General features: G+C 37.4%; 1 protein-coding gene across 1 annotated transcript; it reads right to left on the bottom strand.

Annotated features, from left to right (window-relative positions):
* Window positions 1-34,548: 34,548 nt before the first annotated feature.
* LOC124169602 (scavenger receptor class B member 1-like) lies at window positions 34,549-70,861 on the bottom strand. The gene is made up of 9 exons (XM_046548242.1): window positions 69,821-70,861; window positions 62,283-62,374; window positions 54,742-54,905; window positions 50,605-50,752; window positions 47,573-47,779; window positions 46,257-46,779; window positions 43,867-43,985; window positions 37,940-38,062; window positions 34,549-34,893 (listed from the first exon to the last, which is right to left on the bottom strand). The coding sequence occupies exons 1-9, from the start codon at window positions 70,011-70,013 to the stop codon at window positions 34,648-34,650; spliced, it is 1,815 nt and encodes a 604-aa protein (XP_046404198.1). The 5' UTR covers window positions 70,014-70,861; the 3' UTR covers window positions 34,549-34,647.
* Between the last annotated feature and the right edge of the window lie 1,228 nt (window positions 70,862-72,089).

Here is a 72,089-nt window from a genome sequence, read left to right as displayed (position 1 = left end):
CGATTGTTTGGGGGGCTTTGGAAAGATTAAATTAAAATAAGTTGATTGCAGATTGTGATCTACGTTACACACCAACATCATTTGCTTAATGCAGTAAGTATATTGTAGCATGGACCTTCAATAGAAAAACGTGTGAAAACCATATAAATAGTGTATCCCATAAAACCATATAAAGTGCCCCGACGTCTAGTACCTCTATTTACTCGCCGGAGAAGTTTTTTGCTTGTGTTCGAAGGGAGAAAAATAAGAGTAATGAGTGGTTGATGATCCACAGAATGGAGTCAAATATATTATCTATATTGTCGACGGGATATCCTCAACGTAAGTACACTATTAAATCAGGGTTACCGCAGGATTTTATCAAGTTACTTATTTCACTTTGTAAACAACTCTATAAATGTACCTATAATTCTACCCATTGTAGGATCAAATTATAAGGAAAGTGGCTGTTTACGAGAATAAATACTGATTACGATTAAACCACGGTGAAAAATAAGGAATGTAATGGGCGGCCGGCCTCTCGTCACAAGGAGCCCCTAACAAGGAATATTCTCAAAGTGTCTTTCGCCGATATCGTTAAAATTTTGTTGGATAGTAGTGTTCCATAATAAAAGCACATTTTCAAAATTTCTCGGGCCCTTAAGCCATGTGATATAATAAACAGGACATAATAAAGGCAGTTGAATTTTAGATTTGAAAGCGAGTGTGTCGTGATTTCTCTCCATCCTTCTCCTGTGAATCGGCGCACGCTACAGGAATATACGAGAAATATGAGGCTTTTGGCAAGGTAAATTCAATATTTATTACTGCCATGCCCATAACGTTCGCTGCATGTCAACGCAACACCTAAAATTTCGACTCGCTTTGCAGTCGGTCTCGATTCAAAAACAGGAACTTGAGTAAATACAGCGTAAATAGTACTTGAATCTTATTTCTTTGCCTATCACATGCTTTTTATGACCTTTTAACGATCATTTGGATCTCAATCTTGGACAACTCTCGCGGTTCATACATTCAGCGCCTTTCCATCTGATCCTTCATTTTACCCATCCCCTTTTCTTGTGTTCCATTCTTTCGCTACCTATATCCAATCACTGAGATATCCAAGTCAAGCAAGATCATATCAAATCGAAATAACTATCGGGGCCGTACGTAAACAAAGAAGTGGCCTATACAAGCCAGATGAAATGAATGTGTCGTTTTTGTAGTCTGCCACCAGGTGACTCTGAGCTCAAATTGTATGATTGTCTGAACGAAATTAGAGCAGGCGTTCAGAAATTCATACATTCTTACATTTTGCGTGGTTACACGGTGCATTTTCGCGTTCATTCTGAGATTCAGACATTCTCACATTTTCTTGTACATTCTCATGTACCGTGTAACCAGGCCTTTAAAAATTATCTAGATTCATTCCTATCTTCTACAAAATGTTAAGCCTTAGCTCATCCAGATATGTTAATTGAATGTAATCAGCCTTTCTTCATTGTTTTTAATGTTTCTGAAATTCTAAGTACTGTATTAATTAATTATTCCCCAAAAGAATTTCCAAAAGTCCTATTTCTGACTAGAACTGATTTTTTATTAATTTTTATACAATCAATTAATATTTTATCGATTGAAATGCATTTATTTATTTTTTAAGTGCAAAGGTGTGTAATGCGACTCTAATTTCTTCTTATGTTATTGATAAATTGAACGGTGAATTTTTCTCAAATATCAACTCTAAAGAAAACTCAGATTTGCAAAAGAAAAGTTATTTTGATATTCCTTGTAAGTTGTAGAGCTCCTCTCCATATTTTCGATTTATTAGGTAAACCTTCGTTTATGTTTAATTTAGATATATTTGTTTTCACACAATTAATTAAATGTATAAGGCACATAATTTATAGCACTAAAACACGCGAATGAGTTAACTTCAGGTTAGAGATCACCATATTTTCCATAACTTGGTGAACTAATATGAAGAAATTCCCTTGTATTCTTCTTGAAATTCGACTACCCTATGCCTCCCTATCGAAATGAAACACCTTTTCAACTTTTGTACTATGATAAGGAATGCGCTTTACGCACCACTTATATTGAATTTGCGCTTGGCTCTATACGAGGTCATTACTCGCTTCCAAGTGAATTTCAGCGTTCACTGACATGGAGTACCTATATGTAATTCAATATCTGTACCATTTATCTCTCTTCAGTCGCAAGTCATCTCGGAGGTTATGGACATACAGCTTGAAGAAAAATCAGGATAATCCGGATTGTGAACGTGAACTGACCGCGCCAAACGGTAAGAAAAACATTTCATTACGTCTTCTCTGTAGGTCCTTTCGTTGTTTTTTTCAATTGTGTTCGAATTGTTAAAAAATGGGGAAGGATCATATTTTAATTTTGGTTTGACTTATTTTCATTATTTTCCTGAGGAATTGTTCTTTATACATGGCGATTGCGCTGCTACCTTTAATGCAAGGATTAAATTTCTCGCGTCAGTACAGAATTACATTTTGGAGACCTCATCATACCTAGTTTTGTCGGTTGTATTAGAGTGCACTGCAAAGTTTGAAAATCAATGAAATTATAAAATCAAAAAATAGTTTTAAATATTTTTCAATCTCTGCCATGCTTTTGGAGTATCCTTTACGGTTATCGTTAATTTTACTATTTTTAATTCGATTAGGGTCGATATCCGCAATTCATTTTAACATAAGATTCATGGAACTGCTGCCAGCTGTATCATTTCCTAATAATTATGATAATAGTTTCCATTTAACTGCAATAGTACTGCTCTTTCTCTTATTTTTATTTTTTACTGCCGATTTCCTTCAAATATTGATTGTAATTTTCGCTGCATGCTTCACTCTATTCTTGAAATTTTCACTTCGATGTTTCCGAAGCTTGTTTCATTATTTTTAATCTAGTGTTTTTACGTGCTATTATTACCATTCGTCCCTCGTTATCGATAGGAAATGTAGTCCAGTCATGAGAGTACTTGTTTTCAGCTTTGCGAAAGTAGAAGGAATAAAAATTTTTAAGCTGAAGAATAATTTCACCGTTATTTCGTTTGATTCTAAAACTTTAAATCCGTCGGTCAAAATTAACAAATATTTCATTATTATTAACTTCTTTCATTGTAATCAAATATTTGTGTTAATATCAAATCAAACACAAATATTTCATTATAATTCAATTGATAAACTTTCCATGTTTAAATACAACTTCGCTTTTGCATTCTAAGTTGAGTGCTCTATTTATCTTATATGTGGCCGTCCCCTCTCCTTCTTTGCGTACAACTCTACTCCAACGATCGTCTTCTGCCTTACTTTTTGATGAGATGAAGGCGGTATCGGTGTCACAAGGAATCAGTTTTTGTAGTGAAGTACACACCAATTTGACCACCACGTCCTTTTGGAGTAGCTAAGCTAAAACAATTTCATTAGTTAACCTTCCTCTGACGCAGGGGCGCATTTGGGGAGGTTCACAGGGGTGAAGAGCCACCCCCAAATTTTTTTCAAGCATTTTAATTTATATTCGTTTCATACTTTTAGTATCTTCGCCAAGGAGCAAAGGGAGTGTGAATACAAAAAATACAAATTCATGGTCACAAGTCCCATACGAGAGAGAATTTTGAGTTGTATCTGTCACATAGTGTAGCACTACTACTAAATATCGTCCCACTTCCCCCTGTATTCCTTACTCCCTCTACCAAGGTCGTGAACCCCCTCCCAATATTTTATTTTCAATCATCTCCTGCTCTGAAGCATCGAAAAATATAATTGGGGTCCCGTAACAACAGTTGCGAGTCTGTAGGATGACCTTTCCGATGGGAGTATAAAAAACATTGCGCTAAACTTCTACAAAGTAGGCAAGCGCGAGTTCTATTCCAGCCAAGGCAATATCTTTAAGTCAATTTAGTGCCATAAACTGAATGATGTAAGCATGCGATTTTATTCCTAAAGCTATAGCACTTGACTACTGATAATAATAAATTGGTGCTCTTTACTGTGGATGCCTGATTGCCCCTGACTGTTACCTTTTTCTTTGAGTAATTATGTCAAATTCGTGATTCGACTACCTTATTTCTTTAATGGAATAATTCCCCTCGTATGTTTGGTCTACGATTCACTCGGTTACTCTTATCCATCCCTCCGCAAGTAGAAAAATATATTTAAGTTGGTGAAAAGGTGCACCCTGGCAAATAACCCATTGGAACCTTGCCGTCAGTAATCCGCATCCATGTGGACCAGAGAAAAAGCGGAGTATGGGGAAAGCAGGGGTAGTAATGACTCGCACCTCCCTTCAAGTGCCTACATATTTGACGCAACTCGCGTAGTTAAGTTATATACAGGGGTGTCATGGTGCCGGAACGCTGTTCCGGCCCCGTTTAACAAAAGACGTAATAGTCAAATAACACTTTTATCAATTTTGTCATCTCAAAATTTCTAATGTTCACATTCGTAACCAAAACCAAAATTTTTGTAATAAAATGTAAATAATAACTTGTAATAAAAAAACAAAAAGTAAAACACGCTTCTAAAAAATTAAGGGAAGCTCGTTCCGGCACTGCTAATTTTGCCATGACGTCACTGGTTATATAGTATTGCATTGTGTGGAACATACACGAGTGCCCCTCTCTTTCGAATAGATTCAGCGTTGCCAATCTTCTGGATGGAGTCCACTGCAGTCTGATCACTTCTCGTAAAATCGTTATTCGTAGAACCTCGATCAGAAGACGCACTTGATTGTTCCAAGGTTAGGCGCACGATTAGTGTATTTATTTACCTCTGAGTTTCCGTATTAAAGAAATAAAAAATGTACTGGGACTGGTCAAATCTTCTGGGGGAACGTCATATTGTGAAGGCTCTCTCTCGAGGGCCAGGAGTATTTCTCCGAGAGCGAGGAAGGGTTCGGGAAAGGGTCATACTCCAGAAAAAATTACTCCTGCGAAGGATCATGGATCTCTTGTAATTTGTAGGATACGGTACGCGAGGCCTTTGGGGGCTCTTTGACGCGTGAGAAACATACTTGTTTGGACTATTAATTTCATTGAACAGCCTACGACCAATCTCGGGCCACACATAAATGGAAACAACTTAAGAATAGCCTTCCAACAGTTGGTACTCTGATTGCAGCTTGTTCCTTAACAGGCAGGCAACAAGCATTTCGGGAACAATAGTGAACAAGTTCTTGACAGGCAGGGGCCGGTTGGTAGTATGCTTCACCATACGCGGAACGAACAGACAACAAGGAACTGACTCTCAACAGGCAGGGACTGGTTGGCTGTCCGCTTCTCCCAACCAGTGGCGGATTTAGGGGGGGATCACAGGGGTCGTGACCCCCCAAAATTTATTAATTAAAAAAATTTAGTTTAATCGTTTTTTTGCTATTCATTTCTCTCCAATGCCTTTGGAGGCTCTTTGACACGTGAGAAGCATACTTGTGTGGACTATTACTTTCAAGAATGGAACGTGTGACGAACAATTTCGGGATAAACGTGCCTCATGACAAAGTTCAAAGTTTATGCTAAAGGCATTTTAGACGAGAAATGTCAGTTTTTTTGGCATTCAAAATACAATTTCCACTGATAGAGGCGATCACGTGTGATTCATTTTTAATATTTTTTAATAATAACTGATCAAATAATACAAAGTGAATAATTCATAAATTCTTTGTATAAATTAAATATAAACTGCTGTTTCCAGTGGCGCAGCAATGGAGGGGTTATGGGGGACAACCCCACCCCCCCCCCCCCCGAATCTCAGAGGAATTTTCAAGTTTAATCCATTTTACTTAATGGATTAGTACTACTTATGGAATAGTGTTAGGATTAATCAAATATATCTCATAAAGCGGTAAAACCAGTCATTTTGAACCATTAATATTAAAATTTTCTGGACTTCCTCAACTCCCACTTATCCTGGCGGGTATGCAATACCCCCAACACCCAAAAGTATTATTGCGCCTAAAACCCCCCCTAGCCTTAATTCTTAGCTGCACCCCTGGCTGCTGGATACGTAAAATAAAATTAAAACGCTTCGTATGTTCTACACACAGCAATTTCATATACTGACCAGAGTTTTGGCAACTCTTTATGCATTTTAAGGGAGAATCGAGGAATTATAGCTACCCCTGGTTTGTATCGGATTTCGTTCTGTGACTCGACCCTCAGTCTGTTGCCAAAGTGTAAAATATATGCATTTCATTAGGCGATGGTTTACCTTCTGTATAAAAGCGTCAATCTTGGTCTTTTTTAGAGAAAATTTTTATCTAATGCTTAAGATTTATGTTTCTTTTAATATTAGGACTTAAATTTTATAGATTACTTTAATTTCATTTTTCTAAAACAATTAATAGTTTAGATTTTACAAAACATTTGAAGTAGTGTTAGGTAATATAATACTTTTCTGTCCCATGTTTTGCAATCAGAAATCAATATTTGTATAAATCTAATTATAGGAAAATGTCGTACAAAATTATGCACCTTTTTTCTTTAAAAATTATAATATTGCCATCATTAACTTTATTATCTTAAGTGCTGAATATTTGTTGCACCATTGAAGAATTTGGAGTAAAATGAAGCTATAATCGAACACAATGTAAAATATACTTTTAGAACGTCAAGGTCAGTTCCAAAAAGCAAGTGTAGTAAAGAATCAATACAAGTAAACTATGTATATAAAAGAGTTTTCTAATCCACACTCCATGAAATTCAATTCTTGGGGTCAAATAACAACCCCCCTAAGCAGTTCTTGTTTATCTACTCTCAAAAGTGAAAAATGCTCAAACGAATGGACTAAAAAATAATATGTAGAATTAATTTCCTAGGAAGCGGTATTTTTCATGCCCTTCTTTCATTAACTTTTTATTGTATTATTTGAGTACATTTGATGTTTTTCCTACAGTTGGGGGAGTGTGGTGGCCTTCAATCATCGTCCCTGAAGTAGGAGCTTTTGGAATAATGAAATCGTTGGCTGCCTAAGATTGACTCAGTGAAGTGACATAGGAACTCAGCAAAATGAAGATTGGAACTAAATACATGGAGTTATACCTGAAGATCTGAAGCCCCAAGAGTTGAAGATACAAGAGGAACATTCAGTGTTTGAAGAGTCAAGTGATGAGGATAGGCCGTGTGCAGATGTTGGTTTTATATTTTATGATATTTCGTATCTGTTTCAAATGTATTTGTCTTTTTGAATTTTTTTGATAACTGTTTTTTTGCTGTGAATGAGAGAATGTGATGACGTATGAATGTGATATAGTGGGATTGAGAGTATTTAATTAAGGGTGTATTATATGGAGTGAATGAGCTATGTCAATAAGTGCGAATGATATTATATCGTAAGCTGTGCATGACAGTGTTATTTTGTGTGAATGAGGGTATTAATTTAGTGTGAATGAGAGAATGTCTTTTGGCGTGAATGGTGGTATGATATATGGTTTGAATTTGGTTATTAATTTAGCATGAATGAGTTTAGGTATGATGTATAGTGTGAATGAGAGTATTAATTTAGTATGAATGAGAATGTTATTTAGTGTGACTGAGAACTTGGTATTTAGTGAGAATATTGGTATATGATTTAGTGTGAAAGATGGTGTATTATTTAGTGTGACTGAGAACTTGTTATTTTGTGAGAATATTGCTTTATGCTTTGGTGTGAAAGACGGTATTTATTTAAGGGTGTATTATGTGGAGTGAATGAGATACGTCAATAAGTGTGAATGAGATCATATCGTAAGGTGTGAATGACAGAGTTATTTTGTGTGAATGAGGGTATTAATTTAGTGCGAATGGGAGAATGTCTTTTAGCGTGAATGATGGTATGATATTTGGTTTGAATTAGGTAATTAATTTAGCATGAATGATTTTACGTATGATATAGGTATAGTGTGAATGAGAGTATTAATTTAGTATAAATGGGAGTGTTATTCAGTGTGACTGAGAACTTATTATTTTGTGAGAATATTGCTTTATGATTTGGTGTGAAAAATGGTATGTTATTTGGTGTGAGTGAGGGTATTAATTGAGTGTGAATGATATTCAGTGTTAATGAGGTTAATCAATAAGTGTGAAAGCAAGTGTGTTAATAAGCATGAGTGAGGGTATTCTTTTAGTGTGAATATTGGTACAAGATTTAGTGTGAATGAGTGAATGTGATTTAGCATGAATGAGTGTGTGTTATTTAGTGTTGATAAGGGTATTGATATGGTGTGAATGAGTGTGTTAATTAATGCAAATGCTGGTCTATTTAGTGTGAATTTTGGTTTATGCTTTGTGTGAATGAAAGGATGTGATTTAGTGAGGATATTGGTATACCTACTCTTAGGTGTGAAAGAGAGTATGTAATTTAGCATGAATGAGTGTGTGTTATTTAGTATAAATGAGGGTACATATTGAGTTGGTGTGAGTGAGTGTGTGTTTTTTAATGCAAATGCTGGTCCATTTAGTGTGAGTTTTGTTTTATGTTTAGTGTGAATGAGTGAATGTGATTTAGTGTGAAAATTAGTAATGAATATTCTGTGAATGAGAGAATGCTATTTAGTGTGAATTTTGATATATATATTATTTTGTGTGAATGAGATTAAATTTTTTATTTGAATGAGGGTATTAATTTAGCTTGAATGGCATTGTGATTAAGGGTATATTACTTTGTGGGAATATTTATTGTAGGTATTTTTTGCATTTGTGAACTGTAGTTTAACTGCTTGGTTTTATCGTAGTATTTGGGTAGTGTAGAGTAGTGCATGTCCCCCTCAAATCCAACTGCGTCCTCAACGTGGAGAGGGGGTGTAACAGCGGACAGTCATGTTTCACAGAGGTTGTGATGATGATCATTACATAATTGCCACATTTTATTGAGCGAGTTTCTTGCTTATATTTTTCACAGTAGAAGCGGACTACTTTGTGAGAATGCAAATGCTTAAATTATTTTAAAATTATACTTGGTGTATTAAATTACACACATGACTTTCCGCTGGCTAATGCAGTTGGTAATGTAAGTGTATTTATCGTAGTGTAAATGAAATTATTTCCATGTGCCTGACTTCTAATTGCCTCAGTTTTACTGTCAAGTGATTTTTTTATTCATAGATTTGTAATTATTGTTGTAAAAACCATCCGTATTAATTAATTTGTCAATTTTATCTGCAATAAATTATATTTTATTACAATGTTTTCCTTGATATTTCCATTTAAATTGCATGATTTACTAATGTTACACATGATAATTAAACAGCTTAGGCCATGTTTTATTGTGAGAAAGTAAACTTTATAACTCTTATTTATATTATTTATGACGTATGCAAATATTTCATTTTCTATTTAAGTGCGCATACTGCTATTTTCAACTTAATTTAATCATTCAACCATATAATTATCTGACCAACTCATCCACTTAATTTATGTTCTAATATGATAAATAAATAATTTAAAATGCATATTATTTTTTCTGTCCCTACCAAAACCAATTAATTTTTTATTTCAATTTAAAGGTTTTCCTAATCATTAGTAATAAATTTCATTTAACCAATTTTTACAACCAATCTACAAATGGAATTTTTATTTTTCTATGCAATTGTGTACCTAGCCAATTTCTATAAAATATAATGATACACTCATATGTAATTCTTAATAACTGATGAGTTGATTTGCTACTGTGAGATTAAAAATATCTGTTTTTGTAATTTGTGACTTGAAGAAAACATTGTCTTCAAATTTTGAAATGTAAATATTCTTTCATTCAATGTATTTAACTCTTGCTGTCTTTTCAGGTTATATTTTACTGTAAGGAGTAAAAATTGCTTTTTATTATTGGACCTACTAAAACCAATATAGTTAACATTTCAATTTGACTCTCCTTTGATATTTTTAATAAAGAAAAATTTTACAATGTAGCCTCTATGTACTTAATCAAGTATGTGCTGCAAAAAAAATTATTAATTACTTTTTTTCATTTTTTAGTTGAGGGTATATATTTCTTGATTTGTGAATGTTTTTATCTAATTTAGTGTGAATAATTTAGTTACTTAATATATATTTAGTGCTGAGTGTAGTGTTTTATTTAATATGAATGATAGTAGGTATTTAATTTTTTTGAATTTTTTAGTACTTTGTGTCAGAGATTATGTTGTTTAGATTATGCTGTTTAATGTGAATGAGGGTATATTGTTTCGTATGATGAGCATGTTGTTTGGTTTGAATGAGAGAATAAAATTTAGTGTATATAGGGTATGTTGTTTAGTATGAATATGTGTATGTGATTGAATGTGAATGAGAGATTGGTGTGTAGTGAAAGAGAGTATGAAATTTGGAGTGATAGGAATATGCTGTTTATTGATAATATGGGTACATATATTATTGATAGGTATATGTATATGTTGTTTAAGACTAATGATTGTACTTTGTGTAGTGTGAATGAGGGAGTTTACAAATTTATTTGTTAGCATAACATCAATTTTATGATTCTAGCACAGTGAATTAATGGGGGACAGAAAAACATAAGCCCCATGAATACTTTTAAACATAGGCATATAAACGATTTTTGCATTTTTGTCCCCAAGGGTACTAATGAGTACCTCTCTCCAGGAAGCACACAGAAATATGCTTCCTGGGGATTGAGTTGATGTGGTCGCTAGAGTGTTCGCTTCGCACCCCATGGGCTTGGGTTCAAATCTCTGCAGTGGCAATTTTCATGCCGATCCCTGCTTGCATGCTGTGTGGAGGACATTTCAAGCGCAATACTCCGTCCGTTGGATGGGACGTTAAGCCATGGTCACCTTGGCGCCTTTCATTAAGAGAAGGCTAATGCCAACGCCGGGTTTCCCTCCACCCTTCCTCCCATACCCTTCCCTCATGGTGCAAATGACCTCAACTGTCCCTTGCCTCCTCCAAATACCATATAATACCTATATGCTTCAAGGGTGCTTGGGTGGTGTGCGGGTTGCCTGTATAGATATCTTTTGTGAATTCACACCCTCTAGGAACCAAACATTAAATCAGCATGTATATATATCCCATGAATAGTGCTGAATATTTAAATAAACCGTTGGTCACTGATATACATGATGGAATGTAACTGTGTCGAAGCATATAATGTCAGAGGATAGGTGTCCCTGGGCTAGTGGTGTCCTCCGCAAATGTAACGTGTGAAGTCACCAAAATGGAAAATTTTGGGGGGGGGGGGGAAGAGGCTAAACCCCCATGCCTGATCGTCGCATGGTCACATGGTGATATTGGCCGATTATTTCCTTGGTTCCTTAATTACGATGGTGAATAATTTTGGGCTAAATAACTCTATTTTTCTCTGTGCATGTGCTAATGGCTGATTAATTGAAGAAGTGTTGCAGTTGGGATAAAGAGCAACACATTGGCACACGTTGACCCAAACAGCAGCAGTCGAGGAGTTCAAAGCCCCTCCTCCCCAAAATGTTTGGATGGTACAGTCTTCGGTGTACCCCCTTCAAATCAACTCCTCGAAAAATGGAGGGTCGGATAGGCTAGTGGTCTCCTCAGCCGATATGTTGCCGTTAGAAAAAAATGTCGAGGGGATGGGAGTGATAAATTTTAGGGGTTTGAAGCTCCCAAAGCCCCCTCCGGCTGCATGCTTGCCCCCTCCCATATTTAGTTTCTTAAACAACTGGTTATTTTTATGTAGCCCCGTAAATACTTTTAAACATAGGCGTGTAAACAATTTATGAATTTTTATTCCCAAGGGTACTAATGAGTACCTCTCTTCGGGAAATGAGTACCTCTATTCCAGGTGTCTTGATGAATATAAGACACCTGGTATAGAGAGATAAGACATTTTTAAACAGAGAAAGAGGATCCAAGGGGGGGAGTGGGGTCCTTTGAAGGATACAACATACCAGGGTCGGGATCCATTAATACAACTGATACGACCACTCTCCTGGGGAGGGGAGTGGAATGGGAAGGAATGAAGGCACTGCCATGATAGGAGCCCGTCAAAGCCTTCAGGGTAGTGATGGGAATGGAAGAGTGGTATAGGGTATACCCTCGCCACGATGAAAGTGGCCAGGGCCCACTACTAGCAAAACCATAATTAATTGCTCCAACGATTTTGGGAGATTTTTATCCACAAAAGAGAAAAATCCAAAGCTCAAATCATTGGATTAAATTCGTTGATGTGTGTGTGTATTATACAGTCTTCAGTGCACCCCTTTCAAATCAAATCCTCAAAAAATGGAAGGTCAGATAGCTTGGCCAGTGGTCTCCACAGCTGACGTGTCGTCGTTAGAGAAAAAAATTTTAACACCCGTTAAAAATAGAGCTCACCACAAGGCTCTTTGGAAGTGTCCCCTATCAGGGGACTTGGATAATATTGTACATAATAGATTATAAGATTAGATTGTTCAATTTCCTGTTAAATTATTACTTGCTGACCTCCATTTACATACCTTATTTCTCCGAATATGGTCCCCCTCTGAATATAGTCCCCCCCCCTAATTATGAGGCTTCAGTTTCGGAAAAAGTTATAAAAATGCATCCAAATATAGTCCCCTCTTTACTTTTGCCATTGGCATTTTTGGAAAAAAAGGGGGAACATATTCAGACAAATGCGGTAATAATTGAATAAATAAAACTTAGTGTAAGCTTTATTGTTATAGTTAAGTTACCAAGAAAATGGTGTGGTTAATAATGAAAGGAAAAGATTGAGAGTATGTCGACACTGATTCTGGGTTTTTATACACCCTTTAACTCAGGGTTACTGTTACCCTCTGTTTCAAATCCCTTACCTTTGAAATGCACTAGCAATTATTAAAAAGGATAAGTCAACGCTTTTCATATTCCTACGTTTTAAATGACTCATTACGATTATAAAAAAGTGTACAAAGCTATTGCAGCGACTTTAAACTTATTTTTAACCTTCAAGAAATACAAAAAGAGTGAATGAGGTGAAAAATTATATGAACTAAGTTTTTTTCGACATGGAATCGATCAAACAACCATTATGAGTACGTACAACCAACGAGTAGCACGTTTACACCACTAGGCCACCGCATCATATTGCGATGCTAGTCTTATTATGCCACAAATACAAACCAGCCCTGAAAACCGGGGTAAGTGTGCTGAAAATAGGTACATACAGACTAATTAATAAATTCAACCTAAATCGAATCATATATTTACAATAAACATCATTTTAATTTGCAAGTAATTTCTCCCTCTGAATGCCTATATAATCATGTGCAAAGGAAATATTTGCAGGGCGTAGCCAATGACAACCTAAGTAGGTACTTGGTAAGAAAAACTCAACTTCCTCAAGGAGCAGAAGTAGCACAACAAACTTTGTGAGTGGGCACCCTCACCACGGGGAGCGCTACCCCTTCTCCGAGAGAGAGAGCTCCCAGCTCTCAATGGCGCAGGGATGCCGATTTACAAAAAATATTTGGGGGGCCCAAACTGGGGATCTTGCCCCGGGAAATTTTATAAGTAGTGAGTTTTAAGTTTTTTAAGCATTTTAGAAGAGTCATATGATCAACATTAGAACCCTGATAACTTGAATCTTGATATCTGGACACTCCGGGGAAAATTGACAAGCCTGACACATTTTTTTCTCACACCCATCACAAATTTTTGAGGGGGCTTGGGCCCCCTCAGGCCCCATGGAGTCGGCACCACTGCTATGGCGCATTTGCGATGAAAACAATTCCAATGAATCCTTGTATTTCCTAGCAGGGGCGCAGCTAGGAATTAAGGCTAGGGGAGATTTTAGGGGCAACTAGACCTGAGGTGTGTGGTATACCCACAAGGATAAGTGGGAGGTGTGGGGGCCCTCCCCCAGAAAATTTTTAAAAATAAATAGTTCAAAATGGTGAGTTTATGGCTTTCTGAGGAATATTTTATCATACCATGGAGGGAAAATAACAGGGTAACTGAACCCTAAAAAAGAGCTCCGTACAGAGAGGTTTAAAATATTCTCATATCACTCATAGAATGGAAAACGTTTTCCAATAGGGTGGTTTCCTAATATTTTTTATTGTCTGAATCGAAAGATTATTACTCCTGGAGTGCGCATTTCGAACTCTTAGATTTTCAAATGATGATATCTATTTTTCGCATTTAAAAAAAAGTGAAAAATTTCAAGCTCCCGAAAAAGGGACAGCTAAGTAGGAATGATGAGAAAAGTCCGTGTGACGTGTTTCTGGCTCCAGCTGTCAGTGTGTGAGGTGACCTTGGGGCGAGGCTTGAGCGCTGATACGACGCAGGTTGCTAGCAGGTAGCTGAGTACCCTGCTAGTAGGTAGCGCTTGGCTTAAATAAGGAATATTATTCCTAATCGTGCCAAGAAAACTAGAGACCATTAATGCAGCCGCTATTACCTACATGGAATGAAATTTTCAGCGTTAAATGTTTCACGCTTATTTTTTTTCTTATACACCGTTAATATGCTGTAATTTTAATGTTAACCATTAGCTTTGGCCATTTTCTTCCATATGAGAGCATACTCAACAGCAAATAGGAAAAAAGGTATCCAACTATCATAATACCCAATTTTAAGCGACTGTTGAATTAAGAGAACTCACATTGCTTTCTCTCGAGTCATGGTAAAGATCATGCAGTAGCGCTCCCTTTCTGTTATTATTACATATATAATAAATATTTTTTCACAAATGCATGCAAGTTTGTTTAAACACAGAAATAATTTGGTACGAAAGACAGTAGTGCCTTTCATTTTTGAAGGATATGAAAAAATGGTGCCTATCACTAAAACCTTTCTATGATGAACCTCCATACATCAAATTACCCAAATTTTGGTCCCCTCCATTACGAAGTAAAGAGGTTTTACTGAAATGTAATGAAATTGAGTTGATAATTTAGAATCACACTGCCTGTTTGTGGAACCATTGCAGCACAAAGCATGATTTAATTTAAATCTGTAAAAATCATTGTCCTTGTGTAAACACTGGGGAAATCTTGGCATTTCAATACTTAACCCAATAATTCTCAACATTGTGTAAATGCAACATTATTCAATCGTAATTATTAGAAAAAATCTTTGCCTCAGGATAATTTTTTCTTGAGTATTTTGAATTTATGAAATACCTTTTGTTCTAATACAGTTATTTTTGTAAAAATTTTCATTAAAATAATAATTTTTATTTTACCTCGAAATTTGCCTATTTCGAAGCGTTTGAGTACTGCAAATTGTAAATGATTTTTAACAAAGATTTATTGAGTAATCTCACTAGAGGTAATGTTTGTCTTAGTTTTACGTTTCCTTATTCATCATGTTTATTTTTGTCACGAACTTTCGTCGTTACTGGAATAAATATGGTTGTAAATAATGTAACGTTTACGCAATAATGGGAATTCTCTGGTAGACGAGAGGGTTTTTCTCAAAGCATAAAGAAACTCATCAGTATGGCTTTTAATCGACAATGTAGTCTTTTGGAGGCAGTTTAGCTGCATTTTTGGCACTCGCAGGTTGTGAGTTTACAAAGTAAAGGGTGAATGGAATTTTGAATTCCAAGATGGCCATCTGCACAAATTTTACATCAAACACACTGATACTTTGTAGAGTCAAACTGTTGCGCGCTCGCGTGGAGCCGATACAGGGCAATGTCATTCCCATGTCGTTGAGTGGAAGTATTACTTAGTAGACATTAAATTCAGCTATCGATGCATTCAGCTTCAGAGACGGTAGAATGAGAGGATGAGAAACGTATTATTTGAAGCAGGATTGTGATGGAAGGAGGAGTGTTCCTCTACTCGCTCTTTGGAATTTTCTCAGTGCATTGCTGAGTGACCTATTTTTTCTTCTATCGCTTAGGTGATGTAAGGCTAATAATCTAGCTTCAGTTGGGTTCATATCAGTTAAACAGTCCTCTGAAATACATCTTTATCTCTCATTCAGTAATTATACCAATAATACCGCAGCAGTTTTTGCTCGTTTTTTTGCAAAATAATTCATCCAGGGGTTTCTTTCAGATTGAAAAGTGAAGAAAATTTTACCTGTTATTTCTACGACTCAGATGTATACTTTAGAAGAAGTGCCAAAATGCTAACTGAAGAACATAAATTAGCAGGAGAGGCGTTGTATAATATTTTCTAAACTTAGGAACTACAATGGGGATTACATCATCTCAGTACGTATTTCAAATATGGATGATTGCAGGAGGTGCTGCAAGGCAAATCACAGTTTACTCAAGTAGTATCTAAAGTAAAATCATCCAGGAAACACCCACGCCCAGGTAAAAGATGCAGAGTACAAACAGGTTAATTTAAATGTGAAAAATCTACCTCCGTAGGAGTCCCGAATTTCTGCGTGAAAAAAGCAATAGAAAAACTTATTACTCAGTATGGAGGCCACTGATCAATTGAGATCTGCCACTTATTTCTCAGTGGAAAATTACTTGAATTTATTTTGAGCTACTCAAATAACTCTGCTGAGGTGATAAACTGAGTGGAGAGCTGCGTCAAACCAATCCTAGGATTGTTGACCAGTGATGATGATGATGATGAGGTGATAAATAACCATAAATTTACTCAGGGTAATGCAGTTTTTAAAAAAATAATTGGAATCTTAATGTTGTCGGGGTATCATGTATTACCGCGCACTAAGTTTTACTGGACAAGCCAAGAGGGGATGTCTGTCGCAATTGTGAGGCAATGTATGACGCAGATTCGGTTTGATGAATTAAATAAATATGTACAGCTCTCCAATAATTCTCAACTACACAAAGTGATACATTTTTGAAAGTCCGACCTTTTCTCAATAGACCAAACCAAAATTCCATTCAGTTAGTAATTTTCCTAACAAATGGTTCCATATTTCAGGTGGCACAAAGCTAAAATGCTCATTTGTTGGAAACAATTTGGAGTAGGTTATATATTGTAATGTCTGGCCTCATCTACAGGATATCTCTATCAATTTTTGCCACATTAAGAGGCAGAACTTCAAAGTGATATTTTTAGGATTTGTATGTTCACTAGAAGAAAGGGTTGTCATAAATTTGCTGAATTTTTGTAAGTCTCCAAAACTTCATGCCGAGTATTTTGATAACTTCTTCACCGGTTACAATCTATTGGTAACTTTTAAGTGATAATTGTTATTTTGCAACGGGAACAGTAAGAGAAAATCGAGTGGAAAACTGCACACTCATGTCTTTGAGAGATTTGACAAAAAATCTAACGGGGATTTCTACTATTCGTTTGACAGGTCAAAAAATATTCTCTTAGTCTGATGGCATGATAACTCTGTCATCGCTGTTGCTTCACATTACGGGAATATGGAACCCATAGTAAGGATGAAATGGTATTCCTGTAGATTCCCGAAGAAAATCGAAATATCATCAACGATTAAAATCAGGGAATGGGAGGGGTAGATTTTCTCGATAATTATGTTGCATGTTACCATGTCCAGATTAAGGAAAATAAATAGAGGTGGCCTCTATTTGGAAAAGGGGTTGAAAGTGCAGTGGTGAATCCCTGGTGATTTTACGCCAAAGTCACGAGCAAAACATTTCCTCATTTAGAATTTCGGTCCGAGATCGTAAAATTTTACTGAGGCAAGAAATCGTTTCCAATACAATGGCTGATGATATTTGGCATAAAAATCATTGCCCACATGCGGGACACCATAGGAAAAATGAAATGCCCCAGCATACCCATCAATAATAATAATAATAATAATAATAATAATAATAATAATAATACTCCTGATATTCCACTACTGGATGGGCAAATAATAGAGGCCATGGATGAGGGAGATACCTATAAATACCTAGGATTCCAACAAGCAAGACGACTAGACCACTCTACGATAAAGCAAAAACTTTCGACTGAATTCCAAAATAGAATCAAGAAACTTGTTCGCACGGAATTGAACAGCAGAAACCTCACTAATTCAATTAATACCTTTGCCATCCCTCTCCTGACATACTCCTTTGGTATAATCAAATGGTCACAAACAGATCTAGACGACCTACAAAGAAAAATTCGATCCCAAATGACGGAGAAAAATATGCTCCATAAAAGCTCAAATATAGAGAGGAGCACGTTGCCCAGAAAATTTGGTGGAAGGGGTATCGTAGACATCAAGAATCAGCACAACTCACAACTTTCTCAGTTACGGAAATATTTTTTCAGCAAGAAATCTACCTCGGATCTCCTGAGAACTATCTGTGACGCAGACAATAAATACACACCGTTAAACCTATCTGACGAAAGTATGCAAGTTAGTGAAACCACTGTTACTATAGACAGTAAAATGTCAATATGGAAAGCTAAATCCCTTCACGGAAGACACCCTCATGCCCTGGAGGCCCCTGAAATCGATAAAGATGCATCGCACGCATGGCTCAGGCATGGGCAACTCTTCCCAGAAACAGAAGGATTTATGATCGCAATACAAGACCAGGTGGTGAAAACAAAAAATTATGAAAAATATATAATTAAAAACCCAAATTTATTGGATGACAGATGCAGAAAATGTGATAATGCCTCTGAGACGATACAGCACATCACAAGTGGATGCACTAACTTATCTCAAAAAGACTACCTACACCGTCACAATCAAATATGCAACATCATACACCAGAAATTAGCTCTGAAGTATAAACTCATAGAAAATGGAGTTCCTTATTATAAGTACACACCTAAAACCATCCTTGAAAACGACCACTGTAAGATTTATTATGACCGTTCAATTATTACCGATAAAACAGTCCATAGCAATAGACCTGATCTAGTAGTACAAGATAAAACTCACAATGAAACGTACTTGATAGACATTACCGTACCTAATTCGCATAATATCACTACAGCCTACACCAGCAAAATGGAAAAGTATGAAGAACTTAAAAATGAAATCAAGAGATTGTGGAAATCAGATAAAGTACACATAATACCCATCATTATCTCCGCCACAGGAGTAGTGCCTCATTCACTCCATCAAGGTCTTCAAACTATTGGACTGCCGAAAAACTTGTTTATTACCATACAAAAAGCAGCAATTTTAAATACTTGCCGGATTGTCAGAAAATTTTTCAAAACAGAGTAAAGAGACGAGAGTACTTGGTGATACCCGTACCTCGCCTACAACCAGCAAAAATGCTGTGAAAACATAAAAAAATATATAATAATAATAATCACTGTTAATGAAACATACGTCTGTAATGCTTTTGAGGGGGAAAACGAAAACAGGAACCTGAAAGCTGAAAATGAAGTTGAAAAGGCGATTATAGAATTCTTTGGTCTTCATCCAACAGCAAGGCCCCGGTTACCAAAGCTAAAGACTAGCAAACAAACAGGAGAAATACTAAAATCCGTAAATTCCCTTATATCTAAGAAAGTTAGGCATAATGCATGCCTAGAAGAAATACATTCGATGATTTACTGTGCAGCTATTGCAGTGCTGCGTCTGCATTGCCAAAAAATTGACTCACCGGGAAGGAATAAAAAACATTGCGAGGAACGAATACCCCCGTGGCAGAAACGCTTACAATATAAGATTGCATGCTTAAGAGAAGAAATAGGAAGGTTAACAAAATATCATCAAGGAGTAAGAACAAGAAAACTCCTTAATAGATTGAATGGTGTATTCCAAAAATTGGACACAAAGGATAAAGAAAAAGATCATCAGGAAAAAATCGCCAAGTACTTAGATAAACAAAAACAGCAGCTCATGGTCACCAGCTCTAGACTAAAGAGATACTTACAGAGCTACAAAAGAAGATCAGATAATAGCTCATTTCATAATAATGAGAAAATTTTTTATCAGAAATTAATTAAAGCAAATGAAAAAATTTTGGAGCACCCAAACATTGCTGACCTAGAATCCCATTGGGCGAGTATATGGGCTGACGATGCTGATCTAAGGATAGAAGGGGCAAGTTGGATTAAAGAAGAGAGGAATAGGATGAGAGAAGTTGAAGAAATGGGTGCAATACAAATTACAGAAAATGATGTATCGGAGAGTGTAAGAAACACACAAAGTTGGAAAGCACCAGGGGCAGATAAAATCCAGAATTATTGGTATAAAAAATTCACATCCATCCACAAAAGTCTAGCGTTTGGTCTAAACGAGATCCTTAAAAACCCAGAATCCTCACCAAACTTCCTCACACAAGGAATAACATACCTAAAACCGAAATCCGATAATACAATGGACCCAAATAAATATAGACCAATTACATGTCTACCCACAATCTATAAAATACTATCATCAATTTTGGCAAAAAAGATTTACAAGCATATCGAGACACATGACATCTTGTCGGAGGAACAAAAGGGATGTAGAAAGAAATCACAAGGCTGTAAAGAGCAATTGATAATCGACAGTGTAATTATGAACACTGCGAAAAAGGCCAAGAGAAATCTATTGATAGCATACATAGACTACCAAAAGGCATACGATTCGGTTCCACATTATTGGCTAAAAGAAATCTTAAAAATTTACAAAATAGATATTTCAACTGTGGAGTTTCTAAACGCAGTAATGAGCAAGTGGCAAACTCAGTTGGTATTGAATACCTCTCAAGGTCAAATTCAAAGTAGTATTATCCGAATAAAAAAAGGAATATTTCAAGGGGATTCACTGAGCCCATTATGGTTCTGCCTAGCTGTCAACCCATTATCAAATATATTAAATTCAACAAAATATGGATTCAAATTAAAAATTGATAGAAATCAGACACATATGATTAATCATCTGTTCTACATGGATGATCTAAAGCTATATGCCCACAATCAGAAGGAGTTAAATTATATGTTGAAATTAACGGAGAGCTTTAGTAATGACATATGTATGAAGTTTGGAATAGATAAATGCAGAAAATTAGAAATTAATAAAGGGAGATACGTTAAAGGGCAAGATATTCTTTTAGATAGCGGAAAAATCGAAAACATGGAAGAACATGAAAAATATAAATATCTTGGCATACTGCAGAACACTCAAATCCCACAGAAAGAAATTAAGGAAAAAGTCACAAGAGAATATAAAAATAGGCTTCAACTTATACTTAAAACGCAGTTAAATAGCAGGAATACAACAAAAGCCATAAATACATTTGCTGTTCCAACTTTAACGTATACATTTGGTGTAATTCATTGGACTAATACGGATTTAGAAGACCTAGATAGATTGACAAGGAAAGCATTAACAAATTACAAATCACATCATCCAAATGCTGCTGTCGAAAGGTTATACATTAAAAGAAAAAATGGTGGTAGAGGTTTAATACGCATTAAGAGCCTACATTACAGAATTATAGATAAATTTCGAAATTACTTTTTCCAGAAAGGCGAGACGACTAACCTCTATAAGTCAGTCGTAAAAAATGATGATAAAGCAACACCACTCCAGCTTAATGTCAGAGACAATTCAATAGATGAAGAAAAAATAGAGGAGCTAGAAGACACATGGAGAAGCAAGCAAGTACATGGCATACATCACAAATTTCTTCATCAGGAATGCGTAGACACCTCACTATCAAATGCCTGGTTACAAAGAGGTGAGCTATATAAGGAAACGGAGGGGACAATGGTAGCCATTCAGGACAGAGTAATTGGTACGAAGAATTATAGGAAATATATAATCAAAGACGGAAGCGTATTAAATGACTTATGTCGCAAATGTAATGCAAAGAGTGAGACGATAGAACACATAATTAGCGAATGTACGAATCTAGTAGGTAATGAATACACCAAAAGACACAATAATGTATGCAAAATTATTTATTTAGAAATAGCGTATGTTACCGGATTAAAAGTGGATCATGAACCATATTACCTTTTCACCCCTGTTACAGTGCTAGAAAATGAAAATTACAAATTATACTGGGACAACACAATTTACACAGACAAACCTGTCCAGCATAACAGACCGGACATAATCTGGATTAAAAAAAAAGAAAAGCAGACCTTTATAATTGAAATAGCAGTTCCGGCTGACCACAACCTTAAGAAGAAATACGAGGAAAAGAAACAAAAATATCAAGACCTCGCAAGGCAAATAAAAACTATCTGGAAACAGGACGTGGTCACCATCATCCCCATAGTAATATCATCAACAGGAATAATACATTCATCACTCAATTTTGGAATTGAAAAATTAAAAATTAAAAGAAACACAATATATAACATTCAAAAATCTGTAGTACTGGATACATGTAGAACAGTTAGATTGTTTTTAAATGAATTGTAACTTGAGGCAGCGTCTTGGCAAGGCCCGACGCTGGCAGACCTCCAAGTAAATCTTGTGGAATAAAGAATAATAATAATAATAACCCGTGTGGGGTTTTCCGTCCCCCATCGGGCGCGTCCCCAGGTGGCGGATAGGGGAATGCTCGGCAGATATGCAGGGTAGGTGGGAAATAAAATACCACCCGCGGACCAAAACGGAACCCAAAATCCAGGCGCGTCTGTTCCCAAATTGGGCGGCATCCTGGTCAGTGTCTGTTCCCATGTTAGGGGCGGCTGTTAAAACACCTGGCAGTAGGTATAAAATGCAACACCCATTTTATGGAGATGAGTAGACGGCATAAAGCCTCGGATGAAAGGTCGCTGCCTGGGGTTCGCCAGGGCACTTCTGGAGCCACTGCTGGAAGTGACAGCACACGAGCCAGTGGTGATAGTGGGCTGAACAGGCAGGCCCCTATCGGGTCACCCGAACAACCGATAGCCGAAAACAGAAGTGGCAACCAAGAACTCGTAGCCACAACTGCCTACTGTGCTTCCCAAGGTAACAGTCTTGGGACCACGCAAGCAGGACGACCCAGAGTACGCCGAAAATGGACTGTAGAAATTAACACGTTTATCATGCGTACATATTATCAGGTAACGTCATTGGAAACAGATCTAACTGGTTATCGCAGTAGCCTCAGGAATAACTTTGTTAATCAATTCCCGCATTGGGCAAACGTCTCGGAACAAAGACTTTCTGATCAGGTTAGAGCTATAATCAGATGAAACCTTATCCCAGAAACAGTATTAAACCAAATAAAAGAGGATATCCAGAGGGAGGCTGATAGTGGTAATGAGAATGATAATGGAATGGGAATGTCAGCCGAAGCCATGACCTTGGACATCAATGCTATAGACCAATCTGTACGTAATGCTCCTGCAAATGACACGGACATCACTGTTAATGAAACATACGTCTGTAATGCTTTTGAGGGGGAAAACGAAAACAGGAACCTGAAAGCTGAAAATGAAGTTGAAAAGGCGATTATAGAATTCTTTGGTCTTCATCCAACAGCAAGGCCCCGGTTACCAAAGCTAAAGACTAGCAAACAAACAGGAGAAATACTAAAATCCGTAAATTCCCTTATATCTAAGAAAGTTAGGCATAATGCATGCCTAGAAGAAATACATTCGATGATTTACTGTGCAGCTATTGCAGTGCTGCGTCTGCATTGCCAAAAAATTGACTCACCGGGAAGGAATAAAAAACATTGCGAGGAACGAATACCCCCGTGGCAGAAACGCTTACAATATAAGATTGCATGCTTAAGAGAAGAAATAGGAAGGTTAACAAAATATCATCAAGGAGTAAGAACAAGAAAACTCCTTAATAGATTGAATGGTGTATTCCAAAAATTGGACACAAAGGATAAAGAAAAAGATCATCAGGAAAAAATCGCCAAGTACTTAGATAAACAAAAACAGCAGCTCATGGTCACCAGCTCTAGACTAAAGAGATACTTACAGAGCTACAAAAGAAGATCAGATAATAGCTCATTTCATAACAATGAGAAAATTTTTTATCAGAAATTAATTAAAGCAAATGAAAAAATTTTGGAGCACCCAAACATTGCTGACCTAGAATCCCATTGGGCGAGTATATGGGCTGACGATGCTGATCTAAGGATAGAAGGGGCAAGTTGGATTAAAGAAGAGAGGAATAGGATGAGAGAAGTTGAAGAAATGGGTGCAATACAAATTACAGAAAATGATGTATCGGAGAGTGTAAGAAACACACAAAGTTGGAAAGCACCAGGGGCAGATAAAATCCAGAATTATTGGTATAAAAAATTCACATCCATCCACAAAAGTCTAGCGTTTGGTCTAAACGAGATCCTTAAAAACCCAGAATCCTCACCAAACTTCCTCACACAAGGAATAACATACCTAAAACCGAAATCCGATAATACAATGGACCCAAATAAATATAGACCAATTACATGTCTACCCACAATCTATAAAATACTATCATCAATTTTGGCAAAAAAGATTTACAAGCATATCGAGACACATGACATCTTGTCGGAGGAACAAAAGGGATGTAGAAAGAAATCACAAGGCTGTAAAGAGCAATTGATAATCGACAGTGTAATTATGAACACTGCGAAAAAGGCCAAGAGAAATCTATTGATAGCATACATAGACTACCAAAAGGCATACGATTCGGTTCCACATTATTGGCTAAAAGAAATCTTAAAAATTTACAAAATAGATATTTCAATTGTGGAGTTTCTAAACGCAGTAATGAGCAAGTGGCAAACTCAGTTGGTACTGAATACCTCTCAAGGTCAAATTCAAAGTAGTATTATCCGAATAAAAAAAGGAATATTTCAAGGGGATTCACTGAGCCCATTATGGTTCTGCCTAGCTGTCAACCCATTATCAAATATATTAAATTCAACAAAATATGGATTCAAATTAAAAATTGATAGAAATCAGACACATATGATTAATCATCTGTTCTACATGGATGATCTAAAGCTATATGCCCACAATCAGAAGGAGTTAAATTATATGTTGAAATTAACGGAGAGCTTTAGTAATGACATATGTATGAAGTTTGGAATAGATAAATGCAGAAAATTAGAAATTAATAAAGGGAGATACGTTAAAGGGCAAGATATTCTTTTAGATAGCGGAAAAATCGAAAACATGGAAGAACATGAAAAATATAAATATCTTGGCATACTGCAGAACACTCAAATCCCACAGAAAGAAATTAAGGAAAAAGTCACAAGAGAATATAAAAATAGGCTTCAACTTATACTTAAAACGCAGTTAAATAGCAGGAATACAACAAAAGCCATAAATACATTTGCTGTTCCAACTTTAACGTATACATTTGGTGTAATTCATTGGACTAATACGGATTTAGAAGACCTAGATAGATTGACAAGGAAAGCATTAACAAATTACAAATCACATCATCCAAATGCTGCTGTCGAAAGGTTATACATTAAAAGAAAAAATGGTGGTAGAGGTTTAATACGCATTAAGAGCCTACATTACAGAATTATAGATAAATTTCGAAATTACTTTTTCCAGAAAGGCGAGACGACTAACCTCTATAAGTCAGTCGTAAAAAATGATGATAAAGCAACACCACTCCAGCTTAATGTCAGAGACAATTCAATAGATGAAGAAAAAATAGAGGAGCTAGAAGACACATGGAGAAGCAAGCAAGTACATGGCATACATCACAAATTTCTTCATCAGGAATGCGTAGACACCTCACTATCAAATGCCTGGTTACAAAGAGGTGAGCTATATAAGGAAACGGAGGGGACAATGGTAGCCATTCAGGACAGAGTAATTGGTACGAAGAATTATAGGAAATATATAATCAAAGACGGAAGCGTATTAAATGACTTATGTCGCAAATGTAATGCAAAGAGTGAGACGATAGAACACATAATTAGCGAATGTACGAATCTAGTAGGTAATGAATACACCAAAAGACACAATAATGTATGCAAAATTATTTATTTAGAAATAGCGTATGTTACCGGATTAAAAGTGGATCATGAACCATATTACCTTTTCACCCCTGTTACAGTGCTAGAAAATGAAAATTACAAATTATACTGGGACAACACAATTTACACAGACAAACCTGTCCAGCATAACAGACCGGACATAATCTGGATTAAAAAAAAAGAAAAGCAGACCTTTATAATTGAAATAGCAGTTCCGGCTGACCACAACCTTAAGAAGAAATACGAGGAAAAGAAACAAAAATATCAAGACCTCGCAAGGCAAATAAAAACTATCTGGAAACAGGACGTGGTCACCATCATCCCCATAGTAATATCATCAACAGGAATAATACATTCATCACTCAATTTTGGAATTGAAAAATTAAAAATTAAAAGAAACACAATATATAACATTCAAAAATCTGTAGTACTGGATACATGTAGAACAGTTAGATTGTTTTTAAATGAATTGTAACTTGAGGCAGCGTCTTGGCAAGGCCCGACGCTGGCAGACCTCCAAGTAAATCTTGTGGAATAAAGAATAATAATAATAATAACCCGTGTGGGGTTTTCCGTCCCCCATCGGGCGCGTCCCCAGGTGGCGGATAGGGGAATGCTCGGCAGATATGCAGGGTAGGTGGGAAATAAAATACCACCCGCGGACCAAAACGGAAACCGAAATCCAGGCGCGTCTGATCCCATATTGGGCGGCGTCCTGGTCAGCGTTTGTCCCCATGTTAGGGGCGGCTGTCTCTGTACCTGGCCGTAGGTATAAAAGGCAATACCCATTCTTAATGATGGAGACTAAATCGGAAGCCTCGGATGGCCTGCCGCTGCCTGGGGATCGCCAGGGTGCCTCTGGAGCCGTCGCTGGAGGTAACAGTATGCGAACCGACGGTGGTCATGCACTGAGGAGGCGGGTGCTGACCGGGAGACCCGAAGAAAATACAGCCCGCCACATAAGCAGCACCCCAACACCTACACAGGCTGCGACAGCTGAAAGTGCTTCCCAGAATCCACTTTTTCCTGAGACCACTGAAGCTGGCCGTAAACGTATGCGCATGAAATGGAACCATGAAATAAACTGCTCTATCATGCGTATGTATTTTTTCGTAACAAATAATGAAACTGACATGACGGCATATCGAGGAAAGCTGCATGAAAAATTCAAAGAAATGTACCCCAACTGTAATGTAACACCTCAAAGACTATCCGACCAAATTAGAACAATATTCAGAAATAACCTCATCTCAAAGCCCATGCTAAGTAAAATAAAACAAGAAGTCTACGACTCCCTAGCTACGGATAATAGTTCACATGACATAAGCACAGGAATGGGAAATCACCTTGAATGCGAGACAACAGGCGCGGCCGTCGGGGAGACCAACATCAGCGGCGAACAACAGGATAATATCGACACGGTTGTCATAGAACACCAAGCTTCAATTTGTGAAGAGGCACTGTACAAACGTGTGGAAGATGAGTTCAATACGTGCCTTATCAAGTATAGAGGACTAGACCCCACAGGCAAACCAGGAATACCCAAACAACAATCGTCTGTCAAGCTTGCAAAAATTATTAGTATAATAAATGAAAAACTATTACCGGTATATTTAAGTGATGAAAAAACATTTCAAGACCTACACGATTTTATATACTGCGGAGCAGCCACAGCTGTTTTGTGCAATGGTGGCAGGATTGTCCCGAATAGCAGTAATGGCAACAATGGGGAGGAGCCAAGACCGCCGATGGTCAAGGGAGAACGCATTTGGCGCAAACCAAAATGGAAAGTCCGATTAGAACGGAAAGTGGATGCCTTAAGACAAGACCTTGCACGTTTAATCCAGTTTTCGACTGGTAATCCAAGTACATCATTAAAAAAAAAAGTTGAGAAGGCATTCATAAAATACCGTTCCCACACTCAATACGACAAGCCCAATGAAAATATAAAAGAAATTATTGACACCCTCAAGCAAAAACTTGCAGCCACAAAAATGAGACTCAACAGATATAATAAATGCACAAGAAGAAAACAACAGAATTCCCAATTTGAAAATAATCAACGAAATTTTTACAGAACATTGGGCAATAACAAACAGAAGAAATCTATTTCTTGTGAAAATAAAAACCAAAGTAATTCTAACTCTCAGGAAGTGGAGAAATTTTGGTCAAATATTTGGTCGAATGATACATCCCATAATGGAAATGCGCCTTGGATGAGAAATGAAAGAACAGCAGCGGAAAACATAGAAACTATGCTTCCCCCCATTATTACAATGGAAATTCTGGAAAAAATTCTTAGCCGAACCCATAACTGGAAAAGTCCAGGAAGTGATAATATACACAACTTTTGGTACAAAAAATTCACCAGCTGCCATAAGCATCTACTGAAATATATAAACGAATTTTTGAAGTTTCCAGAAAATATTCCAGTTTTTTTAATGGAAGGTAAAACATATTTATTGCCAAAAGAAGTCGCATGTAACGATCCATCAAAATATAGACCGATAACTTGTCTACAAACATTTTATAAAATTTTCACCTCTTGCATAACAGAAGTCATCAACAACCATATAGATGAGAACCACATTTTTACGGAAGAGCAAAAGGGGTGTCGCAGAGGAAGCAAAGGTTGCAAGGAACAGTTGATAATTGATTCAATTATTCTTAAACAAATACAAGAAAAGAATAGGAACCTACACAGTTGCTACATAGATTACAAAAAAGCTTTTGACTCTGTTCCCCATTCCTGGCTTATTGAAGTACTAAACATCTATAAAATTCACCCAGAAGTTATTAAATGTCTCCATACTGTGATGAAAAAATGGAGCACCATCTTGCACATAAAAACTGACGAGGGTCTTTTGCAGACGAATAATATCAAAATCAAACGGGGAATATTTCAAGGTGACTCTTTGAGTGCGTTATGGTTCTGCCTTGCGCTAAACCCTCTATCAAACCTCCTGAATAATACTCAATATGGAGTCAAAATAAAAGGAAAAGAACCAGGATGCCACACTCTATCGCATCTCTTCTATATGGACGATCTCAAGCTATATGCAGGATCTAATAATAATCTAAATCAATTAGTCCGTTTAACTGAAATATTTTCTAAGGATATAAACATGGAATTTGGAATAGATAAATGTAGAACTATCACAATATTCCGAGGTAAAGTACAAAGGAATGATATTCCACTACTGGATGGGCAAATAATAGAGGCCATGGATGAGGGAGATACCTATAAATACCTAGGATTCCAACAAGCAAGACGACTAGACCACTCTACGATAAAGCAAAAACTTTCGACTGAATTCCAAAATAGAATCAAGAAACTTGTTCGCACGGAATTGAACAGCAGAAACCTCACTAATTCAATTAATACCTTTGCCATCCCTCTCCTGACATACTCCTTTGGTATAATCAAATGGTCACAAACAGATCTAGACGACCTACAAAGAAAAATTCGATCCCAAATGACGGAGAAAAATATGCTCCATAAAAGCTCAAATATAGAGAGGAGCACGCTGCCCAGAAAATTTGGTGGAAGGGGTATCGTAGACATCAAGAATCAGCACAACTCACAACTTTCTCAGTTACGGAAATATTTTTTCAGCAAGAAATCTACCTCGGATCTCCTGAGAACTATCTGTGACGCAGACAATAAATACACACCGTTAAACCTATCTGACGAAAGTATGCAAGTTAGTGAAACCACTGTTACTATAGACAGTAAAATGTCAATATGGAAAGCTAAATCCCTTCACGGAAGACACCCTCATGCCCTGGAGGCCCCTGAAATCGATAAAGATGCATCGCACGCATGGCTCAGGCATGGGCAACTCTTCCCAGAAACAGAAGGATTTATGATCGCAATACAAGACCAGGTGGTGAAAACAAAAAATTATGAAAAATATATAATTAAAAACCCAAATTTGTTGGATGACAGATGCAGAAAATGTGATAATGCCTCTGAGACGATACAGCACATCACAAGTGGATGCACTAACTTATCTCAAAAAGACTACCTACACCGTCACAATCAAATATGCAACATCATACACCAGAAATTAGCTCTGAAGTATAAACTCATAGAAAATGGAGTTCCTTATTATAAGTACACACCTAAAACCATCCTTGAAAACGACCACTGTAAGATTTATTATGACCGTCGTTCAATTATTACCGATAAAACAGTCCATAGCAATAGACCTGATCTAGTAGTACAAGATAAAACTCACAATGAAACGTACTTGATAGACATTACCGTACCTAATTCGCATAATATCACTACAGCCTACACCAGCAAAATGGAAAAGTATGAAGAACTTAAAAATGAAATCAAGAGATTGTGGAAATCAGATAAAGTACACATAATACCCATCATTATCTCCGCCACAGGAGTAGTGCCTCATTCACTCCATCAAGGTCTTCAAACTATTGGACTGCCGAAAAACTTGTTTATTACCATACAAAAAGCAGCAATTTTAAATACTTGCCGGATTGTCAGAAAATTTTTCAAAATAGAGTAAAGAGACGAGAGTACTTGGTGATACCCGTACCTCGCCTACAACCAGCAAAAATGCTGTGAAAACATAAAAAAAATATAAAATAATAATAATAAATTTATTTCACGGGCTTAAGCCCTTTTACATTAGCACAAATTTAAAAATTGCACAAAGTTAATCACAAATATCAAATACTACAAATACAGAAACATAGATATCAATAACATGAAATACATATTAGGAGATAAAAATACATACTTAGAAGTAGTTCACAAAAAAAACATACATAAATATAAACCTGTATAAACATATACGAAATATCATAACATCATATACCAAACATATAGATAAAGTTTAATAGATACATTGAAAACAATACAAAACTGAAGAGGGTACCTTAGGAAATGCACCTCAAACAGTCCATCAAGAATTTTTTAAAAGAAACCTTTGACATTTGGAAAATGTCGGCATCTACACATATGTTATTATAATCCCTCGCTATCCTGAACATAGGCAAAAAATAAATGTAATTGTAATTGCAGTGCGGGAGATAAAAAAGATTATGAGTTCTAGAGTGTAAGGCAGGAACTTTAATGTTGATTAGACTTAGTAGATCCGGACATATAATTTGGTTATTTAGCAGGCCATACAAAAATATGAGACCTAATTGTTTCCTTCTATTACATAAGGAACTGAGATTGAGTAGATTTAACAGTTCAACATATGATCCTCTTTCTCTTTCTAAGTTAAATCTAAAAGCAACAAGTCTTAAAAATTTTTTCTGAACCCTCTCAATAGCAGCGTCATATAACAAATAGTATGGATTCCATAATACTGAGCAGTATTCAAGCATAGATCTTACTAAGGTAATATATAGAATACGGTAACTGAAAATACTGTTAAAATCTTTACAGTGTCGGCAAATGAAACCAAGAGATTTATATGCTTTACTAACTATAGTATCAATATGTGTGTCAAACTTAAGTTGAGAGTCAAACAAAATGCCTAGGTCCTGTTTACGTTCGACTCTATCTAGTGTACTCCCTGATAAAATGTAGTTCTTTAGGTATGGGAATTTCCCTCGACAAAAGGTAAGTACATTACATTTACTTAAGTTCAGCTTCAATGAATTATTATCACACCAGTCAGCAAGAGAGGTTAGACACCTCTGAAAATCCACAGCATCATTGTCTGAATCAATAGGATGAAAGATCTTCAAGTCATCTGCATAGATTAGATGTTTTATTGGGTTTAGTGAGGCACCAATATCGTTTATGAAAATCAGGAACAGAAGGGGACCCAAATGTGAGCCTTGGGGAACCCCACTTGTAGCAGAGAAAGGAGAAGACACAGTGTTTTGTATTTTAACTACAAATTCTCTCTTAGTCAGATAACTTTTGAACCAGGATAGCAGGTGACCTGATATACCATAGGCTTCAAGTTTAGCTGCCAATATGTTGTGATTAACTTTGTCAAAAGCCTTGGAAAAATCACAGTATATAGTGTCCACTTGGAAATGATCTTGTAATGCAGAGGTGACAAAGTGATGAAATGACAAAAGGTTTGTAGAAGTTGACCTACCACTCCTAAATCCATGCTGCTCATCCATAAGGATATTATCAACTAATGGCTTAAGTCTGTCTGTGACCAGACTTTCGAACACTTTAGCAAAAACTGACTGAATGACAATGGGTCTATAATCACTGATACAATGCTTATCACCTCCTTTGAATACTGGTATTACAAAAGCATTTTTAAAAGTACTAGGAAATACACCTAAATCTAATGACTTATTGAATATGATAAAAAGAGGATACAGCAGAGCACTATTACACTTCTTAATAAGAAGTGGAGACAAATTATCAGGGCCACAGCTTTTTGTAGTGTCGAGGTTCTTCAATTTTCTGTGAATTTCTTCTACAGAAATTTTCAATCTTGAGATTCCAATTGTTTGATCAAAACAGTAACAGGGTTGATTATCCATTGAGTTAGGAGCATATACAGAAGAGAAATAGGTAGCAAAACAATCAAGAATACTAGACAAATTGTCGAAACACACTCCATTCAAGTGCATTGTGGAAGGAATATAATTACTTTTTTTTAGGTTTGATACATGTGACCAAAAGAATTTTGTACTGACAGAAATATTACTTTGGACCATATTTATATAGTTTTTATAGCAACTTTTACCAAGCGACTTACATTTTTTACGTGCATAAGCAAATTTCTGATAATCAGTGTCTTTACCTGATCTCTTATATATTTGATGATAAATTTTCTTTTCAGTGATACAAAGTTTGAGATCCGGAGAAAACCATTTCGGATATTTACTCTTCCTAATGCGTTGCATAGGGGTGAAAATACTAACAGCATATTGCAGGACATCGTAAAATTTATCCACAGCATCATCACACTCAGAGTTGGATAAAATCACAGACCAATTGACATCATATAAATAATTGCTTAGACCATTAAAATCACAGTTTTTAAAATCGTACAAGATAATATCATCAGTATTAGTAATTTCCTTATCTTTGTCCAGGACTAGGTCAAAGTTTAAAGAAGGATGATAGGGATCACACGATACTAGTGGATCATCATCAATGTTGCAGCACACATTGCCAGAATTGGAAAAAGCTAAATCTAGAAAAGCTCCAAAATAGTTGGGGACATTGTTGATTTGATGAAGACCTAAGAATAACAAATTATCATGCAGTGCTTTCGCAGATGGTGATAGTTTACCGGTAGTAGAAACACAAGCAGAGTTTTCAGGAGCATGACTCCAATTGAAGTCAGGTAGATTAAAATCACCCAATAATAAAATCTCGCGATATTTATTAGACAACACAACATCTTCAATGCAGTCACAATACAACTCAAACATTCCGGGAACGGAGCGAGGTGGAATATAAACAGAGCCAATTAAAATTTTTGTATTTCCCATATAGACACAGACCAACACTAGTTCAACATCGACATCTGAGGACTTTATTTCGTAAGAGTTCAAAGTCGTTTTAACAGCTACTAAAACACCACCACCGCGACGCTTAGATGAAGTAGAGGTACTGCGGTCTCTTCGATATATATTATAGTTTGGCCAGTTCAGTTCAGCAGGCAAAACATCATTTGTTAGCCAGGTCTCTGTTAATACGATAACGTCAAAATTGGAGAGCGTAACCGCTAGATTTATCTTGTTAATTTTAGTATTGAGTCCACGAACGTTCTGATAATAAATAGATAGAGATACGGCATCAGCCTTGCCAGCAGACCTCACATATTTATCATTTCTTAGTTTTTTGACACAATAGTGGGAACACCTTTAACGTATTTAATGGTGAGGTCCTTCTCGCCAGCGTCAATTCTAGTACTAAGTTCAGATCTTACCGATTGTAGAAAGTTTCTCTCCATCTCAGTTCTGTCCCGTGAGATAGACAGAGATCGGAGGAAATTGTCTCCACCCGCTTTTTTGGTATTGAAAGCCTTAAGAACATCAAAAACTTCACTTTCAGAATGCAACGACACCAACAGAGGTCTCGGCTTCTTCGTTGTGTTTCGACCCAAACGCACACAGCGTAGAACTTTCTCCATGGGCACTTGTGACTCACTCACTGACAACACTTGTTTTATAGATTCCAAATCATGGGACTTGTTTGCCCCATCACTTTGAGAGTTTTCCGGCATGCCGTACAAAATCAGATTACGACTCCTTCTTGCGCGTTCATTTGCCTCTTGTATAAAGCCCTGCATTGTACCGTGATCTAGTTTTAACTCAGGAGGAGCATTGATGTTTTTTTTCAGAGATTCAATTTCCTTCCGTAGGTCCAAAATCAAGGCACGTAAATCATCAATGACTGCGCTACAACAATCACCAGTCGCACTCGATTTGGCCGACTTCGGGTTACAGTTTAAACAAAACCAGTCAATGTCGGATTGTTCAACCAACGTTTTAAAAACACTCTCCTTTAGTTTGCTACACTTTTTATGAAAGGCTTGCTCACATTTACTACAAATAATATGGGCAGACTTTAAATCTAAGTTCCTAGTACACGCATGGCAAGTAGCCTTTTCCGCCATCTTGATAAAATTATCAAGGGAGAATAGGGCTTTTCATCCGCAGGCATACTTATAATTCCCGGCAAAGATGTCGAGTGTGCAAATCAAAGATAATTTATGTTGTGAAAAGTGCGATGTTTAATTCCATGCGGAATATTATTTATCATTACATCTGAAAAGATGATGAAAAATAAAATATGCAACCTAAGTTTTGAAATTTTTTTTTATTTACTGGAGTTTTTAAATGCAACATTATGCAAATCATATGTAATGATGAATATAATAATTTTGTCTGAAAAATTATCTTATTTAGGCCAAAATAAACCATAAAATATGAAATAACCGAAGTTAAAAGCCCTATATGCAGTCTGAGGAATAATGGGTTAAATTTGCAGTCAGTCTTTGTTGCGATAGTGAGATCAACTGTTTCTGTCGAGGAATGCCATTTCCTCTTGCTTCCCTGGGTCCGTAGAGAGCACCATCTTCTTGCTCCTGTTCTCCTTGCACTCTGCGCGTGCCCTCTTAGTTATCAGAGCAATTACTGCAACCATCAACACAAAACTCAACCCCAGCAGCAACCACCGAGTCGCTTGTTGTGCCTGTGGCAAAGTGTGCGTGACCATGCGTATGGCCGACCTGATGTCCTCTGGCAAATCTTTGACTTCCTGTGGAATAGCAAAGAAGTTTGTTAGTACATCCCAGATTATCTCCGTCTTAACCCGTAAGTAATCGTGTGAGATAAAGTTACGTATAACTACTCACCTCGGGTTATATTGACCCAGAATTTAAACCTTTAAAATAATAATAATCTCATGATTGGAAATAAATCTGCATTACAGTAATGAGTAGCTTAAACTATCCAAAGCACTTAAATTGTATTATCATAAGATTGTGGTCTTATATATAGTTTTTTTTATAATTACCCTGATAAAAATTAACTCCCCCATGGTGGGTAAAGGAAAAGTAAAGGAAGGGTAGTAGCCATCATGGTGGGTAGTTACCCTTGTACAAACCACGCCCAACCCAAGAGGGTAAGGGAACGGAAGAGAAGAACAAACCTTCGTCTACACTTCCTGAAAACTCCTTCGCTTACCATCCGTCAACCCTTCCTCTACATGCCATTAAGGGTAAGGGAAGGGTAGGCCTATACTTCTTCTAGCCTTCCTTGCAACTCCTTCCCTTATGATCCATCTACCCTTCTTCTGCACTCCATTAAGGGTAACTAGGGAAGCGCTGGGCTATCTGTCTACACTTCCTTGGAACTCCCTCCCTTACATCCGTCTACCCTTCTTCTGCACGCCATTAAGGGTAAGGGAAGGGTAGAAAAATCCTTCGTCTACCCTTCCTTGGAACTCCTTCCCTTACCATCCGTCTACCCTTCCTCTAACTCAATTAATGATATGGCAAGTGTAGGGATATCCTTCGTCTACCCATCCTTAGGACTTGATATTATTGCTGAAAAACATATCCTGAAATTGCCTCCTAAGCTTCTTTCACCTGCTAAAGAGTGTTGAGTTCTGTACAAGAATATAAGCAGTCTTTGAAAGCAAAGATAGACTGGCTGGACAACTAATTTAAAAGTCCCCTGAGGAAAGCAATATTATACACAATAAGTTCTATAATTTTGTGAAAAAAAGCTCATTTAGAAGAGTTTTCACTCACATTTTTAGGATGTAACTTATCTCTATGGCTGACAATGGGACATCGCGAGAGTGATGTTCGGTATTTGAATGCCGATGTTGTTTTCTGAAATGAAATAGGTGTGGTAGAAAAAAGTCACAGCTTTCTTCCACATAGGCCCGGGTGGGAAAGATATCCTCATATAACGATTTTGTACTATAAGTCCTGTTGAGAAGCACCACCTCTCAAGCACCTCAATAACTGAGGTTGCTAAAGTGCTACTTCATCATACCCCAACATATGAGTCCTAGGTTCAAGACCATGTTAAGGCTAACTTTTTTCTGTATTACAATTTTAGAAATCATTGTTACAACTCATCCCCATTCGTTTAATTTAGTTGCTTAGCAATTTTTTTTATTTTCATATTAATTTATTGATTTTTAGATTTTATATTAGTCTTTCCCTTCTTCTACCCTTCCCCTACACTCTAGGAGGGATAGGGCCTACCTGCCAATGTTCTAAAATACGCTCCGTCTACCCTTGCTGAAGGGTATAGGAAGGATAGTCCTACCCTTCCCTTACCCTCATTAGAGGGTGGCCCTCCCCACAATGGAGGAGTTCATTTTTATCAGGGTAGCAAGTACTGTTTTTGTATATCAAACTTGTATGAAAAAAATGCCCATGACAAGTTGTAGAGCAGTATTTTACAAGATGCAAGCACTCTCGTCAGGTCACGAGGCTTAATAATGCAAATATATGGACACAAATATGCCATGGAAAGAAAAAGATGAGTAAGTTATGAAATTACATGGGACAGAAATTGCTAAAATATTTTACTAAATGTAAGTTTTACTCATAAAAAAAAACTCTCAGGTCATATAGACCTGATGTGAGTAATTAAGGGTTATCACGTTTTGTACATAGGGCAAGAATTCTCGTAACTCTTTTTCTGATTGATCTGGATGGATGATGAAGATTATCATCATTTTGCGTTCATTTAGGCGTGTCAACCTCACAATTTTAAAGCAGACTACAGTGTATGGTGGTGCATTTTCAGCTGTTGTTCATTACTTATTGTGAACATATCATAATGGTTGATTTGGCAAAGTTAAATTTCAAACGTTAGCTTTTTAACCAAATGTAAACCATAGGCGGTTTCCACGAAAATTTTTAATCTCAACTCCTCCACCCAGGTAAGTTATTCCTCTAGATTTAAATATGTATGTACCTAGGTATGAAACGTATTAAACTTACAACAGAGGAGATTTGCTAGATCTCATGATTATTGGTCATGTAAACCTTCAATTTGTGGAACAGAGGGGATAGAATGTGTGGATCTTATATAGATCTGTTCATTATTGCCTCAATTTCTGTTAATTGCTTTATGAGGCTAAGAACAGTTTTAAAGGTAGAGCATTTCACTAAAAACCTTATGGTTTAGATCTTCATGCTATTAAGAGCTCTGTTGTCAGTATTGCCATCTCCTCCATTGAGAAAATATTGCTGGTTTTATCTTTTTGTGGCATTCTAAGGAGTTACACAAAAAATTGACGATTTTAAACTTTATACTCTTGCTGTTGAACACTTAAATAAAAATATTTTCACTTTCCACTAATTGACATAATTATTAGGTCTTCAGTGGTTCCACACATACAAAATTGTAGTAGCAGAGTATATTTTCATTTTAAATTCAAAATTAGATGCCTGATAGGTGTAGTGAAAAGAAAATGCCATTGCATTTGGCCATGTCTACAAAAGATATAGATAAATATGTACCCAAATGATGGTGTAAAACAAATGCATAGTTTGCAGTCAATGGATTTCTGGAACACAAAGTTGGTAGATGTGGGTTTTCTTTGTGCTTATGTAGCTGAAAGTAATATTTATTTGCTCCAAAATATTGAATGCCAGATAAGCTCATACTGTAAGGTGTAAATACAATCTGTTGATTGACCTCAACTGGTCCCTCAAATCCCATGTTTTGAAATATAAACAGGTATTTAATATTTTGAGGAATTACCATGTCAGACTTATCTGATATGACCTTACAATTCATTTTGGTAAGGATTATTAAAATGACTTCTATCTCACCATTTCAAACCATGAAATTGGAATAATCAGGTTCTTTGGAAATCCATTCAGTTGCCAGATTCCTTTGCGGACCATTGCGTTCAGCTGAAGCCTAGTCTTTCCACCAAGGGGCAATCCAAGACCCTACAAGCAGAAAGCGTAATTTATCATTGAAAAAATTATGCACACAAATATTTATTTTAAGTATGAACATGCCCCAGAATTCCACAAAGTAAACAATTTTCTTTTGACTGGGATACAAAGCTGGATCTCCCAAATTTGCAGCAGATGTTCTATCATTTCAACTTCTATTTTTTCTAGCTAAATTAAACATACAAATTACAATTGGCCGTAAAATATTATTGGTGAATTAGCCAATGCACTTAGTACATCAATAAATGATAGCACAATATACATAATTGAAATTTTTGATGATCTATTTCTTTTGAAATTTGCCTGGAATTAAGGAAATTACGATCTTTTGTCAAGAAATTCTTGTTTACTTGAAGATTTACCAATGGAATAATTTACTTGAATTTACTATTGGTATACTTATACCATACCTATTGGGCCACTCAAACCTCCGAAGGTGTTTAGCCTCGCCAACAACTCCTCGTCTTCTCTTTTCATCTTCCATCCAATCATCTTCTGCTCTCATTCTTCTTGGATTGGGTCTTTCCTGCGTAACCGTGGTCATCTCAAAGTAGGTCACTTCCATCTAGGTGGGCCTTCTGGCACCGCTTTAGTTGCATCATTTTCTGTACTTTTCCGCTCATGACCTGTCCACCTGAGTTCTACTTTTGTTCTACTTCTCTTTTCGTTTGTTTTCTTGTTCTACTTTTGGCTGATGTAATTATATTTGGATCCTTTTTACAGCTCCATTAACTCATTGTTGATTCAAATTCTCCACATTCCATCTTTGTTTATTGGATCATAGATACACTTTAAAATATATTTCCAAAAACTATCAGCTCTTTTTTGCCTGTTTGGATGTCCATATTTCTGACCCGCATAAGACAACTGGCTGTGTGTCGATCTTATATAGGTATCTCTGGATCAGTTTTTGTAGACACTATTTTGCATTTTAGAAGCCCTTGTAAACCTCACTTGCACCAACTAGCATTTTATATTCTGGAACGTATTTTTGTTTGTCTCCCCTTGATTTGTCTGAATAATACATATTCACCCCCAAATGCTTTAATTCTGTTAATCTTTGAAATGCAAAATTTTTCACCCTTAAATAGTTGCTAACGCTATTGGGTTGCTAACATTGGTTGGCCTAACCTACTAATATATTTGACCTTCTGTTCATCTACCCCTAATCCCACCATCCTTTGAATCTCCTTAAAAATCATAGGAAGGATCTCCGAGACAATCTCTCCACTTGTAAAGCTGCATCATCTGCAAAGGCCAAGACACAAACTTTTGCTCCTACGTCACAGATAGAGTTTATACAGTTTGCCAGTCACGATGCAGGTTGTCCCTATCCAAGGCATAGATGTTCATGTATGTTCGGTTGTTAAATGTTATTACAACCTGTATTTTAAAGGCTAAATAACATGTTTTTGAACAAATTTGGATAGATAGAAAGAATCTCATTCGTTCAAAAACTCCACAGAGGAAAAATCATTTGCCTTGACCGGGATTCAAACCCGGATCCCTCGATTTCCGGCCGAGTGCTTTAGCCAGTTAAGCTAATGAGGCGCCATTCTCCCCTGTGGCAATTTGTGGGCTTTGCCAGACAAAGTGGAATTTTCGCACAATTTGTGCATTGCGGGTGACTCCGTAAAAAGTTATCACTGTGGCTAGTCCCGGTATACTTAAAAAAGTCAGGAGTGAACATCTCTTCGTGCAGTCGATTCCGCCTTGTCCGGTAAAGCCCACAAATTTCCACAGGGGAGAACGACGCCTCGATAGCTTAACTGGCTAAAGCACTCGGCTGGAAATCAAGGGATCCGGGTTTGAATCCCAGTCAAGGCCCCTGATTTTTTCTCTGTGGCTTTTTGCACAATTTGTGCATTGCGGGTGACTCCGTAAAAATTTATCACAGTGGCTTGTCCCAGAATACTCAAACAAATCTCTTTCGTAATGATATACATATGTAGTTGATAGGACAAGGCAGTGGTGGATCCAGGATAGGAATACGGGGGCCTAAGATTACGATTCTATCTAGTGTAAATTGAATACACAAGGGCTATGGGCCCCTCTCGGGATCTGCGAATGGATTGTAACATATCAAAAGCATGAAAATAGGACTTAAGTTTAGAGATAATTTCTATTTCAATCCATTAAAGAAGGTAAATATGTATGTATGAAAATATAGCAAAACACTATTTCACAATGTGTTAACCCACAAATACTTCGATATACATAGTATGTGTCTCAACCCAATGAGGAGTGTTTTAACCCCCCTTCATAGATCCGCCACTGGGACTAGGTACTAAGTACAGATATTATGATTTTTTTAGGTATTTAGGTATCTTTATTATTCGACATTGATAATGCTACTTAATTTTGCCACATAGTAATATTACGCTTTTCTTCATAAAAGCAGTTTATACCAATAACCTGAAAACATTTACAAAAACCTAAATTCACATTAAACTGTAATTGAAGCTAAAATCACTTGCAACGAATATCATTCTTCATCATAGTCTGTCACTAGCCATCAAGTAAATAAACTATCAAACCAACCTTAATCTTAACCTTTCTGCAAAATCAAACTAATATTTTAAAATTCTATAGGACCTAATTAGGTATGTATTCTCTTGTGATGCAATACTTTGTGTTTTGGCATTTGTTAGGTTATATGTACTTGGTTTTGTATCCTCAACCTCAGGAATGTAACCTCACTAAGTTGGTAAAGTCAAATTCTCCTGTCATTATGAAGAGAGAAAGGATGATGATCGTGATGTAAAATGACAGGAAAAAGAGTTCAATTTCTCTCAAAACAGTCACTTCCACATTTTGTAAGTGGTAGCTCTTGTTGTCTCAATTACAGCACAAGATACTTTCCCATACCTTCAAACCTATATCATTTTATTAATACTTTCTAGTGCTATGCAACTTCCATTACTCCAGGAACTCTAATCATCTCCATGTAACTATTGTTAGCACCAGTTCTAAAAAATTACGACCAAAAGAAATGAGACTCAGAATTTATAACTAAGGCCGAATGAGTTTATGAGTGTAAAATCAAATTATGTTTTCAAATCAAACCTAAAATATTTTCTTTAAGAAAAACTGATTTACTCAATTAATGAGATGGCTATTTAATCCCTATTGTCTTTTGTTTTAAATCCTTCTACATCAATCATTGTATGCTTTGCTCTCTTTGCTTATAAATTTGATGTGTCATATTCAATCACTTGTCAATTGTGAAGGAGTTTGAAATATTATGAAGGCCAATATTTTTCTCTTTTTCAATCTAATGCCTACCTACTTCTGGAACTATTTGTAACAAAAAATCAATGGTTCTATCCCCTCTGCGATCAAAATTATGTCATGCATTTCTTAACTCTCAGTCAATTCTTGGAAATGTGCATGGGTCTCGTGCATTTTGTTGCTCTTTGCATTCTTGTTAGCAATTACTAGAGGTCCGTGAAAGTGGTTTTTTTTTTGCTAAAATTCGTTTTAAAACCATGTGATATATAGATGTTATAGAAAATCTTGGTGATGTTATTATAATGCTACAATTTCCCTACGTTTATAGGCATTTTATTATTTTATGGCACACGTTTTATGAATAATTATTATGGCGCCATTATTAAGCATTTTGCATAACTTTGAACACAATTTCGATTGTACAAAATTTCTGATAAAACTAAATGAAAGAAATGATTCAACTTATATTGGTTCAAGGTATATGAATGGTTCAAGTATGTAGTCTTGGTGAATACGATTGGCAAACAGCAAATTCCAACTACCTCATATGTACTTCGAGAGCCATTCCAGAATTTTTGGATTGTCAAGTTTCTCTACACTAAATAAAGCCTCTAAAAAATGCTTCTGTAGTAGCAACAACAGGCTCTTCTTTTGCTTTCTTTGACGGAGGGACTGTGTGTTCAAAAGATAGCTGCCGTTTTGCAGGTACCCTTTCTTTCGCACGTTTATGTGTATTGCTACTGATGAGCTTTAATAAAGTGTCACATCTTTTAAATTAAAATCATTTATCGCAAACTTTGCACAGTAATACTACGTCTTTCACATAAAATTCTTCTGAGCTGAATTCATTTGCCCTGATATGAACAGTATCTCTAGCTTTTGGCATTTTAAAATTCCTATCCTTCGTCTGATATTTAAAGCTGGAAACATGATAAAATAACAGTCCAATCACAAAACACAACCTTTCACGATAGTGTTTTCAAATGGAGTGCTGGGTAGCTACGGTATAACCATATAGTACTGTAGAACTTACAAATTTGCCAAAACGTTACATGTCGTGGGTTCCCTTTCAATACCCCTCACCCAGGTGTTGAGGGAAGGTAGGACAGCAGCTAGATACAACAAAATCGCTTAGTTTTGATTACTGCTGATGCCAATCGGTCAGGAATGTCAGTGAAAGAAGCACACATAACTAAAAATAATCGGATTCAAAGAAACTTGAAAAATTATTTCCCATTCATCAATCCTAAAACATCTAGAAAGAGAAGCTTTCTCACCTGAAGAATTAGATATTAGATTTGGCCAATGTCGAAATGATTATTTTTGCATTCTAGCTCAGTGGAGAGCCATAAATATCCACGTCCGCTAATAAGGAGAACCCTATCTCCTCCTATCCTTTCTGTTACTTCCTTCTCTTCCTCCATTGCTGCGCTTCGTACTTTCAAATAATATTATTTGAAAGTACGAAGCGCAGTTGACGGCCGCCGTGGTCACCGCGAAGCCCATTTCAATCCGGCCCGGCGGTGCGCCGTCCATGGCGTGAAATACAGGCAGTGCTACATTGAGGCCGCTTTCTGACGAAAAACTTTTCGCCGGCCGCCGTTCACGTTACGACGCCGTGAAATTCAGGCCGCTTTCAGACAAGACGCTTTCTTTACCACGCTGTGGGCCGTGCCGTGAACGGCGGCCGTGTTTAAGTCAACGAAATTGTTACATTAGACCCACACTCAAGGTTTTCCTGTAACAAGTTATCCAATTACGCTGTCTAATGCGTCGCGGTGAGTCGCCGGAATTACTGTTCGGCATTGGCTCGTACCGGGCGCGTGAGCTTGTATTTCCGCTCTTCCGCGGCCGCGTTAAATTTCTTTCCGCACATTTTTAATTCATAATATCTAATTCTTCAGGTGAGAAAGCGCCCCATTCTAAATATTTCAGGATTGATACATGGGAATCAAAGACAGTGGCTATGATAAATTTAACGGAAAATTCTGGCGGAGAAATCACTACAGTGCGCGATATTACGCAGATGCGTCATGCGCGAGACTAAACGAGCCAATTGACCTTGGAATCGTGATGAAATAGAGCAAATGATGGTAGGCAGCGTTACACAACGAAGGCTTAGGCTTTAATAGATAATGAATCATTAGATGTGATTTTTGCGCTAGTCCACCTAAAATCGCAAAAAAGCGCGAAATTTCGTTCTTATTGACCGATTTCGCGTTATTTCGCGATATCGCGTCTCGCGAAATTCACGGACCTCTAGCAATTACTTACCGCAATGAAAGGTTCTCCCTGAACAAGCAAGTTAACCAGGGCTCTAATAATGTCACCAACTCATAAAAGTGGGTGGCAACTTTCGTGTCATCTTATTTTTAAAATGCAAGACAGTGATAACTTTCCTTCCTCTTCTATGTACTGAATTGTTTGAATGAAATACAATGTTGGGTCTCCGTAAATAATCCCAGTATGTATTTCAGAAATAAATGTAAACAAATGTTGTCGATTTGGGTTGATATTGTTATGATTGTGCTGTGTCTGTTGGTCAACGGAAAAAGTACTCTTACCGGCAGTATGTCCATGGAAAACTCGTGCAGTTCTTTGACTGGATTCAAACCTTCAAAAGACTCTAGGAGAGATTTCTCAGCTGAATAAAAATGAGGAAATGATAACATAATCGGTGCTCCTAGAATTGAAAAAAATGTGGGAATCAATATTGCATGCATTTCATTAGAATACATTATTACTTCACTCATTCGATGATTTTACTTGAAAGGTCTCGTTGCATTCCATGGTCTTCCTTGTACTTACAAGATTTTTCAATAGGATATCTGAGGGCTTCACTAAGGCTTTGAAGCTGGACCCTTGGAATAAAAAAAAATCTGATTTGAGATAATATAGATTGTCTGCATTTAGCTCAAGTTCCAGGACTTTATGTGGAGACTTCACTGGTATTCGCAGGAGAACCACTTACTGCCTTTAAAACATTTACATCATGATCTTCATGCTCAGACCTAATTGTGTATCAGGATAATATGATATCATAACGATTTTATTCCTCCAATATAAGGGAGATGGTTAGTTTGTAACCAAATGATATGGTTGACAATGTGATGTTGTATCTAGAATGCTTGAAAAGTTTAAGGTTTTGTTTGAAGCAGAGGTAGCTTACTTATGGCCCATAGGACAAATTCAGTCTTCTAAATACATTTATGCATTCAGAATGAACTTTTCTCTGTTAATAACTTTAACTCTTTTAATTGTGAGTGTTTGTGGACAGTGAATTTCTTAAATTAGGCTGATTATTTCCTTGGGTATTCAAACTATGCATGCAAAATGTGAATACATGTATCTATATTCTGCATAGCCTTGCCAAATTAAGCATTTAACCCATATGCATTCAAATACATATTGCCGAAACTTGGTATTAAAACTGACTAATAATCTAAGTCAGTCATATCTGACAATAGATATCTGGTTGCGTTCAGTAATTTTTTCCCAGCTTTCTGAGTGATTTGAGCATTAACACTGAAATTGAGATTTTTTGCGGAATAACAAAATAGTTGACGAAATTATCCTGTTAGTTTCCACCAATCGACAGCAAAATGAGAATACTTCGGCACGACTTGTGAAATTGTCGTAATGCAAATTAGAGATAGGCTACATAAGGCCTTTCTTTTAGGAGGGGACGGTTTTTCATTGGTCTGTTAATATATGGGAAAGGATTTTGTCGGATGACCAGTAAAAAAAATATTTCATGGATAGTCTCAAGCCATCAAAAAATCTTTAAGCCAGATTCATAATTTAACCATTCATGTTTTTTCTATGTTTCTCACAATAAAAAATGGATAGTATAATTGAAGACGTGAGTTTCTTAAATTATTTAGCAATTTATTAGGAGAGTGTTATTTCAACCGTCTTCAATATCAAAAGTAAAAAGGAAAGAATCGAAAGTTTCTCTCATCCAGGAAACTGTGCTGCACCGAAACGCTTTGAAGCGTAGCACATTGCCTATGCTTGCAGGATGAACATATTCCTAACTGGCACATCTCTTCGTCATTTTAGCTAAGTTTATACTCTATTCATTTTATCTCTGCGGGTGATCTGGTGTGGCCAAATCAAGTGGAGATGAGGGGAGGGAAAGTTTTTCGACACGTGACTTTGCCTTTGCCAATCAGCAAGCAGTAGGCGTGGTCTCAGTGAGTCCCTCTCAGACCTGCGCCGAGTGAACATCGTGAATCTGCTCGTGGAGCAGTGTTGCCAAACCTCACGCGTTCTCCTTGCACGTGACTATATACCTTCCACCAAACGGTGCCTCATTCAGCGCGGTAGCTGACATTGTCATGGGCTTCTGTGAAAGGATTATCTCCAATACCTTCCAAATGAGTAGGAATATTGTCTCGGCGGCGCGGCCAAAATACCTGTAGCCACCTATGACTCAAACGCTTTCAGTGACAAAGTAGGGCCGCTATGTACATTTGGCAACGTTATATTCTCTCTCTCTCTTTGTAATACCCCTCCCCTATCAGCGAAGCCAATCAAGAGCGTCCGGGCTCTCACGAAAGATCATCCGCAGACATAAAGTGAATAGACTATAGTTAGTAGGTATTTAACATTTTAACGTATGTCGTTCCAAGGAAACTGATCAGAATTGGAATTGAATAATGTACTTAAATGAAAATCTATGACTGTTTCCAACACCAGGAACCAAATTTGAAATAGCCGATCTATCTATTTAGTAAAATAGGACGTATGTCACTCCATGGAAACTGATCAGAATTGAAATAAATACTGTAATTTTATGAGCATCTATGACTGTTTTTAAGCACGAGGAACAAGATCTGAACCAGCCTCCAGACGGTAACTGCCAATCTTGAAAGAGGAGAAATTTAGCAACAGAAAACAATATCACGTTTCCGCTGACAAATTCCACCTTTCTAAAGAGTTAAATCCTCACCATAAGCGCAGGGTGTTTCGTTGAAGACTCCAGATGGTGGGCAGGTGGACTGTTCAGGGTCGCAGAAGCACTTGTGTCTGGGGTTTTTGACTGCGTCGTCGAAGACGTCTTCCGCCGGCCGGAACCGGATGGCCGGGAACCCGAACGCCTCCACTTCCTCCGACGGCACGATCGGGAACCTTCGGCACAGCTCGTAGTTGAACAGCGTGAGGCGAAGTTGGTCTGACTTCTCTTCGGGGTGAGATCGGTCGGTGTCGTTATGGTGTCCATTATTGCCTTCGGGCTTCTCCGTGATATTCTCTTCTTGTATGGCTTCCGCTTTCGTCGTTGGCGGAGGGATTTTTATTTTCGGCAGAGCCAAGAGTGGGAATATGCTTCCCTCACTGCCATCTACTCTGTTGCATTCGTAGCCGTTCCAATATGGAAGGGAATTCTCGCCATTAAATTTGGAGATGACACCCAGCTTCTTCTTGTCCTTCAGTCCAGTGTGGATACTGACTCGGTCCCTAGAAACACCAGATATCTGTGGAAACGAGACGATGTATTTTTAAGCCATTATATTTGAGTGTGTGCCAGAATTTCATTCCATTTTTTGTATCAATCTTTAATTTCATGTGAAATTTTATCCAGGAAATGGTATTGTGTTTGGTTCTCCTCCAAGCCGTATTTTTCTGCATATTAATTTTTAAACCTATCATTCGCTATGTTGTGTATGAAGTAAAAATAGCGTTTGAAGGTTTTCATTTATCTTTTTTCCGTTTTTATTAATAAATTTTTATGAGCACGGAGCTGGAAATCCAGATAAAATTTTTTACAGTTTCTATAGATGTCCTTAAGAATTCTTTATTGTTTAACTCCAGTATTATTTTTTGCAAACTATTATAGTGAATTCTGTGGAACTCTGAGAACTGCTGAAGAATTCTGTAGGAATTCTATGAAAACAGCAAGGAATTACTTGTAAATTTCTCAAAAAACGTTTACATACTTAAAGGTACCTTACAAAAAGTCTGAGCAGAATTCTAGGAAATTCTGTCGACTATTTAATACCGAATTTAATGTATTTATAGTGATTTTTTTACACAATTCTGTAGTAATTCATGCTGAATTTTTAAATAATTTTGCGGTAGGCAGTTCATACATTGCTTGTGCCAGAATTGCGTCGCAAAAAGAATACTCAGAACTGTCGTTTTAGTATAGTTGGCAAGTTTTGTTTCAGGGCACAAATATGTGTGCTGAAGATGTCTATTTCAGATGAAATGTTATCACAATCCCTTACTTATAATTTATCGGGTATATTTTGAAATGGATGCCCTCACCGCAGCCATCAAACCGAAATCCTCGAAGGGGACGTCGCTGAATGACGGGACGACGTTCCTGGCGAGGTTGAAGAGCGGATCGTCGTATCCCCAGAAGAAGTCACCCACTCTCATCTTCATGAACGGCTCGACCTTCATCGTCTTCAAGATAGTCGCCAGGCCCATCCGCACGATGTAATGGGAGTCGTGCATCACAGAAGCCGAACCCTGATTGATGAAAGAGAAAAAATATAATCAGTGAAGTGAAATATCGTAATGAGTGTCCTCACGAGCGTCATGAACGCTTAATTTTTATATACCTCGAAATGAGATCACCCGAAGAGGTGGAACTCGTGGGAAAATAAACCCGCTACCCTGTGGGATTGGAAACGTCTTCAATCTGTAAGCTGTTTTAGGCATATAGTAGACATAACTGACCAAATAAAAATTAAATTTCTTTTCCTAGTTTCAGTGAAGTTTTAATCTGTAGGACAGCAATACTATAAAAACATAACTTTGCACCATGCCGTAACACTAGCACCTTGCATGCATTACACCTAGCAGGAATATCCCACGAACACCCGCTCGGAACAGCTATGCAGCGGCCATTTGCGGAAAAGAGACTTACGGATTAGTGGACCTATCTGGTGGCCAAAGAATGTGCGGAATACGAATTCCAGCTAATTCTATAGAATTAGCTGGTGTTCGTGGAAGGGATTGCAGGCGGAAAAAAGTGGTCAACACCAGACGAAGCAATTGGGTGGGTGGGTGGACGGAAAGAAACCAGTGGAGATTGGAGTTGGTTGAAGAGGGAGTGAAATAAAAAACACTGACCTTTTGCTTATTTAGGTATTTACCATCCAAAGGCACGTGAATTGCACAAATTCAGTGTATGTGGACTAGTTTCTCTCCTCAGACTTCGATCACCAATGAAAGCGTCATGGATACCTTTAATTCGCTCTTCTCCCCTCCTTGACTATAATGACCTACAGCCCAAAATCTCCAACATCTCTGTGACACTTGCCTTTCTTTTTAAATTCATCATTACAATAGGGTAGTTTCCTTCACCAAAGGAAACGAAAGGCATTGATTGCGATTCGTTACCCGCCATTAGTGTATTCATAACATACAAATTATTTGATTTTACAAATCCCAGTTTAGACGAATGGCAATGGTCAATTTTAACCTCATTTGAAAAACGCCAGATTGGCGCCCATGCGATGCCACTCCACGTGACGTCACAGGGACCTAGTTTCTATACGAGTAGAGAGAAGTTTTACATCGTCTGAGATTACCAATGCATGCATGAGGCACAGAGCTCAGGGAAACATCTCTTAATAATCACCTATTAAAAAAGCCTGTTGTCGGAATATTTCCTTCGTTTGATAGGTTATTAATTAACCCTATATCTATAAGCCAAGCGCTACCTGCTAGCAAGGTACTTTGCTGCCTGCACTCGTGCGGCGCTCAAAGCCTCGTCCCTAGGTCACCTCACAAGGTGTCAGCGGGAACCAGAATGACGTCACACGGGCTTTTCCCAGCATCCATAGTTAGCCGTCGCGTTTTCGATCGCTTGAAAATTTTCACTTCACATTTTATCGCGAAAAATAGATATCTTCATTTAAAAATCTAAGAGCGTGAATTTCGAACTCCAGGAGTAATAATCTTTCCATTTAAGCAATAAAAAAATAATTGGAAACCACCCTATTGTTGCAGCTGATCGCTGAACTTTCTTTCAGCTGTTTCGGCCAGCGATCAGCAGTCAAACCAAGGGGACCGCATAAAGAAGGATGATTTCCGTTGTCACTTCGGTCGCATTTAAATCGGTTTACAAAAATGTCCGCGGCGCGGCGATGAGTGTTATGCGATCCACTTTTTTACATTATTTGTATTAAGATGCTTGTACGTAATTGCGAGGAATAGTATTGAAAAGTTATGAATTTAATAGATCACATCATTATGTATATGAGTTTCGCTTAATAACTTATTACAAATGTTGCAGCTGAGAGCTGTACTTATTTTAGTTGGTTGATCGCCCCTTTTAGTTGGAAATCCCAAACTGACGCCATGTATTCTAAGCTAGACCCAACAAAAATTTAAGTGATCCATTCCATGTCCTATTTCCCCAAGAAAATCGGATCAATTTGTCAGTCAGCGACACGGGTGGCGAAATTTTTAAACCCATTAAATGCGCGGTGGGTGACAACACATTTCGAGACATATTCGAGGATCCCCTTTTTTAATGTTCGTGAATCCAGCGCCCTGTAAGTTACCACCACACCCTCCAAATAGGACAACGGTAATTTGGAGAATTATAGAGGCCGAAAATCATAGAGTAAAGAGGTAATGATAGTCATTTTTTCGATATCGAGCCATGATCTATCGTTTTTTGCTATGAATTTCCATTGGATTATTTTTCTCTAGCTATCCTTGAAGATAAGAGCACATTAAAAATAAATGAGGCAGGCGATATATATGGGGGAATGATATCCTGATTTAGTGAAAAGGAGAGATGGCAATTTTCCTCGAATTTTCTTTATAATGTACGACGCATTTCGGCCAACACGACGAGTCATTCTAAAGCACAATGTGTTCTCTCAATTAAAATGTGTACCCGAGAACATCGTACTAAAGAATGTAACGTCGTTGTAGCTGGGAAATCCTCTACGGCCGAAACCACTCGTGCATTATAAAATAAATTCGAGGAAAACAACTATATCTCTTTTTCATCAAATAAGAACACACATTTTACAGTAATTAATACCATTTAAATGCAACTGAGCACAAATGTAAGAAAGTTAAGCAATATCTTTTACTTTTTGTGAGATATTGATTTGATGTCGCGTAGATTTTATTATCTTATTTCCATGGTATGGAAGCCATTGAAATGTAATTTTCATGATGCAATAATGATTTATATAAAACTTCGTTATGACTGGATCTGAATGTCGCATTAAAAACTGAGCACCTGATGTGCCTCTGACTCGATAATTTCGACATACTCGGATGTTTATTTTGGAGCTGTAAAAATGTAAAACTTTGTGACTACTTACCAGTAGCGGGAGGTTAGGGACGATGACCTGGTCATCCTCGCTGACCCCTATCGACTGGTCAGGTAGGAACTCGTAAGTGCGGTTGTCTTGGAAGGTCACAATCTCACCATCCTCGTCGAACTCTACGTACACCTTCGTCCGCCTCGACCTTAGAGTAGAACAAATAATAATACAGTAACTTCCTCCTCGGCCCCTTCATTTAAATTTCCATTATAATATAGAGTGTACGGTGTCATCATACGTGATTAAAAATTCATTATTTACCAACGTTTAGGAATTGAATGAATTACATATCCAGGGCTACGTATAAATAATCATAAGTGGGTACAACTCCTACATCTTATAGTTTATTTAACGAATCTTTACTATGATTGTATATGGTCATTTTATTAACTTTTACTGAGGTAGTTTTAGTAAGTTATCTCTCTTAAAATGTGTCGATTTTTTTCGTACAATTGTGAATCTAATACGATCATATTTATACAATTTGAAATTAAATTGATACGATTTTGTTTAGTGCAGTAAGTGGAGTTATTATGATAATAGATCTTAAAAAAATAATCGTATGACCATAGAGTAAGTATGTCGATGGCCAAGTTCTATCAACACGTACTTCAATTTCGGTCGGTTTGAGACAGGCATCTTAAACAAAGCGTATTAACATTAAGAAAATAAAATACAAGCAAAAAACAACTCTTTGCTTGCAAATGAACGATTCTTTTTCAATTTTATGAACTTTTGTTTTTTACTTTCAGTGTGCAAGTAACAAATATTAATCGTTTTTTGATCTCCTGAAAATATGCTATTTTTGAGATACGTGTTGTTAGAACTTAGCCATCGATGTATACTTACTCTATGGCATGACGTATCTAGGAAACACCAACAGAGACCTTAATGAGTCAACATATACAACATGAAAATAACAAAATGATGATGATGATGATATAAATGATGATACATTGATGATACAAATGATAAGAGAGCAATTTGATTTCCGTATGTACAATTACAGACACCAATATAAATTCTTAAATAAATAATAAAAGCCCCTTAAAATTTTATCGATTTTGCCAAAATTTGATCGATCGATAAGCCATGAGAAGGTGTTTTACCCTCATAAGATTCTTTCTATTTAGCCCTGAAGAATAAATTCATTTAATACCGAAACGTTATCTAAGAATGATTTTTTCACCCAAATCAACCACTACACTCGATATAATTTATGGATATGCAGAATATAAAAGGAATTCATTGGCCGATGGCTCCATATTATACGGGGCAAACGGTTAACAGATGCTCTGTGGAGTGGACGTACTTGATCAGCATATTCAATTAGTCTGAATTATCGATAAAATTGCGGTAAAAAATTAATAGAATCGGAGGGTTGGTGGTGGATTTTCAGAAATTACGGTGGTCGCCGACCTTTGCAATTCCTGAAAACATTAAAACGATGGTAAGCTTTCCAATTAAATTTTTCATGTATTTCACCATCTTTACAAACAATGTGTCAATTAAACTGATTAAATCTAAATGCCTCTTGTAGACGCATGTCAGACCTCAGACGCATTTTCGCAGTGAAGTATTTAAACCATTAATGAATTATTTCCTTGTTTTCGGTGGTAAAAAAAGGTAAAACAAATACAGTATATTCCGGCTAATTGGGACGTATTGGGACTTGTGCACTTGTGCCCCAATTAAGCGGCTGCCCCAATTAGGCGAACTGTCCTGTACATGGGCACAAAAAACGTTGAAATGATAGAAAGAAGACTAAAGAATATTTATAATGCAACATAAGTTTATTAAAGATTAATTTGATTAATAAATCAGCGAGTTAAGTTAATTTATTATCATTTTTAAGAATTATAACAATTTAATTAAAAATATTTTGCACAGCCTCGGGCGACGCTGAATGAATGTCTTTTACTAAGTCCAATAGACCTCTGGACACCTATCAAGGTAAAGACCTTTCTGAAAAGTACGTGTAAATATTAACCTAAGTGATATAACACTTTGGCCGTATAATCTTACATTTTTTTCTTTCGAGCATTTAAAATAGCTGTCACTTGCCATGCAAGAAGAACGTAATTCGCACCACTGCCATCTTGAATGACGTCAGCTCATGCAATAGTGTTGTTCGCGTCCGTGCGCATTACTGTAGAGGAGGTAAAGAATTAGTGATATTGTGGATATTACGCCGTTTTTGTTGTCGTACGTATTTCGTCGATTTGTCGAAGCGCAGCTATAAGTACTGCATTGTGCCTATGTGCAGTAATACTAGTGGGAATGCCTCAAATAAGTATTTTCACACGGTCCCCCAAGACGGTGAACGACGAACTGTTCGGATGAAAAAGTGCCGACGAATTTCAGTTTCTTGATTTATTATGGTACTTACTAAGAAAACTCGAATATCATTAACTGAAGTAATTCTCTCTTGAAACTAGGGAAAGACTGGAGTTAACAATGTTAGAGTAACTCGAATATATGCTTTCAAAACCAAATTAATAAGTACCGTAGCACCCTATAGCTCTTTGATAGGTAACAAATGTAATAATAATAAGCGGATAGTTTTATCTCCTATATTTTTGCTGCAGGTAAAGAATGTAAGGAACAGCAACAGAAAAAGGGGTATTTGTTTATCCCACTAAGTTACTTAAAAGTGAAATTTTGAGCAAGTGGGCTACTTCGAAGAAGTTCCATATTATATTTTCCACACTTCAGGAAATACTAATTGTTAGGTCTATTAAATCGGAGATTTCACCGCTAAAAAATTTCATCAGGTGGTTCTACACAAATAAATAACGGGAGAATTTGTTTACCTTAAAATGTCAAATAAAAAAGATACAATACCACTTAAGAGTAAAGTCTTCCGTACCCAAACTGGCTATGCAATCCTTACACGAAAGAGTCACAACTTCGCTTTCGCCGCTCTCCTCCAAAAGACGGGCTTCAACAACATAGGCCTTCAATCGAACCTACGAATACGAGCACGGACGTTGCATTCATTTTTATCACGCTTAACTTCCACGTAACCTATAGCATCATCGCCGTATTCTTCTCGTCCGACTCTATGTGAAAAAAAGGATTTAGAAACGTTAACATCAACTAATACACTAAGAAAATCAATTTCCAATCGTGGCGATATACTCACCTAGCCATCTTCACTCCCCGGGTCTCAGAATTTATGTAGTTACTATTTCTACTTATGAATGTAAACATTGAGGCAATTGAAATTTTAGGCAAGTTTCTCGCGTCTCCCTTATCGAAACCAGGATCCATGATGCCCACAGAAGCAAAATAATATCCCTAGTAACTTTTTCACTCTTCGGAAAAGCACGTCACGGCGATATTATGTACACTTCGCAAAGAGAAACGCTAACGAAGTGCCGATCCGTGCTGAAGACCTTGCAAATACGCCGAACCCCCATGAATTTCATGGGACCGCCGCATGGTTGCATGAGCTGACGTCAGCCAATGGAAATACGTATTGAGGTGGGAGTGTCTGCTGATGAGAAAAGCTTCCTTTTCTTGCGTTTAAAAAACATTCCATGGAAAATTATTACATATAATAAACGTTTTACGTATATATTTATCCTTATTGATTTTTTAGAACATATTTGAAGGCAAATTAAAATTTTGTCCAGAGGTCTATTAAAGAAAAGTTCTATCCTCTTGCGGATAGTATAACAACAAGAGCTTTCAAAATAGGACAATAATAGGAACACTAGTGAAAAATAAGAGTAAATCAAAGGAGGAAAATACTAAAAATAATATTCTGAAAACAAAAAATTTTAATTTCGTCGCGACTATAGAGTCTATGTGGCCAACTCATGGCCCAATAAAACGGCATGCTGTCCCAATTAAACGGAGAATACTCTGGGATATTCCTTATTGGGTTCTTTTCTTCAAGATCTGCCCCAATTAAGCGGCTGCCCCAAGTAACCGGTGGACCCATTGCACGGAATCTACTATAATTTAAACCGATCAGATACCGATCCTTGTGGAGCTCACACCTTCTTGTCCCGGTTGTGTAGTTTATACGGTTGTATAATAAAGAAGAGTCACGAGATAACCCCATTTTAGCGACTTGTACTGAAGGAAAGTTGTCTCTCCCTCTCTGATTTTTCTCTCATATCTTACCTGTACACGTAGGGTCCTATCTCCACGAGTTTCAGCTTTTTGTCCTTTCCGTTCAGGTATGCGTCGGAGTTGGTGTAGTTGAATACCCTGAGAGTATATGTGGTCTCCACGGGAGGATCCTTCCACCAATCGTAAAGTTGGGTGTCGTTCTTTATCACCAGGGCCTGTTCATTAAAGGAATAAGATCTTATTGTTTATTTTTTAAATATATAAGTAAGAATTAGGGATGGTCGTATCGGATACCTCGGATCCCAATATCCGCGGATATTGCCCTTCATCGGATGCATCGAATCCAAAGTCGCGGAAGACATCGGATCCGAAATTTTAAATAATAGCTTCAGTGAAAGGGTGAAAAAGAGTTCTGATTTTCTCTTCGAATACGCCGTCACATACGATTCTTATCCTACGCCACTGGTCAGTGGTTTATCCAAAGATTATTCCCATTTTCATTTCCAAATCCAAGCGTAACAGTTTAGGTCCTGAGCATGTAAAGATTAATAAAACAACTTGAAAGCCTATAAAAATGATTTTTAATTTATAAAAATGTGTATGAAAATCTAAAAAGCATTCCATCGATTTTACGTACCCAGAATAAACTTGAACAATTACTTCGTTTAGTAGCAGGAATTTGAAAATGCATTTGGATCCGAAAATATCCGATTCCGCTCCGAAAATCAAGGATCCGATCCGAATCCGGATCCGAAAAAAATCCTGGATCCGTCTATCCCTAGTAAATTTTTTTTATGGTTGCTATATATTTGTAAAAATAATGTCAGCAAAGAAAGAAAAGTAATGAATGAATGGCTTCCATATACCTACAAGCCAGAGCTCGTGTGGTAACGCATAAAATCGTTCCTGGCTTGGCCTGGTGAAAGTGCGATATATCCAAGATGGAAACGAAATAGGTAATATCCACACTTTAATTAGAAACTCTACCACCGACCATAGTTTCAACATTTCTAAAAACTAAAATTACTGCTAAAACCCCATAATATTTGATTAATTATTTTAAAAAACAGCTAATATGGCCTTAATATTTAATGCAGACCTTATAATCTGCAGCTTAAACAAATATGAACTACTAAAAAACTAAAAAAAGAATAAAAAAATAAAGGTTTGGGAGAATACGACTTTTCGAAGATCTTTAATGACCCATACTTATCATTTGTGTCAGTGTAAATGAAAGAAAGATCATAAAATTATTACGGAGGCTTCCGCGGTGATTAAATTGGTGATTGGTTTCCGGGTTAATTCCGCGTCGAGGACAACGAAGTCAAATCATGAGCCACCAAACACTGTTATGATAATATTTTGACAAATATAATTTGTGTCCAGATTTTTGTGACAGCTATTTACACCACCTCCTGAACCCCCTCCTACACCCCCATCCCCTCTTATATTGTATGTTTTATTAATCCTTTACAAAATGGGGGGTGAGCAGTGTATTCATCCCTTAAAAACTTTTCTATTAGCTACCATATCATGTGTAATAAAAAGCGAAGAAAAATTGTTATTCCAATGTTTTTTAAAGTATCTATTTATCAATTTTCACCCCCCAAATATTTTCAACTCCAGTCAAGTTTGTCTCTTTCGTGACCCTGATACACTTAATGCGTCAGTTTTTTTCAGTCAGAAGCAGATGACATTAGTAAAGTGGAGTTTTTCCACATTGAAATAAATACTTGCAATTTTCCTCGATTATAAAATGTGTCGCGACCTAGGTTCCAGTGTTGCTACATCATCTTCAAGGTAAGAATGGTTCGTGGCGCATTCAATTTTTTACTGTGGTGCGGAAAGTAACCCAGGCAGCACAAGCATTTGTACACAAATGGTAAATCTTTTGTAATCTTACAAATTGTACCGAGTTTTGTAATACAACTGTATTACAGTTGTATTCAAACGTCTTGTATACAGACGATTCGTAATACAGTTGTAATACAAAGGAAAAATACAAGGGAAATAGAAATTTGTAATACCTCTGTAATACATTTGTTATTCCTTTGTAATACAAATGTAATACCATTGTAATACGTTTTTAATATATTATTAATACGTTCGTAATAAATTTGTAATACCTTTGTAATACCAGAAGACCCGCCCGAAAAAGAAAACAACGATGAAATACGTATCGTCAAACTTACCAAAACTTACTTTCCTGATGCTTGATACCTCGTTATGAGAAGGTTGATAGAGTTCTACCGCATATTTTCTGGTTCGCTTTATAGATTACTTTGGCCCCTCGCCGTATTGAATTCTTTTCCTCCCGGTTTTGACCCCTGCTTCATTTGGTTTGGACTATTCTCACGATTTTGACCCCGGCTTCGTTGTGATTTTGGACTCTTCGTGGTTGTTAAACTACGGCTGCGACAGTGACATACCTGTATCCGTTCCTACCGTTCCGCGACACTTAGTGAGCCTAATTAGATTCTCAGGTCATCTGTGCTACAAGCTCCCTTGTCAACTCTAGAACTCACGGTTGTTGTTGCAGGTAAGTGCTGGCAATCATTGGTTTAATCGATGTATGCATACAAATTTTTGATGGGTTACGCTTGGGAAGTGGTTGTGCTGTAGAACTTTTAGGCGCGTATTGATATTGCAGTTAATGTACTAGTGACGTGTTGCTGTCTCAATTTATTCATTATTTATCGCTACGGATATAGAGTTAACCATTACCTAACATGAGACTAGACCGAGGAATCCAACGAAAGTATAATTATAATGAATGGAATTAGTGAGGCTAGAGAAAATTTGGGGTATTTACTATATTTTCGTGAAATTTAAGGTTCACCCAAACTTGCGAAGACTTGAAGGAGTGCCAATTTCATTATTTTAATTTCCTCCCGTATAAAACTCCTGATGCAGTTTTGTGGTACGTCAGTAAATGTGATGATAGGGGAGGTTTGTTATAAAGTTATTTGGAATGCAACGAAATTTTAGGGGGGATCGGGTTGGTGTGGTGGCTAGAGTGTTGTCTTCCCACCCGGCGGGCTCGGGTTCAAATCCCGGCAGTGGCAGAGAATGTTCAGAGACAGCCCGATCCCTGCTTGAATGTTGTGTGGAGGACATTTCAAGTTCAGCATTCCGTCCGTCGGTTGTGACGTTAAGCCGTGGTCCCCTTGGCGCCTTTCGTTAAGAGCAGGCTAATGCCGACGCCGGGTTTCTCTCCACCCTTCCTTCCACAACCTTCTCTCATGGCGCAAATGACTTCAGCTGTCGGTCGCCTCCTCCTAATACCATACCATACGAAATTTTAGGTAATAGTATTACCCCGTGGATTAATAGCTTCATCTTTTGACTTATTTCTGTGGGGAACACCAAATATCCTAAACTAAATATAGGAACCTATATAAAAATTGAATGCCTAGGTATTTTAGGAGTTTCATATAATTTTCAAGCATTTTTCCTTTATACCCCAGGGAGTAATGATAGCATTTCCTTTATCTTTACAGTTTCTGCCCGGAGGAAGGGACTTTACGAGGACAAGTTGTTTGTCCGAGAAATATCAAACTGGTTGTACCAGAGTGCTTAAGAAAAGACAAATAATAAGTTAACGTTCAATTAATTTGATATTGCTTTGCTACAATTATTAGCATTCTTGCTTCATGTACATGTACTTTATTTTCAACTTTTTTGAATTTTAATGCAGTTGGCCTAGTCCATATCCATTCAGGCAGCCGCAGAAAAATATTACCTTCATATCTCAGATGTTATTCAATTTAACATTCGTCAAACTTCAGGACAAAGTAAGTAGTAGATATTTTTTAGTTTGTCTTAAAAAATTCGTGGCCCGCGATACATTCCATCCACAATGGACCCGCGGGCGCTATTTTCACATGTGATTTTGGACTAAATACTAAAATGTTTATATCTCAGGAACGGTTCTAGCATTGTACTCATTCCTGTTTTATTTGAAAGATATAATAATTTTGTGATTAAATTTAATAATATATGATTTGAAAATTTGTATCCACATTCTCTTGCTGAAATTGTTTTATAAAAACATTTTTTCCCATAAATGCCAATCCCTAAACATTTTTACTTTATTTTTACGGTTTATCAGTATCACTACAATCCATGAAAATTAGAACATCTACTTTCCAGTTTTATAGATTTCATAAAAAATTCGGAAAATTTCCATGCATTAAGCCAGTTTCCATTAATACCACATTCTGTTATCGGTCATACAAAATCAAAATCTGTAGTCTAACTTGAATTTTTTGAAAATTTCTTCTTAAATATGAGTAAAATGTCCAAATTTCAAACATTAATGGCTGTCAAAGTATAAGTGCAGATTGAACAAATGTACAGATTCAGTGGCATACTCCTCTGAAATCTGCTTAGAACTGAATTTAACATTTCAATGAACTAAAAATTGGTTCAATTACATCAGTATCTTCCTTTGATATTGATTGATGTCTTCCTGTTGAACCAACAGGAACTGGGGATCAAAATCTTCAAAACATAGCGAATTGGAAGTGAGCACTGGTGGTGGTAGTGATGCTGTCTTTCATCTGGGGAGAGAGGAAGGGGGGGGGGGGAGAATGGAAAACCTGAGGAAGGAAGTGAACGGCATGGAAAAGAGAGTATGGAATAGAATGTATATTTATTCATTCTCTGGGTACACCCTTGGAGCAAAACACAATTTACAATAATTGGCTAGTAGATTAGATTTGTTTGTTCTGAACAGAGATTTAAGCGATGCTTTTTTATAGCAAATAACACTAATTTGAACCCCCCACATCGCTGGGGAGTACCCGCACCGCCCTCCACTTTTGATAATTGCGAGACTGTTCAGATTGATAAAAATCCGTATTTTTACGATAGGGACTTTGGCCATAAATAAATTAAATTAACGATGGGGAATTTGGTCAGAAACAAACTATTAATGTAGTAAATTCTCATAAACATACAGTCTTCCCAACCCTGATTAAAATACTATTACAAATAGCTATTGCATTCCACCAGGAAAAATACTTAATAGAACCGCAGCTGAAAAGAGGCACTCCATGTCCCACTGTCTCAACCCTCACCACCAGGTGTGAGTGCTGCTTGGAACGCTTGTTGCTTTCAAAGTGAGACTGCATGCGAGCGCACAGAGCGGTGGCCGCTTAAACTAACCCCTCATCGAAATGAAAATACGCACTGCTCTACTGCTTGGTCGTAAAACTAAAAATTTTAATCTGATTAGATACGAATGGACTCATAACCGTGTAATGGCAATTACAATCCACTCATACCTGCCGTAGAGTGACTTGGACCGCTGCTACGCCATTTTATAATTTTATCGTGGTGGTATTACGAAATAAAAAAATACGAAACGGGAAGGTTGTAATATGATTAAATTAACAGTACATTATTGAACATTCATGTGGTGGGGGGAGGTTAGTTTTTCCACATCTCAATAGATAAATGTTTGCTTTAAACGGCAGAGTGGTTATTATCCTTCGAATGAAACAATAAAATTTTCTAAGACTCATTCAGGGTATGGTATTTGGAGGAGACGACCGACAGCTGAGGTCATTTTCGCCATGAGGGAAGGGAGAGTAAGGAAGGGTGGGGAGAAACCTGGCGTCGGCATTAGCCTTCTCTTAACGAAAGGCGCCAAGGGGAACAAACGGCTTAACGTTCGATCCGATGGACGCTCGAAATGTCCTCCACACAACATTCAAGCAGGGATCGGTCAGTCTCTGAAAAAAACAGCAATGCTGCTGGTTTTAGAAGCAGCGATAAAGGTTAGAATAATCCAAATGTGTTTTGAAAATTTTTCATGTGTTTGTTAAAAGGGAAAGCATGATCGCAGGCTTTCTCGGATTGTATCGTGGAAGGTTACTCGGGAATTCCACCTGGTCAGGTTCTCCAACTCCATCACGGCCGACGTTTCGATGGACGAATCGTCCATTGTCATCAGGGCATGTGAATGTAAGAGTCAAGTGTTAAAAGTTAAATCACACAAAATCACATGACTTGATGACGATGGCTGACTCGTTCGTCGAGACGTCGCACAGTGGTCCGAAATCGGAGAAAGCCGCACTAAAGTCCAATAAGTATGGCTTTTTTGAGATAGAGACTTCAAAATTGGCATAAATACTCATCAATAGTTGCCAAATATGGATTTATATGTAATACATAAATTATATCCGTCGCTGAGGTACAGTAGCTCAAATATGGCCAATTTATCAAAAAAGTGCGCGATCTCGTTTTTCTCCGAAAATATTCGAACTTAAGCAGGCGGTGTTGCGATGGTAATTCATAGTCGGCGATCAGTTATGAGTATTTACGCTAATTTTTAAGTCTCTATCTAAAAAAAAGCCATTTAAGACTTTTATCCTTTAGGCTTTTCCCGATTTCGGTCCACCTTGCGTCGGCCGTGATGAGGAACCTGACCCGGTGGAGATCCCGAATAACCTTCCGCAAAAGAGGGGAAAAATATGATGCCAGGAAAAAAATCGGAGAAAGAGGTGGTTGGGGTGAGTAAGGGAGGAAGCAGGGGGAAATGCAGGTTTTTTTTTGAGATGACAAAAGTTGAAAAAAAAATTCCGTGTAAGCATAGGTGATTAAGCCGGTAGATATCCAAACAAGACATCTCGAAAATTATTTCCCTCTCTTAGTAAAAATTCACAGATATAAATGTAAAATGAAATTTAATACTTGACTTGTTTTGTTTTTATTTTACCTCTCATCTTTTCATATAATAAATTTTGAGATGGATAATTAATTTGCGAAGGGTCGTCAATGATATATTTTTTAAATAAATGATGCAAACCTCAAGAGTTGACATTAAATATGGTACCGTCTACTGGGGTAACTTAAGCCCAACTTGTCGTGATTTCTTGGAAACAAATAAGGTTAAGAATCCAATTTTAAAATTAATAAAAAATGTTTATAAAGTGATTAAAACTACTGACAGGTTATGTGCCTTCGGTATAAGGCTGTTTTTGAACCTCTAACTATTTTAACAAGCAGGATTTTTTTTATTTGAGTAGAAGTAATCTTGGATTGGGGTGACTTTGGCCCAATTTAATAAAAGCATCCAAATCTATTTCTAGACCATGTAACAAATATACCCCACATAAAATATCTCTAAGTTTACTTTTTTTCAAGTGTTCCTTCATTTTAACCTGAAAATTCATTTAATTTGGGTAAAAAGGATTAATTATTTTAAAAACATAATTTTTGCTGTGAAAAATCATATTATTTTGCAATGTATCAATGTATATGTAACCAATTAATGTACAAAATTCCTTCTACTCCCTGAAACTAAAACTCAAACTAACTCATAAGTGAAGCCAGTTCTACTACCTATCGACTGATGAAATATCTAATTTTTAAGTCAATAACTCAATGCAAATGGCAAAATACAGAAGCATGAATATTTTTTCGTCTCTTTGCCAAATTTACCCCAGTTGACCTTATGTACATACATATTAAACCACTGTCTCTTAAAAAAATGAATTCATCGAAATAGTTAGAGGGATTCTGCTGATTTTGCGACAATGCAGGAGAAAGAAAGACGCCAAAAAAGGCATTTAAGTCTTCCTTACGCTGAGTGTCAGGTTGTGAGCGATATCTGTTGTCCACAGGAGCACGGCGCCAACGAAAGCAATGCAAGAGGTGCAGAGCATGACGAGGACACCTGAAAATTGGAGAAAGAAAGACTTTTTTAGTAAATGAAAACGCAAACTTAAACTAAAAGTTTCAATTTGGAACCAAAGCAATGTCTGCCTCCGTTTTTACAGTACGTGTTTCCGTTTAGTTACCAGAATATGAAACGATACATAATTTATCCCATTTTCCCATTTACTTCAATACCTCGGCGTTTTCATGCATTACGTTGTATAAACATACGTTTTCACCATACTGAGATTTCTTCCTCTTAGCAATATTTACTGCAGTAAGGTAGTAAAAATATTTTACGTTAGAAGCGGCAACGTGCCTAAAGAAATGGACAGACATATCATGTATAATCATCACAGAGGCTGCTGGGCCCATAACCCTAAATAAAAGAATTTAGAAGAATAAATTAAAGTGTGTCTCAAGATTTTTGTACATGGGAACTTAATAGTATAATAAAATTAAAAAGGAATCATTTTGTACAACTTTTCTTAGATTTGGTTTAAAATGATTAATATCTCGTGGTGGCTCGCAGGGTATTATGTAGGTAGATGTAGATGTGGTTGGCGTTCGTAAGATATGGCTAACTTCATTAGAAAAGACACTGCTCTTGAATTTATCTAAAAGGTGTAGTCTAGTTTTCAATCTACGGTCTTATAGAGATTTCCATCCGAGTTTATCTAATAGGTCAGTAACACAAACAAGACTATCGTAACGAGTTTTCACGTACCTGGCAGCTCTTCTTTGCACGCGTTCTAACTGCTAAGTCGTGAAAGTTGATGAGAATTATCAGTAACAAAAAGTATACAGCGTTGTAAATGTTTATTACTATCGACTTACTGTAAAAGGCAGGGCATTAGTTTTTAACATGCTTAATTTCGAAAAAAATTCAACAAGGGGAATTTTTGCGAAAATTCAACTTCGAGGCTATGTATTTTCTTATAAAAAACAGTAATCTATGGCTACAAGTTAAGATATGCAATAATTTATTGGCAAATTTGTGCAAAGTTTCAACTTCCAAACCCAGAAAAACCGTTTTTTAGGTTTTGGTCAGCTTTTTTCGATTACTGCCCACTGTGGTGCAGTCTATGTAGGTATTTGGAACTCTATTGTAATGTTTTCCGCGTCACTGCTATGCACAGAAGCAATTTCTGGTGTACATTCCTTACAACAAAACATACAACAAGAGGAGCGTTAGTGTAGGTCAGGGTTTTGACGTCATGGGGAGGCTTTACTTTAACAAAGGTGAGTCAGACAAAATAAAACATCATTACAAAGTCCATCCGGGCCATTGTACAAAGGGCTTAAATTAGATTTTGAAATTGCCAATAGCCCGGATGGACTTTGTAATGATGTTTTGTTTTATACTCCTCAAAATTAAGCCTGAAACGATTTTATAAATTACGTAGAGATATGATGCACCTAGACATTTGCATAGTAAAATAGTACACATCAAAAGAGATTTTAATAAAACGAAAGGCGCCTGCCCTATTTATGAGTAAGCCCTTCTTTAATAGCGGTGGATAGAATCTTCACTTAATCGAAGAGAAAATTGGACCTGCAATAGGGTAGTTTCCTTCATCAAAGAAAACGAAAGGCATTGATTGCGATTCCTTACCCACCATTAGTGAATTCATAATATACAAATTATTTGGTTTAAGAAATACCGGTTTAGACCAATGGCAATGGTAAATTTTATCCTCATTTGAAAAAGGCCAGATTGGCGCCCATGCGATGCCACTCCACGTGACGTCACAGGGGCCTAGTTTCTATACGAGTAGATAGGAGTTTTACATCGTCTGAGATTACCAATACATGCATGAGGCACAGTGCCCAGGGAAACATCTCTTAATAATCACCTATTAAAACTGCCTTAATTCGGAAAGTTTCCTTCGTTTGATAAGGTATTAATAATCCTTATTTAAGCCAAGCGCTAACTGCTAGCAGGGTACTCTGCTACCTGCTAGCAGCCTGTGTCATATCAGAGCTCAAGCCTCGCCTCAAGGTCACCTCACAGGGCGGCAGAGGGAACCAGAAATACGGCAGACGGACTTTTCCCATCATTCCTACTTAGCCGTTGCGTTTTCGCGCGCTTTAAAATTTTCACTTTTCAATTAATCGCGAAAAATAGATATCGTAATTCGAAAATCTAAGAGCGTGAAATGCGTACTCCAGGAGTAGTAATCTTTCAATTTAGGCAATAAAAGAACAATTGGAAACCACCCTATTGTGGGTATTTTGAAATTGAGGACTCGTTTGAAATGCACTCGGTAGTTTTGCTTTGTTACCTGTGTGCTCATAATTCAAGTAGGTAATACCGTTTTCGTCAAACTTTTTCTTTTTTTAAATCGTGAAAGCAGTCGGTCAATCACAATTCGTCGTTTAGGAGATCCTCTGGGTTACTTCGTGATCCCCTGGGTTTCCAAGGAGACGAGGCGTCGTCCTTGAGACGCGGACTTTGCACTTAAAGGAGAGGGAAGAATATGAGCCTCGGTTGGGAAGGAATGTTGACTCCCCAAGACAAGTTTCAGTGCAACAGCCGGGGGCGGAGGGGTAATGCTTGAGTTATTACCTGAGTAAAGGGGTGGAGGATAGAGGGTGGGAATGTATGGGGAGGGATGTTTGCCAATTTGGTGCAAGTTACTTACTTACTTCCTCGGCACTACAGTCCGGTATGGGCTTTGGCCTCCCTCAAGACGCCTGTCCATTCTCTCCTGTTCTGCACTTTCTCCCACCATCTGACAATCCTCATAGCCTTTATATCTTCTTCCACATCCTGCATCCATAATTTCCTTGGTCTTCCTCTTTTTCTCTTTCCATCCATATTTCCATGTAGAATCTTCTTAGGCATCCTTTCTTCACTCATTCTTTTTGCATGACCTAGCCAAGCTAGCCGTTGGGTCTTCACAAATCTCACTATGTCTTCGCCTCGGATAATATTTTCTATTTCCTTGTTTGTTTTTATCCTGCAAGTTAACCCATCTGTCACGGGACCATATATCTTTCGTAAAACCCTCCGTTCAAATATCCGCAGAGCTTGCTCGTTTCCAGCGGAGATGCTCCACGTTTCTGCTCCATATGTCACGACCGGTCTGATAAGTGTCTTATAGATCTTGAATTTCATCTCCTTAGATAGAAGAGTTGACCGCAGGAGCTTAATATTAGCAAAGTAAGCCCTATTTCCAGCCATTATCCTCTTGTTGATCGCTTTTGCCATTGAGTTCTTACAGTTTTAAATTAGTACCGAGGTAGCTGAAATATTTTACATTTTCAAAGTTGTTATTTTATAATTAGGTGCAAGTGTTTGGAGGAAAATATGGACTCAAAGCAGCTATCTTCTTCTCTCGATACGATCCTAGAATTGTAGAATTTGAGTTTTTCCCGGCGTATAGTTTGAGGGAATAATTTTTGGGTTTCCCACCGGGTGTGTAATTGGGTAATTGGTCCCAATGTTTCGAAGGCTGAGTACGCCATCGTATTTAAGGGGGAATGTGGAGCCTAATTCTTGTCAAAAATATGAATGTTCTATGCCACACGAATAATTGTTGCTATTACACTCTAAAAGAAGCGATTGAAATTAATCTAGAAGAAAAGAACATCAATGGAGAGAAAGGCTTCCGCGGAATATCATAATCAATCAATATATACGTAAACAACAATAGAGAAAGAGCCAATCACTATCTCTCTCTTTCTCATCTAAAGGATATCAATAAAATGTAAATTAAAAGTATACAAGGACAGAAATAAATAAAATACCGAGAAGAACTTCGCTCCACATTCTAGCTCTGAAAAAGATGGCAGACTCAGCCTTTGAAAATTTGGGACCACGAATCCCCTACAATTCATAAATTGCCCAGGTTTCATAACTCAGCTACAACATCGCATGAAGATCTAAGTATGTTACGAAATAAAGTTTTACGGGTTAAAGCATGGTTACATCTTCACCGGAAGATGTAACTATGCCTTAAAAAAAAATGAAATCGGCTTTGCTCTGTGACCTTTAGTGGTTGGGCACCCGCGTTGGATTCCATGTGCTGGAAGGGAATGTTAGGAGCGGTGGAGAAAGCAGGGAATCCCTTTCCATTCCTCCCCCTTCATATTTGGTTTCTCTTTTTCCGCTCTTCACTCATCGGGAAGGACCAAGAGATGCTCAGGCCATAGCGCACCCTCTGCCGGACTGACCTTCGTTAATTCGCAACAGTCGGCTGCAATTGAGCCCAGCCCAAAAATTCGGTCTCTCAGATTTCCTCATGGACCCGAGCGAAAGGTATATCTACATAATATCTCTAGAGTGTTTGGCAGGGGGTGATTAATCACCAGCATTCAATAGGATTCCCACATGCTCACCGCACGGCCATAAAAATTTTACACGTACTAAATTACACTTCCAAATTCATGCATAGGCAAAACTTACTACTTACGAAGGCAATCTACATCTACATCTACATAATACCCTGCGATCCACCTCTAGGGTGTTTGCCAGGGGGTGATCAATCACCAGCATGCAATTGGACTCCCACATGCACACCACACGGTCCAAAAAACGTTACGCATGCAAGCAAAACTATAGACCACATGCTGTTAGAAATAATAATAAAATTCAGAAACATGCATTAAGGTATACATAAGTTAGTAGGCTACACTACAAGTCATGCAATCTATTTATGAGTTCTATCGCTGCCGTTATAATTTATTATTGAAAAAGGCATTCTGAATCTGTCTGTTCAACAATCTATCTCTCTTATTTTATTTATATGATCTGGTCTTCCGTAGTATGTTGGCGTCCGTAAGATATGGTTAACGTATTATTAAGTCCTAACGCTGCCGTTATAGTCTCTTATCGATCGTGGAAAAAGCGACATTCGAAAACTCTGTGTTCTACAGTGTATCTATCTCGCTAATTTTATTTTTATCATCTGATCTACCGTAGCTACATTAAGTTTCGCCCAGAATCGTTTCCACGAGAATTAATAATAAGGAATATTCGTAATCGATGGTAAATATGAGTCTTGAGAACTAATTTTTACGTGAGGTACAATTAAGAAACATTATTTACAATGGATAGGGAACCATAGATAAGAAACGGAAGTTAAATGCGGAGCATATTTATAGTTTTGGCCATCTCCTCACGTTTATTTACGTTGCCATCTCGCGTTCACAACTCTTAATTCCCGAATTGACATTTACATCTACATCTTCATCTACAAAATACCCTGCGAGCCACCTCTAGGGTGTTTGGCAGGGGGTGACAAATCACCAACATGCAGGATGCAAGAGGACCGCCACATGCACACCGCACGGTCATAGAAATATTACGCACACTAGAAAAATATACATGCTTATTCACAAAAAAACTTGCTTGTGGTTAGTAATTCCTAGAGCGAATATATGCAAGGTTAGAACTATGAAAAAACATGCAATGAGTGATCCTAGCGAGCGACGCCATTAATCCTATCAATTGAGACAACGTTATTATCCTTAACAGCACGAGGGAAGAAAGACATTTTAAATCTCTCTGTTTTGCAGTCTATTTCTTTTATTTTCTTCTCATGATCACGTCTATTATAGTACGATGGTAAACGAAGGATGTGATTCACGTCTGAGAAAATATCTTCTTCAAATTTTCTAAGTAAGTTAAGCCTACACTTCGATTTCGCACCTGTGAAAATTCCCATCCTAATTCGTGTAACATACTGGAAACACTGCACTTTTTGTCGTAACAGCTCATCACAAATCTGGCCGCCCTGCGCTGTACTCGAGACTTTATTTACTTCGAGAGCTCATCGACTAATCTTAGTCGAGAGAAAAATCTAGCGAGGATTAATCACAATTTAGGGACAAGGCTTTTCTTTAGCGACCGTATCTGGGTGAGGTCAGGCAGCTTTTAGATGAGAAGCGGAGGAGACAGAAGGTGTGGATGGAGCGAGTTCTGAGCGGTAAGGGTAGGTATGCTGAAAACAGAGTTAGGGGGTAGAAAGTTTGGTAAGCGAGGGAGAGGAAGGAATAGAATAGGATTTTTTGATATAATGAAATGGAGAGGGCCTTATTGTTAATTGGTGAGGGAAGAACATGAAGGAAGGTGGGGCTGCCAGAACGCTTCTTAAGTACTCCATGGAAACATTAATAAGTAGAATACTTTTAATTTTTAATACTCGTTAAAAACGAACGTCACCATCTTCACATTACCAGGGCCTTTGGATGAGAGATTAGTAAAAATTTGACTGTGCCTCAAAATTAAATATTTTATACAAGAATTGCCAAGAGAAAAAATTCCCCTGGACCGGGAAACGAACCACGGACCTTTGGCTTCCCCTATCCCTAGAAAGCTATCCAGGTTCCTTAATTCCCATGGAAATTATACCGAGGATAATGGTACTAGGTGTTAAATCTTTTGCCTTAAAATTTTTCCAAATTAAATTGTTTACTAGAGAATATAGGGTAATGAAAGGCAGTTATAACAAGGTCGTAATTTTCTCTATAAACTAGACGACTTTCAAAAAAGATCGGCCAATTAAATAAAATAAATTCGACCGAACGAATCTTTGCTCTCAGATAGTAAAGCAAAAGTAAACCAAGCTTATAACGATTGATAATTATCCATAATAGATGAATAGCCGGGTTTCTCTCCACCCTTCCCTCACTACCCTTTAAGACATCGGTGGCCAGGCGGTTACCGTGGTCGACTTCTGAAGTAATGATGGTGAGTTTGATCCTCACTCCTGGAACTTTTTTATACGCTGCCAGTGTTTCGGACCCTCATAAAAAAGGCTTAATAAGTGAGTTAGAACGCCTGCAAAGAAAAGCTGCCAGGTATGTGAAAGGTCGTTACGATGGTCTTGTTAGTGTAACTGACCTCTTAGATAAACTCGGATGGGAATCTCTGTCCGTAGATTGAAAACTAGACTATACCTTTTAGATAAATTCAAGGGCAGTGTCTTTTCTAACTTTCATATTTCACGGACACCAACATACTACGGAAGATCAGATCATATAAATAAAATAAGAGAGATAGATTGTAGAACGGACAGATTCAGAATGTCTTTTTTTCCTCGATCAATAAGAGATTATTACGGCAATGATAGAACTCATAAATAGATTTGATGACTTGTAGTGTAGCCTACTAACCTATGTAAAATTAATGCATGTTTCTGAATTTTATTATCATTTCTAACAGCGTATGGCAGTATAATTTGTTAGTATGCGTGGCGTTTTTTGGACCGTGTGGTGTGCATGTGGGAGTCGAATTGCATGCTTGTGATTGATCACCCCCTGCCAAACACCCTAGAGGTGACTCGAAGGGTATTATGTAGATGTAGATACCCTTCTCACATGGCGCAAATGATCTGAGTTTTCGGTCCCCTCCTCCAAATACCTTATTTTAATCTCACGCCAAATTCTCCTTATTGCTGTATTTTTTCTAACAAGCACGGCCTTCTCTTTAGTGATAGGGACTTTGAAGTGTACTCACCGATCTTCTGCTTATCTTTGCACGGAACTCCGTCCTTGCGACAGGTCCAATAAGAGCAAGCCTCTTTCAGCGTTGACTTGACCGGCGAATAGTCGAGGTGTCGCCGTGGAGACGCCCGCTGTTTCGCCGGCGACTTCCTCGCCATCTCCAGGGAGCCGCCCTCCTGGCACAGATCACGTGGTTCCGCTGACATCGTTAGCGTAGAGTATAGATCAGAAGATGCTGACTCGGAAACACACTTCGAGGAAATGGATCGGTGCAATAGAATCCCCTACTTAGACGGGAGAACTCCACAAAATCTGATCTTGTTTCTGCAGCGAGTAAAAATTCTGCGTCGATTACGACAGGGAGCTCAGATGACACCACGAGAAGAGTTCCTTCCTGTAAAATTCGCTGTTGGGAACGTCAAAAGACCAAAGTGTATCTCAGAAAATGGTCCTCAATGTTGATCTAATATTATAAGGTATACGGAGAATTTTTTTAGTATCAAAGTTCTCTAAATATTAACTCCGCAAACGGATTATATTTTAATGATGATAAATAGGAGTAAATTACATATCTTTTTCATTACACGAGCAAAACTCAAGGGTCGAAAGAAATTCAGAACGGCATGAAATCTATAGCTGAGCAGCAAACTGTTCGGACGGAATATTTACACCTCGAAAAATATCAGTGAAGCACAAAATAGTAAAATATTCCGCGAAGACAAAAGGGCCGCACCGCAAAATCAATCAATTCACTGCGAGCGGAATTCTAGGTGGGTCAAGATCAGAAGACTATCAAGATCTTCACCGAACACGCGTCTTCGTCTAGCAAAGATATTATTCCTCGTCACGAGAATATCTAAAAAAAAACGGGAGACCGCCACAAAATCTATCACTTTGGACGCGGGATAATTTCTCTGTGAGTAATGTCAGAAAAGACACTTAATCTTATGCCTCTTCTTACATCTCTTGCGTGGAAGATCAACAAAGAAGTCCGCATTCGGTTCCCGCGCGATTGAGAAAACAGATGAAAAGCGGCCGCGATCTATATCGACTCGCCGGCGTGGAAGGCGAGAGTGAACGAAATCACGTTAAACCCTTAGAGTTTATATTACTGTAGAAGGCTCCACTGCGGGGCAGTGGCCGCGTTGCTTTGAAACCGGTCTCCGCGCATTTATTCGCATTCCCACTTAAGTCAGCAGCGGCGCAAGTATCGGTAGCTGTCAGCGTATTTCTCCTTGAATGCCCTTCATACCTCCGTTATCAATAATCACTGTCAAGGACCCGGCTATGGTGTTCGATTCCCACGCTGAGGTTCTAAGATCAACTCTCGTCTGCGGCTTTCTCACTCTCAGTTCTCCAACCTTTTTCGACCCTCCCTAGCGGGGGACTCCGCATTATCTCGGCCTCCGAGGGTAGCTGAACTCCCTCCTTTCGGGGTTTATCGAAAAATTTCGACATTTCACAATTTGATCAATTGTACAAAAAGTTTGGTAAAAATAATTAATTCGATGCGCTTCAGAGTTCGGTAATACTCATCGAAGTGATGACTAATTTCACGAAGGTGCTTGCTTGTTTGATAATAACTATGTTTTTTGTATTTATTTTGCGGAAACTTACGATAAACTCCTAATTTTATGATTTTCAATTAGAACAATGTTTTCATCACCAATGCAGTCATCTGTTTCATCTCCCCTTTAAGATGAGAATCCCAAACTGACGCTTCGTATTCTAAAATAGGTCTACAAACGTTTCAGTCATACAATCCGTAGGTTGATTTTGAAATGTGAGGAAAGAGATCAGCTCGGACTAACCCAAAGGCCTGTATGTTGCCCAAAGTTAGGGTAAAGCGGTTAGTTTCTTTCCTCGGACTTCAATAATTTTGATTTGAAGTGTAATAATAATAATAATAACAATAATAATAGCAATAACAATAGTTAAAGTAATAATTTTTATTGTCATATAAGACTTGCATTGCATGTGGCTTGAGGTACAGTAAATTGGTGACTCGTTACAAAATAGCAATCGCAAATTCCTCAATACAAAATATCAACATGTCCAATTATTTCATCGGAAATACACATGTTAAAATATTCATTTTTATATGGATAAAATGATTGAGCTTAGTTTTGTAATGAAAACTCATTGCCTATTTCTACATATATACAAATACCAACGTAGTTTTATTCTCTGGAAAATGCATAAAATACCTTCATTCTTAGACAAATGTAGGCAAAGAAAAAAAAAGAATAATCACAATTGAAGGAGGAAATTTATGATAAAAA

This window comes from Ischnura elegans, chromosome 12 (assembly GCF_921293095.1).
Source record: "Ischnura elegans chromosome 12, ioIscEleg1.1, whole genome shotgun sequence".
Classification (NCBI taxonomy): Eukaryota; Metazoa; Arthropoda; class Insecta; order Odonata; family Coenagrionidae; genus Ischnura; species Ischnura elegans.
The sequence above is the reverse complement of the archived record's forward strand: the minus strand, read 5'-3'. Positions and strand labels throughout refer to the sequence as shown.

Bases quoted from the DNA above. Each gene is read 5' to 3' on its own strand.
- LOC124169602 (XM_046548242.1), bottom strand. From the start codon at position 70,013: ATGTCAGCGGAACCACGTGATCTGTGCCAGGAGGGCGGCTCCCTGGAG. The intron at 43,986-46,256 runs GTGAGGATTTAA...TTTCAATTCTAG, and splicing joins CGAAACACCCTGCGCTTATG to GAGCACCGATTATGTTATCA. The intron at 34,894-37,939 runs GTGAGATAGAAG...GCTATTCCACAG, and splicing joins CAATTTCATGGTTTGAAATG to GAAGTCAAAGATTTGCCAGA.